The sequence below is a fragment of the Medicago sativa genome, chromosome 2 (genome assembly GCF_051527215.1).
Source record: "Medicago sativa cultivar Bolivia chromosome 2, Bolivia_mono, whole genome shotgun sequence".
Classification (NCBI taxonomy): domain Eukaryota; kingdom Viridiplantae; phylum Streptophyta; class Magnoliopsida; order Fabales; family Fabaceae; genus Medicago; species Medicago sativa.
The window spans coordinates 54,172,102-54,243,411 of NC_140750.1; the positions used below are offsets into that span (position 1 = coordinate 54,172,102).

General features: G+C 34.6%; 1 protein-coding gene, 1 non-coding gene and 1 pseudogene across 3 annotated transcripts; 2 read left to right on the top strand and 1 right to left on the bottom strand.

The window, feature by feature from the left end:
* Positions 1-17,275: 17,275 nt before the first annotated feature.
* On the top strand, positions 17,276-23,326 carry RH36 (RNA helicase 36). The gene is made up of 6 exons (XM_085745071.1): positions 17,276-17,945; positions 18,753-19,075; positions 20,109-20,312; positions 20,397-20,478; positions 22,490-22,588; positions 22,751-23,326. The coding sequence occupies exons 1-6, from the start codon at positions 17,349-17,351 to the stop codon at positions 22,985-22,987; spliced, it is 1,542 nt and encodes a 513-aa protein (XP_085601197.1). The 5' UTR covers positions 17,276-17,348; the 3' UTR covers positions 22,988-23,326.
* A 22,717-nt stretch (positions 23,327-46,043) lies between these two features.
* On the bottom strand, positions 46,044-46,116 carry TRNAE-CUC (transfer RNA glutamic acid (anticodon CUC)). Its single transcript has one exon. It is a non-coding gene; the product is annotated as a tRNA-Glu (tRNA).
* A 20,480-nt stretch (positions 46,117-66,596) lies between these two features.
* LOC146948937 (SKP1-like protein 14 pseudogene) lies at positions 66,597-67,400 on the top strand (annotated as a pseudogene). Its single transcript, XR_015027083.1, has one exon. The product of XR_015027083.1 is annotated as an SKP1-like protein 14 pseudogene (transcript).
* The last annotated feature ends 3,910 nt before the right edge of the window (positions 67,401-71,310 follow it).

A 71,310-nucleotide genomic window follows, 5' to 3' on the forward strand; every position in this document is an offset into this window, starting at 1 on the left:
TCACACTTCTGTTGTATTAACACCGCTTCCATCTTTACCTTCCATAACCTAAAATCGTTATCGCCGGTAAACTTCTCAATATCCCACTTTGAACCCATGATACTTGATTATCCTTTGACCTTTGCCCCACGGTGGGCGCCAATTGTTGCGAATTCGATGAGAAAACACACCAATAACAAACTTGATGTGTGGAGCAAGGGATAATTAAGCAACCAATATCAAAGTGAATTGCAATTAAACAAGCAAAAGTAGAAAAAACAGCGAGAGAAAAGCAGAGAGAACACAAAAGAATCTGTTTACCCAGTTCGGTCCAAATTGACCTAGTCTGGGGGAGAGAGCAGCCCTCCGTTCCACTATATGATGAGTAACGTTACAAAAGAGATTTCAATGGGTTACAAGAATAAGTCTCCCGCCTAATTCTACCCAAATCCCAGCCTCTTCCCGTAACCAAGAGACTCAATCCTAATAGTGTTTCCCAAGGTGAATCAACCTTCAAACCCTAGTTTGTTGCCAAGAGACAAACTCTATACAAACCCTAGTTTGATTTCTAAACCCTTGTTTCAGCCCCCTCTATCTCACTCAAAATAGTCTGATACAAGGCCTATATTTATAGTAAAAGAAACTCCCATAAAATTGTAACAAATCTGGCCCAAAAATACGTTTCTGAAAAATAACAGCACGCGAAATCGGCCACCGATTTTCCAAATCGGCCACCGATTTTTCCCGAACAGAAAGCCTCCCAAAAGGCAGCCAAAATCGGCCACCGATTTTCCAAATCGGCCACCGATTTGTACTTTCAGCAAACATCAATTTTGGCCTCCAAACTCCAATTTTGAGTCACTTTCACAACAATCTCCACCTTGACTCCAAATTAGTGATGATGCCCATTTAACATCAACACCTTGCTGCTCTTTCCCTTGCTTCCCACTACGCCGAGTAGCTCCACAAGTTTACACCTTAATCTCTTCAATCATCGGAATGCCTTCCGCCCCTTTGAAGATCCTTGTGTCCAAACTACTCAAGGAATTTTAGGTAGTTCCACAAGTACACACCTTAACCTCTTCAGCCATCGGAATGTCTTCCGCCTTCTCGAAGATCCTTGTATCCAAACTACACTAGGAATTTCAGGTAGTTCTACAAGACTACACCATACCTCTTCAATACGAGACATCTCCCGCTTCCTTGAAGATCACCTTGCATCCAATCACCCTTGGACTTTTAGGGTAATTCCACAAGCCGTGCTATACATTCTTCAACCTCCGGAATGCCTTCCGTCTTCATGAAGAAAACCCTTGCTCACCACTAGAGCATAGCACCCAAGGTCCTCCATAGTCGTACCACTCCCGGTGTGTTCAACTCCACCTAAAGCTGAGCTTCCAACCTCTCAACTAGCAAATGAGTACATCCCACTATGTCTTCCTTGAACCTCCACCTCAACCGGTAGATCATGAGTATTCTTACCACCGCCTCTCCAGGCTGATGTTGAGTGTTTAACGTCTCTCCAGACGATCACCGCTCTACCAGGCATCACCCCCAAGGTGACCAACATCACCTTCATCCTCCAAACAACACCACACCATCAGAGCACTCGCATCCTCATGACGCACCTTAATGTTCTCCAAATCACCAATGATTTTGTTGAACTCCACAAGTAGCTCCATGACGGCCTTTAACTTTACCATCCTGAATAAGTAAAGTTGTTGCTTTAGGAATTGCCGACGAGCCAAAGACTTTGTCATATACAAATATTCGAACTTTGACCACATCGATGCCGCGGTTGGTTCCTTTGCTACTTCTCTCAAAACTTTATCTCCGAGGCACAAGACAATGGCACTCCTGGCCTTGTCCACCATCTCGGTCTTCTCCGCTCGTGTCATGGTGACCGGTAACGAACTTTCACCCTTCAAAGCTTTCTCACACTTCTGTTGTATTAACACCGTTTCCATCTTTACCTTCCATAACCTAAAATCGTTATCGCCGGTAAACTTCTCAATATCCCACTTTGAACCCATGATACTTGATTATCCTTTGACCTTTGCCCCACGGTGGGCGCCAATTGTTGCGAATTCGATGAGAAAACACACCAATAACAAACTTGATGTGTGGAGCAAGGGATAATTAAGCAACCAATATCAAAGTGAATTGCAATTAAACAAGCAAAAGTAGAAAAAACAGCGAGAGAAAAGCAGAGAGAACACAAAAGAATCTGTTTACCCAGTTCGGTCCAAATTGACCTAGTCTGGGGGAGAGAGCAGCCCTCCGTTCCACTATATGATGAGTAACGTTACAAAAGAGATTTCAATGGGTTACAAGAATAAGTCTCCCGCCTAATTCTACCCAAATCCCAGCCTCTTCCCGTAACCAAGAGACTCAATCCTAATAGTGTTTCCCAAGGTGAATCAACCTTCAAACCCTAGTTTGTTGCCAAGAGACAAACTCTATACAAACCCTAGTTTGATTTCTAAACCCTTGTTTCAGCCCCCTCTATCTCACTCAAAATAGTCTGATACAAGGCCTATATTTATAGTAAAAGAAACTCCCATAAAATTGTAACAAATCTGGCCCAAAAATACGTTTCTGAAAAATAACAGCACGCGAAATCGGCCACCGATTTTCCAAATCGGCCACCGATTTTTCCCGAACAGAAAGCCTCCCAAAAGGCAGCCAAAATCGGCCACCGATTTTCCAAATCGGCCACCGATTTGTACTTTCAGCAAACATCAATTTTGGCCTCCAAACTCCAATTTTGAGTCACTTTCACAACAATCACAACATGGACAAGTTCTTCCTTCTTCGAAGACCACTTCACCAATTGCTGAAGACAAAGAAGATGAGCATGATGATGCTAGCAGTCCAGAAGGTCTTAAAGTGGATCTTCCTCAACAACAACAAACAGAAACACCCACTGATGACTTGGTAAATGATGAATCACTCAACAATGACCAATCTCATTCTGCACCCACCCTTGGAGATAATGTATCAAACTTTGCTACTGAAGATACAAAAATAACTACTCGACAAAATGCTCCTGGTGATGCAGAGATGATTGCTCAACAAGATACTCCTATGATCGATCTGGAAGAAATCGATCGATTGGCCAAAGATGATCCTTTCAATGCTTTTGCTTTGATAGCTAAGAGTAATACTCTTTTCTCAACTAGTACTGGCCAAACTTCTGATTCATCCAAGGGAGATCCCTCTGAGACTTCAAAGAACAACCTGCTAGCAGAATTTCAAAAGAGGATCATCGAAGCCGACTTGCTAGAGTTGATTGAAAAGGATGCTGGAGCTCTTGCTGAAATCAGGAGTTTATTCGAAAAGCTTGGTGCTCTCCCAACTGTTTGGAAATTTCGAAACCTGTTTAATTATCTTGAACCAATGTTGGAGAGTGCTAATCAAAACTTCCAGAAGAGAAAAGTTGATCAAGCTCAAATGGAAGAGAAGAAAGCGCATCATGATCAAATTGTGATCGAACTGTCATCTTTCCAAGAGAAATTTAAAACTCTTCAGCAAGAGAGAAACAATGCAAAGCAGCAAGTGGTTGACATCGATGCCAAGATTAAAGAGTTGGAAACTCAGAAAGCTGAAATTTTGGCTAAGGATGAAGCTAGAAATCAAGAAGCCAATGAAGCTGTTAACAAATTCAAGCTCTCCAAGGAACTAGAGTCTACCATTGCTCAACTTGCAAGTGACAACCATGCTCTCGATACTCAACTGGCTGAATACAAAAGCCAAATCGAGAAACTCATCTCATCATTTGAGATTTAGTTCTGTTTCTATTTAATTCTCTAAGACTTTTATTTTATTTCAGCCTTATCGAATATCTTGGTCTGTAATGTCTTTATAACAATCTGTGGACCATTTTCTATTTTGAACGACAATTTCTTTTCAATCATCGAAATTCCTTTCTTATTCTCTTATATCGAATTCAAATTTTATTTAAATCCAAACAAGATTGGCACAATTTCCAAGACATTTTAATGATGAGGAAACAAAAAAGTAACTTTTTTGTTTAACCCAACAAGTTAAACTTGTCTAGGAAGTTGAAAAGAAATAAAACCAATAAATGACCTTTTAACACAGATAAATCCTTTTTAAAAGAAAACCTTTAAAACTTCCCTCAGGTTACAAAGTTAAGTAACCATTGGCCATTGGAATAACTGTTCCCACGTGTCATCATCTTCAAAGTAAGAAGAACCGTCTGATTGAGCCACTTCTTTCAACTTCCCTCCACTATAAATATGATTTTCCTTTTTTATAAAAATCACTCTTTTCTTTGTTTCGTCTTCGTCTGAAAAATCCTTCTTACTCAAAGCTTTTTCTTTCTTAAATCATCATGACCACCATTGATAATCTGAGTGATGATCTTTTAGTCAAGATTGCTGCAAAGATTGCTGCTCAAAGCAGGAAAGATCTTTTCGCCTTTCGCCATACCAATAGCAGGCATTGGCGTGTCAGTGAGGATTCTGAAGTTTCTAAGGCTTTTGGAAATGATGTCCTCTACTTTCTCTACGACCCCAATGAATGGTTCAACAATGCTATGGGTGGCTCATTCTAAGTTTGCTTTTAAACTTAGACTATGGAATCATGGCAACGCCATGTTCTGTATTCTTCGAAGCACTCAACACATGTTGGATGCTAATCCAAACATTGAAGAAATGAAACGTCTCCTTACTACTGCTATCAACGCCACTGGCTCTCTGAGTGCAAAGTACTACCGTCTTCTCATCAATGCGCTCTCCATGCCTATGCCAGAAAACATCCTCGAAGACTTCGAAGATCTTGCATGGACACATCGATTGGCAGAATTTCGAAGCGACATTTTGGGAGGAACTTCAACTTATCGATTTCGCTGTCCTTGGTGGAATAGGCCCATGCCTATTTGGCTTACTAGGCGTCGTTTTTGCAACAACTACCACAACTGTGCAGGAGATGGGAGAATTGGAGGCTGGTATGCACTTCTACCTGGGCCAGATCATGAATACTACTTGGTCAATGCTTGCTTCAGGTGTCGTCTCGATACAGAAATTCGCTGGTTTCTCGATCGTTTTGGGATTGTAACTGAATGGTGAAAACCATCTTTAAATGCTTTTTAATCTTTAAGTACTTTGTGTTTTCTTTTGTAATGGTTTTTCCATTTTAAGCATTTCGATGTAACCTGCCCATCAGTTGGCATTTTTAAATTAATGCCAAGTTTTTATTTCGAATCAAATTACTCTTGTGTAATTTTAATTTCTTGTAACATCGGTTTATATTTTTTCAAATATTTACCGTTTATGCGTATAATTCTCTGATCTTCTTGTAGTTCTTCGATCTCATACGCATTATTCGAAAAAACTCTTAGAATTTTCCATGGTCCTTCCCAACTAGGAGACCATTTTCCTAAACATCGATCCTTTTTATCCATCGGCAAGATAACTTTCCAAACTAAGTCCCCTTGCAGGAATAATTTCGATTTAACTCTTTTGTTATAGGCTTTTGCTATTCTTTCTTTTTGCTTTGTAAGCACTTCTAAAGCCATTAATCTTTCTTCATCAATATCTACTAATTCATCCAACATCATATCCAAATATTGATTTGTTGGAATTTCGATTTGTCTTTGAATTCGAGTAGATTGAAGTAAGATTTCTGTTGGCAATACAGCATCATGGCCAAATGTTAATCGAAAAGGAGTAGTATTTATAGATTCTTTAGGAGAAGTTCGAACTGCCCATAAAGCTTCATAAAGAAACTCATGCCATTCTTTGGGTTTTTTCTTTTGGCTAGCTTTTCTTTTGATTATAGTAATCAAATTCTTATTTGCTGCTTCTACCTGACCATTTGCCTGAGCATAATATGGTGTTGAAGTCAACAATTTATAACCTATTTCTTCAGCAAATTTTACCATCTTTCGACCAGTAAATACAGATCCTTGATCTGTAGTAATAGTTTCTGGTATGCCAAATCTATAAATAATAAATTTTTGAATGAAGTTTATAACTTCATCTTGAGTAACATCTTTTAGTGGAACAGCTTCTATCCATTTAGTGAAATAATCTATTCCAACCAGAATATATTTGTAGCCTTTGGATGACTTAGGTTTGATTTCCCCAATTACATCTAAAGCCCATCCTCTGAATGGCCAAGGCTTCACTATTGAATGTAATTCACTAGCTGGTACTTTTTGAATTCCAGCATGTTCTTGACATTCTTTACAACCTTTAGCAAAATTTATGCAATCTTTTAACATGGTTGGCCAATAAACACCTTGTCGAAACAAAAGCCATTTTATTTTATGGCCTGCTTGATGTGTACCACAAGCACCACTATGAGTATTCGATACAGCCAAATATGCTTCTGCTTCACTAAGGCATTTAAGTAAAACTCCTTCTGGAGTCTTTTTAAATAATTCATTGCCTATTATCACATAACTCAAGGCTCTATATTTGACTTTTCTACAAGTTGTGCCATCTGGATCTTCCAAAAAATTGACTATGGGTTTTCGCCAATCATCATCATCCAAATTGTTAATGACCAAAATTTCAGAAAATTTTGCACTCTGAAGGTATCCTTGAGATGCTTCCATGCCCCCAAGTTTTGGTCTTAACAATTTGTTAGACACAATGTCTATCGAATTACGCTTTGTTTTAATTTCAATAACCTCTTGCTCTTGTTCCTTCGAAAGTTTGTACCCAGAAGCTAATTGAGCTAAATCATTAGCTTCTTGATTTTCTGCTCTAGGAACATGTTGAACTTCAATTTGAACAAAATGTTTAAGTAATGCATTAACTATAGTGTAATACATTATCAAAGTTTCTTTGAGGCATTTATATTCTTTTGTTATTTGCTTTATTACTAATTCAGAATCACCTCTAATAATTAAACATTTTGCCCCCAGTTCGAGCAAAATCTCTAAACCATTTATTAAGGCTTCATATTCTGCCTCATTATTCGAACAATATTGGCTAATTCGAAATTTATATTTGGTTACCTCATTTGTTGGTGAAACAATAACTATACCTATTCCAGAACCATTTTTATGACTAGACTCGTCGAAATATAATGTCCATGGAAATGTTTCGATGCCCCCAGTCACAGGTTCTTCAATGGAATGATCAGCAATAAAATCAGCCACTATTTGGCCTTTCACAGTTTTCAAAGATTGATAAGTTAAAGAATATTCTGTGAGTGCCAAAGCCCATTTACCAACTCTACTATGCAGAATAGGTTTAGATAACATGTGCTTAATAATGTCGAAATGGGAATAAACATAAACATCAAAAGGCTTTATATAATGCTTAAGTTTCATACATGAGAAATATAAACAAAGACATAATTTTTCACTAGGATGATATCTTGTTTCAACATCACTTAAAACTCTACTAAGATAATAAATGGCTCTTTCTACACCATTTTCATCCTCTTGTGCTAACATACTCCCTATAGTTCTTTCAGATGATGCTATATATAACTTCATCTTTTTGTCTTTCAACAAAGGTGAAAGAATGGGAGGATTAGATAAATATGACTTTATGTCTTAAAATGCCTTTTGGTGTTCAGGCTCCCATCTAAAAATTTCCTCTTTCTTTAATCGAAGTAATGACGAGAATGCTTGTGCTCTGCCACTTAGATTAGAGATAAATCTTCTGAGGAAATTTATTTTGCCTAATAAAGACTGCAACTCTTTTTTGGTAGAGGGTGCTTTAGCCTCCATTATAGCTTTAGTCTTATTTTGATTGATTTCGATGCCCTTTTTATGGACAACAAACCCTAAAAAATCACCTGCACAAACACCAAACGCACATTTTAATGGATTCATTTTTAATCCATATTGTCTCATCCTTTCGAATGATAAACGTAAATGTTCTAAGTGTTTGTTTTCAGAAGATGATTTCACAACAATATCATCAATGTAAATTTGCATAAAATCTTCAATAAAATCATGAAACATTGAATTCATTGCTCTTTGATATATAGCACCAGCATTTTTAAGACCAAATGGCATTACTATCCACTCATAACATCCTAATGCCCCTGGGCATCGAAATGCTGTTTTAGAAACATCTTCTTCAGCAATAAATATTTGATTATAACCTGAATAACCATCAAGCATACTCAAATATTCGAAACCTGCTGCAGAATCTACCAACATTTCTGCTACTGGCATAGGATATTCATCTTTAGGAGTGGCGAGATTTAAATCTCTAAAATCAATACAAACTCTTATACTTCCATTTTTCTTTTTAACAGGAACTACATTAGCTAACCAATCAACATACCTTGCAGGTCTGATGAAGCCACATTTGAGGAGTCTTTCTATCTCTTCTTTTATTCTTGGTAGAATCTCTGGTGCAAACCTTCTTGGAATTTGCTTCACTGGTTTCTTGTCTGTCCTGATTGGCAATTGCAACTCTACTACTTTTCTACTCAAACCAGGCATTTCATGATAATCCCAAGCAAAGCAATCCTTGTAATTTTTCAAAAGCGCCACAATTCGATCTTTGAAGCTCTTAGGAATCTTTGAACTTATGTATGTTGGTCTTTTTACAGAACCATCTCCTATATCCACTTCTTCAAGAGGATCTTGGGCCTTCATTTTTATTGTAGATCCCATTGGATCTTCTTCAAAACCCAAAGGTTCATCATCGTAAATACAGTCTAATTTTTTATCATCAATGAGGTCATCAGAATTATTTTCTACTGAAGTATCGAAGACCTCTTCTTCTATGGCTGTTTCAGCCAAATCGAAGTTTTTCTCGGCTACATAAGCCGTAATCTTTTCCCATATGCTGGGCTCAACCATTGATCAATTATTGATATCCCACCCAGTTGGTGAGATTCTATTTGCTGAATATCCTTGGTCATCAGTAACCCTCTTGTACGAAGTACTTCTTGTCTTCAGCAAATCTGTTTCCTTTACAGGCATCTTTTCATGGCAATCTTCATTGTTCACCACTACGAAGTCATCGTCAAATGCAGTTTTCCAACGAAAACCCCATTCTGGTGCAAGTTTTACAAAGAATTTCTCTTCTTTAGTCATAGAACTTGATGCATCATTTTCCATGAATGGTGCAATAAATTGAAGCTGTTTGTCAAAGTTCTTTTTGTTGATATCTTGATTATCAACTTCAGCTTTGAAATAATAACTCTGATCAGCCTCAATATTCTCTACCAAACCATCTTTCCTCCAAATCACAATCCTTTGATGCATTGTAGAAGGAACTGCACCTACAGCATGGATCCATTCCCTTCCTAATAATGCATTGAAATTGGCTTTAGAAGGAACTACCAAAAACACAGTTGCTCTAGTTATGCTTCCTACTACCAATTCTAGTTCGATAGCACCAAGAGATTGTCCAGTAGATCCCTCATAATTAGTGAGCACTACATTATGTGGTTTCAAATCACATTCAGAAATACCAAGTTTTCTTAGAAAAGATTGTGGTAGGAGATTAACAGTAGCACCACCATCTACTAATACTTTGTTAATTCCAACACCATTTAATTTAGCTTGAATAAACAAAGGCTTTAAATGAAGCTTCATGTTATCATCAGGTTTCTCGAACACTGCATGTTGATCTTCGATGCAGCCATTGTTCATAACATAATAACACAGAGGCCTATGACGAGCCATTTCCTCAGTGAAATCACATTCATCATCATGATTGGCCTTCGAAGATACATCATATGCATATTCAATTGGTAGTACAGAAACCACACATATAATGTCAAGACTTGGTTCAGAATCTGAAAAAGTAGAAGTTAGAATATCATCATCCCCTTTGGAGATGTTTAAAGCAGAAGATAATGGAGGGAAAATTCTTTCAGTAGCTGGTTTTTTAACCATTTCGAAAACTATTGGTTGTTTTCCCTTACTTTTGTCATCATTAGTGACATCTTTCAAAACTCCTTCCTTTTTCTGGCGTTGAAAACGGCGCCATTGAGTTCTAGTCATAGGATTCTTACCTTTATAGTTATTTTTGTAAGCATACTTGTTAGGATTAGAACTCTCTGGTTGGTCTGGAACTTTGACAGCTCTTTTTACCCATTTTGTTGGTGGTGCTGGAGGCGCAGAATGACCAGTTTTCTTGCCCCCAGAGAAAACCCAAGTATCAATAGGAGACTTCGATGAAGGAATGAAAGTCTTCTTATGATTCTTCACTTGATACTTCTCTGAAGTTTTCATCTTGTAAGGAACACCTCTTTTGTTAAAGCCAAATTTAGAACGGTTCTCGAACCACCCTCCTTTACGTTTTGTTTGAGGTTGATATCCTTCAACAGATTTCGCAGCTTCTTTATCGAACACTGCACTGCATCGAGGACAAAGCATAGCATTGGTGTTAGATATTTTACATCGGTTTAAGAAATCAACCAAATCTTCTTCAGCCTTTGGATATGCTTTCTCCATTTCCTTGGCCAATTGATCTTCAGTAACCACTGGCTCTTCAATTTGATGGTCCTCAGTAACCATTTCTGCATCAATATTATCTGAAATTTCCACCATATTGATAGAAATACCAGCAAACATGGATTCTGCCACATTGGCAGACACATCAGCAAACATGGACTCTGCCTTTTTCATAGGATCTCCATCCACTTGCTGTTTTGGTTTCTCTCCAAATTTCAGCCTCCCTTCATCAAGAGCTTTTTGTACAGAATCCCTGAAACGAGTACATCGAGATAAGTTATGACCAAAAAAACCATGGAATTTACAAAATCCTCTTTTCTTCCTTTGTTCCAAAGGAGGTAACTTCATATTAGGTGGCACTAATATTATGCCATCATTAACTAAAAGATCAAAAATTTCTTCACTTTTAGTAATATCAAAAGTATAAGTTTTAGAAGGATATTTGTCACTCTTGGGATCTTCAGGATTTTTTCCATTGGATGGCCTCAACATTTTACAAGCATATGGAGGTCCATCTTTTAATTCTGCTAGGTTTATATCATTGTCTTCAACGATATCTAAACCCCAATCGAATTCAGGTTCACTATCTCCTGTTTCTATATAGGCAATTTTTTCCTTTTTAGGAAATTTGTTATGAGTTCTAGCTTTTTCAGCTTTAAGTCTTTCAACTTGTCGAACTCTGTCTGCCAATTGGGCCATGTCTCTTAAGTACTGGGTATCTAATTTCTTTCGAACAGAATAATCGAGGCCACCAGCAGCCATTTCGACCAATTCATATTCTGGAACAGAAGTAAAACATCTAGCCTTAAGGAGACGAAACCTATTGAGATAATCATCGATTGATTCATGACTTTTACGTCGAACACTGGCCAATTCTTTCAAACTAATCTTAGATTGACCCATGTAAAATTGTTCATGAAAGGCTTTTTCTAATTGGTTCCAACTATAAATTGAATGAGGAGGTAAAGTTGTAAACCAAGTAAAAGCATTTTTTGTCAAAGAACTTGGGAAATATTTCATTCTCAAATTTTCATTTTCTGCAATATTTCCTGCTTCCATGAGAAACCTAGCAATGTGTTCGACAGTAGATTCATTAGTTTCTCCAGCAAATTTGGTAAACTTTGGAATTTTCCAATTTCTAGGCAATTCAGCGTCTAAAACATACTCAGACAAAGGAGACACAAAATTTGGTCTATGTAAACCCATATTAAAACCATTTTGGGCTAACAAAGCCTCGACAATACCCGCTATATTATTCTGACCATCGAAATTGTTCCGACGGGCTTGTAAAACCACTTGATCGGCATCTTGGTTTCTGTTAACCAAAATGGGTTGCCTTTCAGGTTCTGCCTGAACTTGTGGTTGTACTACTTGTGGTTGGACAATATTTTCATGATTTCGAACCACTGGTTCATCAACAATTATTTCAATTGCCCTCAAATTTCGATTTTGAGGCAATGGGTTATTTTGGATTGGTGGAGCGCCAAAGAAATTGGCAATTCTTTCCATTTGATCAGACAACCGTTGATAACTAGTGTTGGTGTCTCGAATTAAAGGATTTATGACAGTACCAATTTGTTGGGTCATCATATTAACCATATCATGATTAGTTTCTTCCATAGTTTGCCTAATGGCAGCCATAGAAGCGTTGGTTAAATTTTGTTGGGGACTTCTATATGTTGTAGATACCCCAGGACCAAAAAGTTGTGGTAATGAAACATTTAAATCCTCTGAAAACATATTACCACTAGTTTGTAAGCCTTGCATCAATGATGATGGCATACCATATGGCATTGATCTATGATCCCAAACTCCTTGAATAGAAGTATTATTTGGATAATCATGGGAAGTTTGGGTAGCCATCGAAGGCATGGCTTGAGAAATTACTGTGGCCATCGAAGGCATGGCCTGAGACGATGTTTGAGTGACTGTATTACTAGTTGGAACAGCCTGTGATGTTCTAACATTCCCTGGGGATGGAACATCATCTTCAACCGTCACTTGATCCACATCTTCATTTGAAGATGTTGGATTTGTTTTCTTTTGGTTGTTAGCGCGTGTCATATTAAGAAGCAATTTCTTATTTCTTAATTGCATACACAACAAAACAAACCAGAATTAAAAGAAATTCTAACAAAAACTATAAACAAAAAGCACAAACGGTCCCACTGGGCGTGCCAATTTGTTTACGTTGGATTTTCGTAAACAACCGCTGGTTTACAAATGGTAACTTGCAAGATCAACCAGTAAATCTTAGGACATATTGTGTTTGTTCTTGTTGTTAGAAATTCTGTGTTTTTGGTGTCGAAAATGTAAGAAATACAATAAAAACAATCGAATTCAATCCACTTGAACTCAATCGAACTTAACAAAGTAAAGTGCAAGAACACTTAAAGAAAAAAGGGTAAATTGTATTGATTAAATAAAAGTTGGTACACAGATTCATACATTGCAACTTGTGACTCGTTTCTCACTTCCATACGGATACTTTGAGTGTAAGTTTGTAAGATGGAATTGTGACCCGTTTTTCCTATGAAAAACTACTATTTATACTAAGTCTAGAAATAACTACACTTCTTTGAAATTCAAACTACAACTGCCACAAGTCGACAGTTTTACTTATTTGAAAACAAACTTAAAATACAAACTGACTTAAAGAATAACTGTTGATAACCACCTTCGAAAACTGCTCTATCGAAGTCTTCTACCATCTTCGAACCCATATTTGCTTTCAATACAACACTCTGTTCGAATCTTCTTTAAATCTAGGTCAACTATACTTTGACCATATTTATTACAGCTAGTAAAATATATTGGCTAACAGCAGGACGACACCTCAACATCACTAACAAAGATATTGGACGGAGGGATGAATTTGATGGACGTCTGTTAAATTTAGGGCCGAATTTGATATTTCAATAAATTGGAGGACGAATTTGGATGGTTCGTGCAAATTCAAGCACGAAGTTGATGATTTACTCATTTTTACTATGTTTACTTCTTTTTCTTCAATTATAATTTAGACTTGAATGCATTGTTTATCTTCTATTTCTCGATTTTAGTCTTTCCATTTTAAACTAAAGTTTTCTTCCTCAAAAAATTAAGATACAAGTTCGTTAGTTAAATGACCTGAACTTAAACTATATATAAGTTCGACTTGTTTGATTCATAAGTTGCATCTCCCTCTCTATCTATCTATCTATATATATAGAAAGTGGTGGCACTCTGAGTGCTGTAATGAAGAGGGTCGAGGAGACATTGTATTCTGAATAATGAATCTTGGAAGTGTACGTAAAAGAAACAAAATGTCTTTTATGTTGAATATGGTCACTTTTTTCTTCTCGAAATCTTTCAAGTAATTTGTTGTGTTCATTTTCACTGGGACATGGTTATCGCATATTTGCATATGCCACATGTATTGGACCCTCTCTACCACGACAGAATCAATCAAATCAATAGTATATATGTTTCATGTGATGACAATATGGAGGTTGGTCCAACGTGTACTATACCTAACACGGTTAGATATATAATACCAGTGGAAAGGAAGTCATTGTGAGAATGATATCTGAGTTTATAGTGGTTCTCAGCCGTGCATAAGTTTTCTGTTACTAGTAACCATGACTGGAGTGGTGAACCGCAACACCAATAGCAGCTTTGTTTGAAATAGAATCATGAGGAGGTTGGTCTTCGACTTGTGTTTGCAAGTTGTGTAAATTATGCAATTGATTGACGTTTTCTTATTCTTAATTTCTTATGTTGTTTCTCTTGGATGAAGTAGATTGTTAATAATGTTCATATTGACATTATGTTGTTTGGAGTAGTGATGCCTTTTGGTAACTCCACAAGGTATAAGAGAAGGTTTGTTTTGTTCAATTATGACATCACTGTTATACCATTTTCACTATGAGTTAAATCGACACACACAATTGGTGATGAATTAGTTTTGGCCCTCTATTTTTTCATGCTACACCATTAATTTAAAATGCAACAAAAATAGAATGATATGACAAAATAGTAAATTTTTAATGGTTTTCAGTATAAAACAAGTTTACATTGTGCATATTGTTTGAATCTTTTGAATATTGCTTAGTTGTTTCTCTCAAACTAGGCCATTTCGCTCAATGAGATAGATTGGAAATCAATGATATAAGCTACTGTGTTGTTAATTTCTGTACATGGCTCTGGAGTCATCGGGTGACTTCATGTAGAGTATATATGGGGCAACTAATTTCAGTGTTGGAGTAAAGTTGAGACAGACAAAACCTTCTGTTATGACATCGAACCAAGACTCTAAGCCCACATCGAATAATTATCACCGATATAACATATTTATACATTGTTGACGGATGATATGTTTGAAAACAAATAGATCAATGATTTCAATTTCATTGATGTTTTAATGTAGTTGAAATTGTTGTCTAGTTTGTTTTTTTTTTTATTTTTTTATTTTTTATTTATACTTGAATGCATTTTTTTTAAACCGATTTCACATATTTTTTTTTTTGAAAGAACCCCGATTTCACATATTTTTGTAATTATTTTTTGTGCGAATCCAGTATATGTACATGCAACTTTAAATACTAATCAAAAGAGTTGGGTAAGATCATAGTGAGTTACAAAACTCTCTATCAAAAGATCTAACACATGAAAGTACAATTAAAGGAGTTAATTAAAACATCAAAAGAGTTATTTAGCTTTGTTTTTAAAATAGATTTTAACTTCAAGTTTGAATTTATAATTTGTTTTTATATTCAAATTTGTCATTGAAATTACTATAAGGTGATTTTTTTTATTGATGGAAGTTTACGTGAGTTAGGTTCCAGGACACACTAAAATGGACAAAATGTTTGAATTTACTGGAAAAAAGAATGAAAGGATCAAAATTACAAATTTAATAAAATAGGAGGATCAAAGTTAATTTTTTTTTTTTGATAAAAATAAACGATATTCATTCAAATTGATAGAGTACATCGATACAATACAAATACAAAATTGCTAAAAACAAAATGATTAATATGCGAACAAACTTACAACATCTATGTTAATAACCTAAAACGACATAGTACACATGCCTACAAATATGACTATATTTAAGCCACCAAAAAATACTGTTTTTGGATCTGCAACGTTGACGATGCAAAAGTCGTTGATTGAATCTGTACTTGATCAAAGTTATTCTTTCAACCTGAATCAAATAAACACCGCATTAAGACGTAAATAAAAAGCACACCGCACAAAAACGAAAAATCAAAATAAACAAAGTCGTGTTAGACAACCAAATCACAAAATCAACGGAAGAAAGCTAAAAATATGTGAAAATCACTTATTTAACTAAAAAAGACAGAAAAACAAGTGGGATGAGTGATTTGGAAAGGGGACAGAGAGAGGATAAAAGAGATGCACATAATATTTTTTATTTTATTTTATAATTAAAATGTTTAACTTTTATACGTATATATTTGTCAAATTTATTTAAAATTAGCTTTGATTATTTTGGAAAAGGCTAAATATGGTTTTTTTAAGCAATGTTAAATATACTTTTGATCTGATCTTTATAAATTTGGGATCCTCTATGTTAATCTCTATTGAATTTTAGTAGTTTTTTTTAGTCTCTTTAAATTTTTCTTACATGCAATTTTAGTCCTTGTTAAAATTTAATTTGTGCTAATTGTCATTTTTCAGGGCTTATTTAATTATTCTTAAACTCTTTCATTTTCAAATAATTATTTGCAAACATGTTTGAAACATTATGACATGCTTATTCACCAATTTTTGTAAAAAAAATGCTTATTTACCAATTAAGAATATTTTTTAACATGCGATAATTAATTATAAATTTTTAAAACGTCAAAAATTCAAAATAAAAGTAACTAAAATTTGGATCTGTAAATCAATTTTTAATTTTTTTTGATAGAAATAAAGTCAATTAATGTCATTAATCAAATATTGTTTAATACAAGAAGGATAAAATTAAAAAATATGATGACTAACCCAAAAACATCAAATTTTAGGGGGATGTATTGGATTGAGATTTTGAAAGACTGTTTTGGAAAAAAAAATCTTATGGATTTTAAAAGACATTACTTATTTCTCTACAAAAACATATGTTATAAACATTTCTAAAAAAATTATTTAAGAACTTAAAAATAGTTAAACAAATTTGATTTTAACAAGGACTAAGACTTTGTTTGGGAGTTTGGAGGGGAAGGAAAGGGAGGGCTTTGGGGGGTTGGAAATATATAGAAAAATGAACAAAAAATTCACATTTTTTTGAAAGAACAGTTTTTTAGAGAATGATAAACTAATACTTATAATTAATATACTTTTAATTTTAAGAATATAATAACAACATATATTGGATTTGAAAAATTCATATAAACCCTCCATAACCCCCCAAAACCCTCCCCCAATACAATTTTTGAGTTCCCCCAAATGAGGGGGGTTTTTTATCATGAGTAAAAAATTAACCTCCAAAACCCTCTCCTCCCAATGTCTTCTATTTCTTCCACTTACTCCTTCCTTTTTTCCAAAACCCTCCCCTCCCCTGCCTTTTAAACTCCCAAACAAAGCCTAAAACTAAGAGAAATGATATTTTGACAACCACTTTTTGACAACTTTTGGACAACTTTCTCTCTCATACTCACATGATGTTGATTGTCCTCTCTCTTCCTTTTTCTCTCTCCATTGTTTTTGACCAATAAAAAGTGAGAAAAATAAGTTTCTCAACAAAGTTTTTTTTTTGACAAAAACGGTTCTCATTAGAGTTGTCATCAAATGGTTTCAAAATATCATTACTCAAAACTAAAGTAGAAAATTTTGTAGGGATTACAAGTAACTAAATTCAAAAGACCCCCTATTTTATAAATAAAAAAGATAACCCTAAACATACATTTTCCTTCTTGCTGCCTTCTTCTGCCTCTTAATTTATTTTTCACCACTGTCTTCTACCTCATCAGTCATGGAGCAGCCACAAAACCTTGTAGACCAAAATTTTCCACTCTTCAAACCATCTCGTAAACCCTCCATAAACCCTTCACTTCCCATTTCCAATAAACCTCAAAACGACGTCGTTACACACGAAACCCTTAATTCCAACCCCGAAAACACCACCGCCACATTCTCCGATCTCGGCCTCTCCGAATGGGCGGTAAAAACCTGCAAAGAACTCGGAATGAAAACTCCACGGCGCGTGCAACAACACTGCATCCCTCAGATTCTATCTGGCCGTCACGTGATCGGAATCGACGAAACCGGAAGCGGTAAAACGGCGGCATTTGCGCTTCCGATTCTGCAGCGGCTGGCTGAACATACGTTTGGTGTTTTTGCGCTTGTGGTGACGCCCACGCGCGAGCTGGCGTTTCAGTTGGCGGAGCAGTTTAGGGCGCTTGGTTCGTCGCTTCGGCTTCGGATTGCGGTGGTTGTTGGTGGTATGGATATGCTTAGACAGACTAAAGAGTTGGTTGCTCGACCGCATCTTGTTATTGCTACTCCTGGGAGGATTAAGGTTTTGCTTAAGGATAATCCTGAAATTGCTCCGGTTTTCGCTAGGACTAAGGTAATTCGAATTCGTTGATTTGATCATTATGAATTTGGTGATGATTTTGTTTTTGTGTTTAATTTGATTGTGTTGTTGATTTTGAGACGTGTTTGGATAAATAACTTAATTAAGCGCTTAAAGCATTAACACTTACATGTCAGGCCTTATTTGGATAAACAACTTAACTTGCAAGTTATATTATGATTGCTTGTTATGATAAGCAATGATTATGTATAAGCTACTTTAACAAAAGATAAAATATAGTTAAAGTGTGTCGTATAAACAATAAGCTGTTTTCTAAAGCTATCTTGGAGAGCTTATGATAATAAGCTGAAAACAGTTTATGAATATGTTATTAGCTGTTTTCGTAAGTGTTTATGATGGTAAATATGATCAAATAATCCAGTCGAAACAGGCCCTGAGTTATTTTAATAACAAAAGATAACAAGTTGGGTTATTTCTATAACAAAAGATGAAATAAAAAGTCATACTATTCCCACATAAGCTAAAAGCTATTTTCATAAGTTATCATGAAGAGTTTATGGAAATGAGCTGAAAAGAGCTTATGGACATGTATATACATTTTTTGTTTCTATAAGCTCACTCAAGTAGTTAGTTAGTCACACAAGTGCTAAACTCAAATAAGCTAATCCAAGCGGCTCCTTACCCGGGTGAGTTGCATGTGTATGTGTTAGTAATCAAAATTGGATAATGTACTTGAATGGTTAAATAATAGAGATAATTTTGCATTGCTTTGTTTTAAAACTTAATTAATAGATTAAGCATTATTATGATTATGCTGATATTTATGCATTGCTTTTGCAGTTTCTTGTCTTGGATGAAGCAGATCGAGTCCTGGATGTTGGTTTTCAGGATGAATTGAAATTTATATTTCAGTGCTTACCAGAAAACCGGCAAAACCTATTTTTTTCTGCAACAACAACTAGTAATTTACAAAAATTGCGTGAGCGTTATCAAGATAAGTTGTATGCCTTCGAAGCTTATGAAGGGTTTAAGACGGTTGAAAATCTTAAGCAACAGGTTGTATTCATCCCTAAAAATGTGAAGGATGTATATTTGTTGCACATCTTGTCTAAAATGGAAGATATGGGTATTAGGTCTGCCATCGTCTTTGTCTCCACATGCAGGTATCTTTCTAGATGATGTGTTTGAATTTTTCATAACCATTTTTTGTTACATGTATTTTGGCATGATATTCATTTTTATTCTCAAGTTCACAACTCTTTTTTTTTTGGGGTTGCTATAGTAATAGAACCATGTTGCCACTTTCACTTTTTAGAACATTTGATTAAACAACCCTGCCTGCTATTTTTGTTTTTTTGTAGCTTATATTGTACTTCTGTCTTTCATTATTTTATTTTTATTTGATCATTAGGCTGTTATGTGTTTGTCTTAACTTCCCTCTTCCTCAGTGTCATTGTAATACCAACATGATAAAATTTGATTGTGTTAGTTTTGCATTTTCCCCTCGTTTGTTGTGGACAGTTTATTGGCAATAACTAGATATTATTAGCATTCTTTATGATTCCGAAGGACAATAAACACAGTTTCAAGCTTTTGGTTGTTGCCTCTCCAGAGTCCAGTCTAATAATTAAATGTCTGTTTGTGGATGAGATCGTCTCTCATTAAATAAAAGCTTTCATGATGTGCCAATTTTTTTGATTTGAAGTCCGGCATTGTAATCTTGGTAGTAGGCACTTGGCTTTTTGATGTTCCCTGCTTGCTAGTAGACATAGGGTGCAAGTAGGATTTCTTTCCTAAAATATGGGATACCCGTCTTTCAGCAGATAATGTGGACTATGGTTTACTCATTAATAGTTGGAAAGAATTCTGTGTTACTTTTAGTTAATGATTCAAATATAAAGATGAGTTTTATTTATTTGTATTCTATAGCAATTTTTTCCTCTGTTGCTTTTTCTATCTGTAGCATATTATAGCGGAGGAATTGGTAGAGTTAATCTTTGGTTCTGTTTTTACTGTTTATTCTTGGACATCAGAACTACTGTTCTGAGTCATGCTTGCTTACACTTGGTGTTGAAGTGGAGGTCTAATGGTGGAATCTTTTATGACGGTTATAACTAACAGATTATCCTAGGCAATTACATGTCCTTCTCTTTGTCTAAATATTTGTAGATACTCTTAACAGTTCCCAAATTGCAGAGATTGTCATCGTTTAAATTTAATGCTGGAAGTGCTCGATCAAGAAGCTGCAGCTTTATATTCATTCAGATCACAGGCTCAGAGGCTTGAAGCACTTCATGACTTTAAATCGGGAAAGGTTCCTGTATTACTAGCAACTGATGTTGCTGGCCGTGGTCTGGATATACCTACAGTTGACCTTGTTATCAATTATGATGTTCCAAGGTTACTTTTCTTTTCCAAATTTGTTTTATTATTCGTTTACATTTGAAGCATTTGATGAAACGGATTTCGGCTATTCACATGTAGGTTTCCAAGAGATTATATCCATCGTGTTGGTCGTACTGCAAGAGCAGGTAGAGGGGGACTCGCTTTGAGCCTTGTTACCCAGGTAAGAGCAAACTTTGTTGTTTTTTATTTTCTGTTTCACTTCTGATCATAAAACTTTCACATGGTTTTCAATCTATTTCCTATCCCGCCCCCCGTTACATTTTCTGAAAGCAAATGGACACACCCTTACAAATTTCCTTCTTTTGTTTGAAGTCGAGTCTTCATTCATTGAATGCATTGGTTTTTTTCTTGTAATTCTCATGTTGACTGGTTGCTACGTCGGCACCATTTGTATGTTGAACATTGCTTCTCTGTCCACCTTATATAAATAGATAATGGAACTCAAAGCCATGAAAATTAGATGTCATGGTGAAAAATTTCATAAACATGATGAAAATTTCAAATTTTTGGCTTGGAAAATCAATAGCCCTGCCATCTTTATGCATTCTTTATATCAAGCCCAGCTTTGGCTCCCTCATAAACATTACTGTGAAATAAATGCATTTGATTTTATGTACCAACACATACATCATGTTTAGGATCTCAATTATTCTAGTTGGATTCAAATGGTTATTTTTCCGAACTCATATCCTTAAGGTTGTTAATTGATGAAAGCGGGACTGTACCAGCAAATTGTTTAACTATCTACCCTTTGGCTTGGCATGGTCCTTTCTTTGTCATACAATTTAGTTGTTAAAATTGAACCTTATTTTATTGCCTATGTACAAAATGGGGCATGTCATGCAGATGACCAGTGATTGCCTTCTTTGTCTCATTTATATATTCCTTATCCTTATTTTTACACATGCACTTGCACATCTGTTCAGACATTTACTTTTTTGGGTTAAAGTGGTGGATCCTTCTGGAAGTTATCCAAAGCATTCACCACCCATCCCTTCCTAGTTACGTGCTATCTTCTAAACTACAAGCTTATTTATATCTTGAAATTTTGAACATCTACATAAAATGAGCAAGTCGAGTCATTGCAGCTGTTTATTTTTTTAATACTGATATTTGGATATTATACTATGCACTGAACTATTCTAGTTTTTGAAGTGTAGTTATGTAATGGTGTTGTAGGGAGATCGATCTTAAAGATATTTTGTCAAAAAAGAAAGGATGATTGTGTTGTGCTGTTTTTTTCCCCTTTTCGAACATTTTCTACTTGACAGAAACACAAGAGTTATTGATTTGAGATGTTTAACCAGAGTTAATTACCACTAAATTCTAAACTTTGCTTGTTGAAAAAACCTAGAGGGTATGTTTGGATCCCCTATGCTGCTGGTGGATTCTCAACAACTGAATTCAATATTGAGACCATGGCTTTGGTGATGTCAAATGTCCTTTCCTTAGCTTTAAAGAGGTTTACAAGACTTTTCTTAAACTGTACATGTGTCTTGGTGGAGACCCTTGAGTATGCTGTAACTTGCATCAAGATGTTCTATCAACATTTGATTAGTACTTCATTCATTTTCAAACCAAATTGTGTTCAATTCTGCAAATGCATCACAACAGAAACCACAATGTGTCATAAATCATACATATGTTCCTCTTTACTAATTTAAATTCAATACGTTACAGATGAATTTCGGCCAAGAGAAAATTATAGTTAATAGGCATATAGGTTGTTCAGATACATGTCTGGATTTGGGTTTTCTGAAATATTTAAGATATTAGTGTTTTATTGAGGGAAAGTTTTAGGAAGTGGTTTATTGGGAAGATATTAGGAAAGTTATGAAGTTGTTTATTGGGAGGGAAAGACCAAGTTCTCTAATTTTTTGAAGGGAGAGACCAAGACTCTCGAATTTTTTGGAGGAAACTGCTGTTTGCTGTATCTATCCTTGATTTTTTTTGGGAGGAAACCAGATCTAACTTTGTAATTAAATTCTGGCCACTGAACCAGAATTATTCAATAAAAGCCAGTATTCAATTCAGTTTCCTAGTTATGATTATGTTAGAAACTGGTACCAATTTACAACAGAAATAGAATTACACTCACTTTATAGAATGCACACAATTTAGGATTCTGCCTTTTGTTGTGCATTGATTTCCTCTTTTGCCACCATTTGCAGAATGATGTTGATCTCATTCGGGAAATAGAGACCCTTATTGAAAGGCAACTTGAAATGATTGAATACAAAGAAAATGAGGTCCTTTCTCTCATGAAAAAGGTATGTTTTTACAGGTGTAGCTTGTCCGTCTAAGCATTGAATTGCATATTAGATATTATTTGATTCTAGCTTTTTATTAAAATGATAATTATGTGCTATGTAAGACTTTTGTTAAAAAAAAAAGAATCCCTAACGACTTCTTTACTTTCTGATGCATTGCAGGTTTTCAGTGCTAAGAATGTTGCAAAAATGAAGATGATGGATGATGGGTTTGAAGAGAAAGCGAAAGAGCGGAAAAAACAGAAACTGAAAACGCTAGAAGAGAAAGGATTATTGAAGCAAAGAAGTAAGAGAAAAAGAAATAAAGAATTTCCAAAGGGAAATAAACAGGAAAAAGTGAAATTGGATACATCAGCAGATGTAACATCAATAAAGAAAAGGAGTAAAAAGAGAGAATAAATTGTTATATCTAGGATCTAGTAACTAAAATGATTGTTTCTCTAAACACGAAAAGAATTTGAAGATTGTTGCTCCAAAAATCAAGGATATCAGACAAGGTGAGATGTATTATTTTTTTGGTGGTGAAAGGTGAGATATATTAAAGTGGACTGAGAGGAGCAAAGTCATGGTAATGTTTCACACATTTTTGTATCACATCTTCTATTGATGTGCGATTTTGGGTATCGCAAGATATACTAACATTATATCTTAGGAGTTGAATACATTGTAATAGTCAACTGGCGACAAGCAGTACAGATTTTGACTTGGTAAATTATTAGCATTGTTTTCCTCTTATAATGTTTAGGTTTTTATGTGGTTTCCATTGTATTATTATTACTAGCCGAAGGATGAGCACTAACGTGCATCTTTCCTTTTTCACTAATGTGTATCTTTCCCTTTTCACTCCTTAAAATATCACCCTTTACCCTACACTATCATGTTTTCACTTCAATCAAATTGAGAATGCACTGGAAATGTGGGTATAGGCTTCAAAATTATGTAGTCAATTCTTTCTCTTGAAAGAGGACAAGTCCTGAAAATGTGAGGTAGACGTATTTTAAGTCGGAATAACAAAATCTCTGCTTATTCATTCTACTCTCCTTTCTTCTCATGCCTTGACACATTATAACTGGCAAGTTTTAGTTGATATTTTTAATTTCTTGGATGCTTAATCAAGGCTTGGCCAAGTCAACTTTGATCCAAGCTCAAGAACATCTAAGGTAGGTACTCGTTGAATATCTAAATGACTACCAACGAATCAAGCCTATAGTCAATATGCTATTCACAACTGGTGACTCAATCTCTTAGATAATTAAAAACGATCTTTGATGGTCTCCTTGATGAATCCAAATTAACTTGTTATTGTGGTTCAAAACTGTTGTTGAACTTGAAAGTATCAAGTAGTAGTTCTATCTTTGATGGAGTTCTCTTAATTGAGTGCTCAAGAAGATCGAAGATCAACAAATGTGAAGCTAATAACTTACACCTACTTATTTTTTCAGGAGTATTTTAACAATATTACATAAGCTAGATTCAAGTGACGATAACTCAATCTCACAAATTGATGAGACTCATAAAGACAACTAGAAGTAGTTATGATTTTCCAAGAAGTTAGTAAGATTCAATTACTTGTTATGTAAGTCACTCTATCATAACAAGTAATATGAGCATTTGAGCTAGATCATTGAATGAAGTAAGGAAAATTACTTTACTCTTAGCATGCATTTGAGCTCTCAGTATTTCTAATTTGCATATTCATAATACGGTATCAGTCACATTTTCTTTCTAGTGAATTACATTCCATTCCTGCACTATCTTGGGTTTTATTCTTGATTCTTGCACTTTCTCTACATCATGCTATTATCAGTGATATCTCCACCTCCAACTTCCAATATCGATTCAATCTGCTAGGTTCATTCAAGTGAAGGTCCAAATTCAGTGGTTGTTACTCTTCCATTGAATGTATCTTATAAACTACCTTTCTTGGTCTAGATCCACTCGACGAAAACTTGGCGCCAAGAACAAGTTATCTAATTTCATTGATGGTACGATACCAATTACTAATAATCTTATAGATTTGAATTGTTGTGCGCGGGAACTATGCAATCATTAATCCATTCTTGAATTAATAACTCAGTTTATGAGTCAAATTCTCAAACAATCGTGTTTTACTAGAATGCTATTGATGTTTGGATCAATATAAAAGAAAGGTTTGCCAAAGATGATAGAATTCAAATTTCTACTCTACATTTTGATATCAACAATCTTAAGCATGGTTCCAAATTACTTTACTAAGATGAAATGACTTTCACCGACCAATGCCTATTTGCACTTGTGTCCATCAAGTCGATGTGAATCAATGCGTTTTGTTCGCGATTTTACAAAGTCGTGTATGTTAATGCATGGTCTGGGAAATCTTTAAGCAGACTTTGCACTCATTGTGGTCCCACATGCCATACTATTGGTGTATGCTTTAGGAAGCATGGATTTCCTCTTAATTCTGGCAAACCAAATACATCTGCTAGTGTTTTTGGTAGTGAAGGATGTGAATTCAACATCATCAAGAAACTAATCTAGTATTACTCATGAGGAGTATACTCAATTGATAAATTTACTTCAACAAACGAATTCGCTACCTCCAGCACAAATCCCTAATCACACTCCATGACTCCATTGTATCTTTTAAATAGGATTTATTTTGTTATTAAAAAAATGATCTATAGTGTTAGAAATGGTATATTCGCTACTCACTCTACTCAATTTCTCTTAAAAAAAATATATTACTATTCGATTTTTTGAATTCTATGACCACTATTACGGATGCATAATTTATTGTGAAGGAATTCAGATGCCAAAATTAAATTTTAAACTATTTTTTTTGTCCAACATATATTAACTACAGTTTTATATGTAACATTTCCAATTCTCTATCTATTCCATAAAATTAAAACAATGCTTAATCTGTGATAAACAAATTAATTGGTTGCCCCAAATGAGAGAAACAAAGCAAGTATGAAATATGAAACTAAAATACCAAAGCGTATTTTCATAATAGTAGAGACTCGTGATAGATAAAGTTTATGTTGACAAAAAAATATGCACATGTCATAGGTGAAAGAAACTGTAAGCTCCCATTTTATTTTTACATGTTCATAGAAAATAGTTGTAATGCTTCTCTATCTGTTTTGAAATTTTGTCAAACTCATAGAAATTCACCTTTTAGCACACATTAAAGCCCTCATTGTACAACCCCATCCCTATAGTTGGCTCATAACACAATATAAAATAAAAAAAATTAGATCATCTAAAGAATAGGAAGAATTAGATCATGTAAAGAATATGAATAATTTTAGCAAGAATGTTAGGGGCACAAAATTTGCATGCTTGGAAAATATCTATTCATAGGATTTGAACAAAACTTTGAAGAGATTAAACATGTTTATGCGTAAATTTAGAATCAAAACCATAGGTCTAATAGAAAATTGGGAAGGGTTAGCAGTTTTTACATTAAAAAAAACTCGCTACTGGTCGGATGTTCCTTAACAGAAGGAAAAGGCAGACATAATGCAAGCAGTAGTCTCCAAAATTATAGTATAGAATAATTATAGAAAGATATAATAACGAGTTGTTCTTAAACATTACAACTAATTAGATAGAGACATAATCGAGTTAACGATAGGTCGATAGCTTTTTTCTTCGTGGGGGGTGGCCTCATTGCTTGAAACACATAACTTGCTTTGATCACGTTTTCTTAATTTTGCTGCAGTTTAGTGTGTACTTGAAACTCAATGATTTTGCCTTGCTCCTATCTTCTTTCATCTTTCCCAAGCAACCCTAATTCAACCAAATTTCTACGGCTCATGAAATTACTCGTTCTCACTTCTGAAATTTCTCCAAAACACCCTAAATTGCCCACTGTTGGAACATGTGTGAAAATTGAGTAAAAAGACTAAACACAAATTTTCATGGTGTTGTGTGAATTGAAAAAAGTGGAAGTCCCACGTCGGATGGAACACACACATTAGTAATGTTTATATAGTGGGGGTGTACCTCTAATTAATGGGGGTACATAAGCACTAGAGAAAAATATATATTGATATTATTGATATATATTTTATTATTTGGATTATTTGGAAATGATAAATTAAATAATTAATTTAATCATTATTAGAAAGTGTTTTCTTAGTCCCCAAGTTTATCATTATTAGAAAGTGATTTCTTAGTCCCCAAGTTTTGCTAAAATATTTTTGTACTAAATATAATATATTTTGGTACTCAATTGAGATATTTTTGTACTAGATCTAATATGTGAATTACTTAATGACAAAGTAATGTATTACTTGTTCCCAAAGTTTCTCACTTATTAGTTGTGAATTTTTTCTATAAATAGAGAGCTCACACAGTACATTCCACACACCAAAGAGTTTCATTGAGTTGTCGGGAACTCTTTCTCTCTTCTCCCTTTTTTGACTTGTGTTGACGAGTCTTTCATCTCTTCTCCCTCCTTCGACTTGTTTGACAAGTCCTTCTCCTTTTTCTACTCCTTTCTGTCCCTTCGGAATTAAGAGTGTTCTTAAGACCATAGTCCTTTTTCGGTTTAATGTCCTTTCGGAATTAAGAATGGTCTTAAGTTCATAGTCCCTTCGGTAATATACGTCCCTTCGGAATAAAGAGTACTTTTAAGATCACAGTCCCTATTTGGAATAAACAATGTCCCGTCGGAATCAAGAATGATCTTAACGGTATAAAAATATTATAACAATATTTTTCTATTTGAGGAGAAATGGTGGTAACACCATATTTGAGTGGTCGCAGTACCATATTGATACTTTGGAGAAATTAAGGTTAGAATGGTGGTAACACCATATTTGAGTGGTCTTAGCACCATAATAGAATGGTAATAATACCATATTAAAGTGGTTTCAGTATTAAAGAGTGGTCTTAGTACCATATTTGAAGGTGTAATTCTCGAACGATTTTCTACAGTGCAATAGTTAATCGAACAGTTGTAGCTAGGCTTGTTTTATCCTGGAGGCGGCGTGGTTGATAGTCTACCTTGCACAATTTTGGGTAGTGCCACAAAACGTCTTAAAGAGAGCGACCTGGTCGTGACTCAACCTAGTAACAACTTCGGTAGATAATAGAATTTGGAAATCCAAATACAACAGTTTGGAAATCCAAAAACAACAATTTTAATTTTGGTGATTTTGGCTCATACGTGTTGCTTTAAGTTTTGTCATCACACTTGAAGTAAAAATTGAAACTATGGAGATATTGCAGCCACTTCACTTGAAAATCAGTACTGATAAAATTATGATATTGAGAGTTAATGAACCATAGACCCATCGAGCCACAAAAACTCCAAACTTGTAAATGTGCAATAAAGGAAAATAAATGGAATTGTGAAATTCTACTTTATGTCTAAGAAAGAATCTGTATTTCAGATTTCTATCGAATAAGACTGAGTTGACTCAGACTTAAAGAAAGACTTGTTGCACCTTTAATGGTAGATTCAAAATTAAAATTCTCCTTCTATTTTATTAGTTGTGTGATTTTAATATTTGACATATCAAAATTGATCACGAACAAGTGTTTAATTTTAAACTTGAGTAATTTGGAATTAATTCCAAAGTTATATGATTAGATAATTTTATTTATTGCAGTCAAGATATATGAACCACAAGTTCATATAAATCAGAATTTAGAGAATATGAATCTCTAAACATCATAAATTATGATATGTGTGAATTTGATGATACATAAATTAGAAATGATAAAATGATGTTTTTATCATATTTATTGATGACTGTGAATTTTGGAAAATAAAATTGATATGCTTGAATGTTCAATTTTTATAACGATAATTGAAATTTATAGAGTACCCAAGTCTAAGGACAAAAATTCTAATTAAGAAATTTTTGAAGAAAAGACAATCCAACTTGTCTTATTTTTGAACTTGGGATTGTCCGGACTATATTTGGCTTCAGGACCCCAAGAGAGTTAAACTCACTAGTAGAGCCTATGAATGTGTATTCATTAGGTATGTTATAAATAACGAAGCATATAGGTTTTAGGACCTAAATGTTAAAGTGATCATAGAATTAAAAGATGCTGATTTCTATGAAGTAAGTACCCCTGTAAATTAAAGAATAGTGGGGGCACTAGTGGGGGTAAACTAAATTTCCTTCTAAAAATTAAGAACTAGTGGGGGCACTATATCTAATCACATTCATGTAATTAGAAATAGTTATGAAAACATCATACGAGATGTTATAGAACCTCAAGGAGGTAAGAAAGCTAAAAATGCTAAAGAGTATGAACTTGGTTTATACATTGGAAGAAGATCCATTAAGCCTTAAAAAGCTATATCCTTAATGGATGCTGAATTATGGCAAGAAGCAATAAACGATGAAATGGATTTTCTAGAGTCTAACAAAGCATGAGACTTGGTTGACTTGTCTCATAGTTGCAAAACCAATCGGTTGTATTTGGATTTGGAAAAGGAAACTAAAACCTCACGGGACGGTTGATGAATACAAGGCTCTCCTTGTAGTCAAATGTTTTAGACAAAGAGAAAAATATAGACTTCTTCGACATTCATTCACCAGTCACGAAAATCATATCCATAAGATTACTATTCCCTTTAGCCGCCGTTCATAACTTGATAGTGCTCCAAATGGATGTGAAAGTTGCCTCTTTTTATGGTGAACTAGAAGAAGAAATCTATATGAAACAACCTAAAAGTTTTGTGATTCATGGACAAGAAAACAAGGTCTGTAAGTTAGATAATTCTTTGTGAGGTCTAAAATAAACTCTTAACGATTGACATGAAAAATTTGACATTCTAATGCTATCGAATGAGTATAAAGTGAATGAAAGTTACAAATAATATTTGCACGATCATATGTCTCTATAAAGACAACTTGCTCATATTTGATTTAAAGATTCATGTTATGAATTATGTGAAATCATTGTTTATCAATAACATTGATAAGAAAGACCTAGACAAAGTTGAAGTAATTCTTGGTTTCAAGATTACTAGATCAGAAAAGATAACTTTTTTGATAAATCTCACAAAGTTGAGAAGATCTTAAGAAAATGTTATTATTTGAGTGTAAACTTGCAAGCATATATTATGATCCAAGTGTAAGAACACTTGAGATGAAGTTAAACAAATAGAATATGCAAGCATCATTGGCAGTCCTTAGGTAAGCCACTGAATGTATTAGATCCGACATTGCCGATGTCGTGAAACTCTTGTGCAAGTTTACTAGTAGACGGATGAGAAGCATTGCCATGCTATAGAAAGAGTCATGAGGTGCCTTAAGAAGACTATGACTCTAAGATTACTTCACTAGGAGTAACCTATTGTACTTAAGTGGTACAAGATATAAAATAGAACATCTTTCAGATGAATATTTAGCGACTAGTGTTTGCACATTGAGCATCACTAAATGAGTTGTTTGTTAAAACAAATGATATTGACTCAGTCCACTATGGAATGAATCTGAGATGAGAACACTAGAGAAATCTAGTGGAGAAGCAAGTTGACAAGATGCTTGCTAGTTGAGATCCCTTAGTGGATTAAACCGTTTCCAGAAGTGTTAAATCATTGTGATAGTCTGCAGCTATTACAAAAATTGAGAATCGTTAGAGACGATAATTAAGGCATGAACACATAAAGGATTAGAGAGCTAGCTACTCTCAAAAGGAACGGTTAAAGTAGATCATGTATGTACTGATAAAGATTTAGTTAATCCTTTGACGAAAGGAATTACTAGAAAGAAAGTCCTAAACACATCCAATAGGATGGGACTAATGCCCAAAGGTCACAAGTGATGGTAACCCGACCTACATGACTGGAGATCCCAAGAAATAGGTTCAATGGGTAATAACAAGTCACAAGTGATAGAACATGCTATGATAAAAGTAAGAAAGCATGATTCCTGCAGCGATAGAAGGATGAGATAATAGAAACTCTTAATGAGATCTATACTCTATTTGGAGTGGAGTACATAGCTACATGAGTACTCTTGATAGACTCACCTATATGAATGTGGAACTAAGGGCCGGTTCTTATGGGATTCAGGGTAGAATACCTAGAGCGTTCGTTAAAACCGGGATACACGTGCAAGGCCATAAACGCACGGGCTTTTAGAATACACCTTATGAAAAGGTTTGTGTGTGGGTTCTATGTCTGAGAAAGAGTTCAATGCTGTAAGCAACTCTTGTTAATCAGAATTTTACTCGCTATGCAGAGGTTCAAGTTGTAGGCGACACCTTTGTTTACTAGCAAATCTTATGGAGACGTTTTTGACGTTATTTATGAAACCATTTTTTAAATTCAAGTGGGGGATTGTTGGAACATGTGTGGAAATTGAGTAAAAAGACTAAACACAAATTCTCATGTTGGGTAAAACTAGTGTTGTGTGAATTGAAAAAAGTGGAAGTCCCACATCGGATGGAACACACACATTAGTAGTGTTTATATAGTGGGGGTATACCTCTAATTACTGGGGGTACATAAGCACTAGAGAAAAATATATATTGATATATATTTTATTATTTGGAAATGGTAAATTAAATAATTAATTTAATCATTATTAGAAAGTGCTTTCTTAGTCCCTAAGTTTTGCTAAAATATTTTTGTACTAAATATAATATATTTTGGTACTCAATTGAGATATTTTTGTACTAGATCTAATATGTGAATTACTTAATGACAAAGTAATGTATTACTTGTTCCCAAAGTTTCTCACTTATTAGTTGTGAATTTTTTCTATAAATAGAGAGCTCACACGGTACATTCCACACACCAAAGAGTTTCATTGAGTTGTCAGGAAATCTTTCTCTCTTCTCCCTTTTTTGACTTGTGTTGACGAGTCTTTCATCTCTTCTCCCTCCTTCGACTTGTTTGACAAGTCCTTCTCCTTTTTCTACTCCTTTCTGTCCCTTCGGAATTAAGAGTGTTCTTAAGACCATAGTCCCTTTTTGGTTTAATGTCCCTTCGGAATTAAGAATGGTCTTAAGTTCATAGTCCCTTCGGTAATATACGTCCCTTCGAAATAAAGAGTACTTTTAAGATCACAGTCCCTATTTGGAATAAACAATGTCCCGTCGGAATCAAGAATGATCTTAACGGTATATAAATATTATAACAATATTTTTCTATTTGAGGAGAAATGGTGGTAACACCATATTTGAGTGGTCGTAGTACCATATTGATACTTTGGAGAAATTAAGGTTAGAATGGTGGTAACACCATATTTGAGTGGTCTTAGCACCATAATAGAATGGTAATAATACCATATTAAAGTGATTTTAGTATTAAAGAGTGGTCTTAGTACCATATTTGAAGATGTAATTCTCGAACGATTTTCTACAGTACAGTAGTTAATCGAACAGTTGTAGCTAGGCTTGTTTTATCCTGGAGGCGGCGTGGTTGATAGTCTACCTTGCACAATTTTGGGTAGTGGCACAAAACGTCTTAAAGAGAGCGACCTGGTCGTGACTCAACCTAGTAACAACTTCGGTAGATAATAGAATTTGGAAATCCAAATACAACAGGAAATCCAAAAACAACACCCACTTATTCCAATGACAGTTAATTGCGTTTTGAGATACTTTTAAATCGATTAAAATGATTTAAAAGTGATGGAACTGATATTAAAAGTGTTAACGACACTTAACAGCCACTCAGAAGACGATAGTTGAACAAAATAAAAATTTGAGAAGTGAAAGAGTAACTTTTACTCGTGAAGGAAATTGTTGTGCAGAAGGCCTAGCAGATTTGGGGCATGCGATACAAGACACTATGTGGTTCACTTTGTTGCCTTCCTCTTTGTTGGCGGATTTTGCTAGGGACAAGAATGGGATGCCTAATTATAGATTTCAGCTATTTCAGTTCCTTGTTTTATGTACATATTTATTTTTTCTTTTGAGGGTATTGGCCTAGTCTCCCCTTATTGTGAATTTTTTCCTTTTTTTTTATTTTTTTAATAATATTACGTATTGGAAAGACGGTAGAGGATGGGGCTTCTGTTGGGTGCCAACCTTGTTGGGATGTGATAGAGCCAAACCGCAAGTGCACGTTCTATCGAAGTAATAGTAGTAAAAGAGTATCGTTCCGCTAGGGAGTTATGAATTCGATTAACTTTTAGATAATGATTAGGAAAGAAGAAAGATTATAAAAAGGGAGGTTTAGTTGTTGAAGGTAAATAACAATAATAATAATAAAAGAGCCTTGGGATTATTGGTTCATCATAACAACGAATATTTTCACAAGCAAGCCTTAAACTTATAATTATGCGTTAATCCTAATTTCTAAGGACAAGTTTCTCTTTAGCATATCACAGCTTCTCTCGAAGTCAGTGAGTGTATCCCTCCAACAACCACACCTATTCTCATGGGTGATTGCCTTTGGGACCCTTGAAGATCGAAACTTTATGTGTCCCAAGGTTTGCTAGACTATTCTCATGTTTCGCAAACCTTGTCTAAATTCACTTGTTCGGATATCAAAGCTCCGCGTTCGCTTTATGAATTGATATCTAAGATGATGAATTAATCATTATCAAACCCTCCGCGTTCGCTTCCACAGTTTGATAATAATTAATTCATGTTAAAACGGTGAATTTAGATTAGGAATTAAGGTAACATATAATTAGGGTTTAAGGCTTGGCTTGATCCGGATTACGTCATTAGACTTATCCAACAATCCCAAGACAAAGAAGAGTCTATTCACTAACGTTCATTGTAGACATGGGGGAAGAAGAGAGAAAGCAATAAAGTAAAAGAACAATAATATAAAAGTGAACTTTTATTCCAAGAACAAAAGATGATTGTTTATGATGGAGTGCTACTCTATTTATAGCTTTACAATTGACTTAAAATCTAAGCAACTACAAGGGCAAAGCAGTAAAACTACAACAGAGTAACTTGGGCTCGAAGAAAAGCAGCAAAAGAGGCTTCTGGGAGGTGGTACGGCCGTGCCACATGTTGGCACGGGCCGTGCCAAGCTTCTGACTTGGTAGAGACATATTTTTGTCTCGTATCTTCGTATTCTTGCACTGTATTTGCTCCAGTCCTCTTTCTTTTGCTCCAAGACACCTTCCATCATATATTCTTTCCTGAAATAAAATAAAAGACAATTTAAAGTAAAATATTCTAAAAGGAAATAAAATGCAATAAAATCAAATCAAATCTTAAATAAAACTAAACTAAATAAAGCAATAAAATAGACTATCTATGACTCATCAAACTCCCCCACACTTGAATCTTTGCTTGTCCTCAAGCAAAAGGCAATGGACATAGCAGCAACTAAAATATTATTATGGCAATATTAAGAACATAAGTCTCAAAGAAAGGTTTTGTTCCAAGTACACTAATTACAATTTCAAACATTCCTCATGAACCTATTCTACCCAACATCAAGTCTCAAGTGAGTGTGTGTGTGCAGTCCAACCCTTTTCTTGGTCCTGTATAAGACAGATATTATGAGGAACAGGTTCTATCCTTAATGCTAAAGTAACCGAGTAAAGTCCTTTCTTCATTTCATATAAGAGTGATGGGAATTTAAGTTAAGATTTAAATTAATTTAACAATTAAGCACAAGGGGCTGCAGATGCTTAGGGGCTATCTATTCTCATAGGAAGTCTTCTCGGATGTAATTGTCCTTTCCCCCTAGATTCAAAATCACCCTAAGCAGTGCTGCAAAATTATTATTTGTTTCATCTCCGCGTAGGAAGTCTTTTTGGATGTAATTGTCCTTTCCCCCTAGCATTGATGAATTTGTTTCACTTTAAGTTCAAATTAGGGAGTCACCACCACAATTAGGAAGTTAGGGATTGTCCTTTCCCCCACATGTTGGTGCCATTCTCCCGCCCCAATTAACTTTAACAATTAAGAATATAACAATAAGGCACAATTGATTAATTTCCCACACAAACTTATACTACTTTTACTCTTAAGACTTTAAAGGGTCTAAGTTAACACTAAAGATAGAACGTGTTCCTTAAAATACCTATTCATACATTTACTCAAGGATTGCAACCGGGTGCTTTTCTCATTGGAGAATTTCACAATAAAACAAGACATGGGTATAGCAAGAACATAAGAAACACAAGAAACTACTTTTATGTACAAGAAGCAACAAAACAAAAATTTTCATGCCATTTTTTACATTAAAAACAAGCTACTAGTCATGCCTTTCACTATAAAAACAAAACAAAAGAATAAAGTTCAAGGGAGTTTGGGAACACTACGACTCTAGACACTTTATTAGGCCCCCCCCACACTTAGGGGAAGCATTGTCCTCAATGATTCAAAGAAAAAGAAATTAAAGAAGAAGAAGTAGAGGAAGAAGAAGAAGGAGTAGAAGAAAGAGTAGGAGAAGGAGAGGAGAGATAAGGGAAGATAGGAAGAGGAAAGCTCACAATTTGTTCATTGAGTTCCATAAGGTGGACTTTGGAGGGTGAAGGTGTTGCGTGCTCATTTGGACATTGTTCCTTTCAACACCTTGTCCTTGTTTCTCGGTGCTTATTCTTTGAACTTTGGTTTGCATCTATGCCCGCCGTTCATCATTATAGCTTCCACCGGCTTCTTGTTCATGGTGCAAGTTTGCACCTACCTCCTCTTCATTACCATCATCATCACCATCATTATGTACCTGTGGGTTAGTACCAACATAAAGCAAATTTTCCACCACCTCCGGATTAGTTATGTCCGAATTAGATAGAATAATCAAACAAATTCTCCATTCATATTGGTAATTATGAGTAGGGTCATGGGTTCTAAGGAAAGACAAAATAGTATATAAGTCTAGATAATAGTTCCCCTCTATCCTCTTGATCCCTTGATTCACACTCACCCCAAACTTCCTAGCAAGAAAAGTGATGATTCCACCTACCATTATATCACCCTTATCATTCGGTTTCTTTTTAACAATTGAAACAAGATAATCAAGCAAATAGTAGCAAATGTTAATATGATGGTTATAAAGCATAGTCCACAACATAAACAACTCATTAATCCTCATCATTCCTACCTCTTTTCTACTCTATTATGCATTCATGCCCATCTTTGGTTTTCATTAAACTCATCTGCTTCATGGCCATGATATTCTTCCTCTTGGTGCAAGTTAGCACCTTCTCCCACATCATAGTGCAAGTTAGCATCGCCTCCCTCATCATCATCTTGCTCACTAAGAACCTGCACATCATCAACATACAACAAATTTGCTTCCACCTCGGTGGTAGTCCGAGATGGGTTAGGAAGTAAAAACATAATAGGCACATTAAGCTTTGAGTTGGTGATGGAGTGGTGGACGAGGTTTGATGAAATTTATAGCAATGAGGGTGTCCATGTTAAGTCTATTGTTTCCCTCAATTTGTTTGATCCCCTCATCCTCACCAATGCCAAAATGCCTAGCTATGTATGTAATGATGCCACCACTACTATATCTCCTTTACCGGCCGGTCTAGTACCGACAAAGTCTAGGTAATTAATCAAATAAAAGCAAGTGTTGACCGGGTGGTTGTAGAGCATTGCCCATAACATGAACAGCTCATCGGTTCTAGTGTTTCCTAGCTCGGTTCTACCCCAAATAGTGCAAGTCATTACCCTTTGAAGGTACTTAAGTACGGGGTTGTGAATGTTGCTAGCTTTATTGGCTCTAGAGACAAAGGAGCTAAGGTCGGTTATACGTTCCCAAAAGACAGCGGGTTGATAGTCAACTGGCCTAAGGCTAGGATCCCAAGAATCATGGATATACCCCTCGTTTGCAAAACCTAAGGCATCACAAAAGTGCTGAAGAGCCATATCAAAATATTCATTAGCCTAAAGGAAACTCTATGGTTAGGGTTATCATAATTCAACCTATCTTCAGTAAAAACAATGGAACTCAAAAATTTATAGGTGAAATTCTCATAATCCCTCATAGGTTCTAACATATCAGTCCAACCTAGCCTTCCTATCAATCAATAGACATCATCTCTAGGCTCTAGCATATTCAAAGTATGAGAATCAGGATATCAAGAAGGATGCAAGGGTTTAGAGATTAGAATTTTATACATATCCCTTTGCTTGTTGTCTTTGAACTTGATCCCATGATTCTTCACTTGTGCTTGCTTCTTTGAGGGAGGTCCTCCTTGAGACCTTGCTGGTTCCTTACCACTTCTTCTTGAAGCCATTAGACCTTGACCTTATGTTGTCTTTGTGTGGTTTGGTTGAAGGTTAGGGTTTTGGAAGATTTGTGGTGGAAAGGATTGGTTTAGGAATGGGGTTGATGTTTGAGTAAGGTTTATGAGTTTGATGATGAAGATTGGTGAAGAAATTGGGTTAGGGTTTTATGGTGTATGAATTTGGTGTTTGGTTGGATGAAGGTTGGTTTTGATTGGTGGTTAAGTTTGGAATGATGAATTGGGATAATTTGGTTAAGAATTTGTTGGATTTGGTGGAGTTATGGAGGTTTGGAGGTTGGGGGTTAATGGAGTTTTTAGAGAGAAGTGAGTGAATGGGGAAGGAGAAGAAATTTTTTGAAGGTATGTGGTGCAGAAGCTTGGCACGGGCAGTGCCAACATTCTGCCAGTTTTTTGGTTTTTGGTGGTTTTGGGTTGGCACGGCCGTGCCAACCTTAGCACGGGCCGTGCCAACATTCTGGTCACGGAGGCTTCAAAATTTTCAGTTTTCCTTGAATCATACTTGGACAATTACCTACAAAACAACTTAAAACAAAGAAAAACAAACAAAACAAAAGCAATTAAATGCGTGGGTTGCCTCCCACGAAGCGCTCGTTTAATGTCATTAGCTTGACGATCAAAAGGTTTCTCTATCCGATACCTAATCTCTCACTAAGAGACAATGGCTTCAAACTAATATTCTCCCCCAAATCACATGTGGCTCTTTCTATTGTCTTGGGGTCTTTAAGTTTAGATGACAATTTGGTTTGAATGATTGCAATAGATTTCCCAAACTGCTCATCTAACTTGGACTCATCAAACCCTTGTGGGAAATGAATTTTTGGCTCATATGGTGGTGATATGTGAGGCTTTCCACTTTCTACTACAACTTTCTCACTTTGTGGCTTTTCACTCTCTACCTCAACCTCAATTTTCTTGGTTTCCACAACAGGGTCTTCTAATTGCTTACCATCCCTAGGTGTAATAGCATTTATTGGGCTTTTGGGGTTGGTTTCAGTTTGACTCGGGAAGACTCCGGAGGGTTGTGGGGAAGAGGTTACTTGTTGGGCTACTAGAGGGATTTGAGTCTCAAGCATTTTGTTGTGAGTAGAAAGAGAATCCACTTTTGCGGAAAGCCTATTGAGAGAGTCATTCAAAACTCCAGCTTTGACTTTAAACTCTTGGTTATGCCTAATGTTATCTAATTCAAAATTTTCTATCAAAAGTTCCAAGTCGGATTTTTGAGAGACTCTTTGGTTGTTTGCAAAACCGGGTGGTGATGTTTGTTGTCCAAAAAGATTTCGAGGGGTTTGAAAATTTTTTTGACTATTCCTAAACCCATAGTTTACCTGCTCGGGACTTCTAACAACACTACCTAGTTGACATTCAACACCAGTGTGACCAAAAATTTCATAAGCTTTACAAGGTGGTGAAAGGGGAGAAAAGGTCCATTGATAAAGGTTTTGAGCCATGCCTGAAATCAAAACAGTTAGAGATAGAATAGAAAAAGAGAAAGAGAGAGAGAGAGATAGAGAGATATATTTTTTTTATAAATATATATATATTTGAAACAAATATAAAACGAAAATAGAATAAAATAGAATAAAGTAAAGATTTTTTTTTTTGAAAGAAATATAAAAACAATAAAATAAAATAAAATAACGAAAAAGATTTTTTATTTTTTTTTAGTCTAATCACTATTAAAAAGTTGATCAAATTACAACAACTCCCCGGCAACGGCGCCAAAAACTTGATAGAGCCAAACCGCAAGTGCACGGTCTATCGAAGTAATAGTAGTAAAAGAGTATCGTTCCGCTAGGGAGTTATGAATTCGATTAACTTTTAGATAATGATTAGGAAAGAAGAAAGATTATAAAAAGGGAGGTTTAGTTGTTGAAGGTAAATAACAATAATAATAATAAAAGAGCCTTGGGATTATTGGTTCATCATAACAACGAATATTTTCACAAGCAAGCCTTAAACTTATAATTATGCGTTAATCCTAATTTCTAAGGACAAGTTTCTCTTTAGCATATCACAGCTTCTCTCGAAGTCAGTGAGTGTATCCCTCCAACAACCACACCTATTCTCATGGGTGATTGCCTTTGGGACCCTTGAAGATCGAAACTTTATGTGTCCCAAGGTTTGCTAGACTATTCTCATGTTTCGCAAACCTTGTCTAAATTCACTTGTTCGGATATCAAAGCTCCGCGTTCGCTTTATGAATTGATATCTAAGATGATGAATTAATCATTATCAAACCCTCCGCGTTCGCTTCCACAGTTTGATAATAATTAATTCATGTTAAAACGGTGAATTTAGATTAGGAATTAAGGTAACATATAATTAGGGTTTAAGGCTTGGCTTGATCCGGATTACGTCATTAGACTTATCCAACAATCCCAAGACAAAGAAGAGTCTACTCACTAACGTTCATTGTAGACATGGGGGAAGAAGAGAGAAAGCAATAAAGTAAAAGAACAATAATATAAAAGTGAACTTTTATTCCAAGAACAAAAGATGATTGTTTATGATGGAGTGCTACTCTATTTATAGCTTTACAATTGACTTAAAATCTAAGCAACTACAAGGGCAAAGCAGTAAAACTACAACAGAGTAACTTGGGCTCGAAGAAAAGCAGCAAAAGAGGCTTCTGGGAGGTGGCACGGCCGTGCCACATGTTGGCACGGGCCGTGCCAAGCTTCTGACTTGGTAGAGACATATTTTTGTCTCGTATCTTCGTATTCTTGCACTGTATTTGCTCCAGTCCTCTTTCTTTTGCTCCAAGACACCTTCCATCATATATTCTTTCCTGAAATAAAATAAAAGACAATTTAAAGTAAAATATTCTAAAAGGAAATAAAATGCAATAAAATCAAATCAAATCTTAAATAAAACTAAACTAAATAAAGCAATAAAATAGACTATCTATGACTCATCAGGATGCTTCAGATTCTCCCGGATGCCCAACCCTTCTATTGGCCTTATAAAAAAACTTTTACTTGTTAGTATTATTACTAGCAATGTTCATCTTTACGCTAATTTGATTGTACTAATCCTTATTTATTAATTTTGTTACGTCTGCAGCAACTTAACCTAATTTTTTCCCGCTCATTTGCTTTATTAGGTTTGCAATTATTTAACCTAATAAATTCCATATAAAAAATGCATTGCACACCAATTTCATTCCTATCCTTTTGCTTTTTTTTTTTGAAAAAAATATTTTCTACCATATCAATGATCTTACGGATTAAAGATTATTTATTGGTCTCTATTATAGTCGAGAAAACCCGTGCGACGCACGGGTCAAAAGTCTAGTGTTTTTAAAATGTGAGCGGTGTTTTTCATGGAATTTTGATTAAAAATATAAATATATATTGTTCTGGACCGACCCAAAAGATCTTTGGCCCATTAACTTAGGCCCAATAACTTCTAAAGCCCATACTCCACGTTTGGCAACATTGCTTGCAACATACTCCCTCCCCGTGAGGGGGTGCACGAAGCAAACGAGACTGGTTCAAGAGGACTCCAACGTCTCTTTGCACATTCTGCACGTTCCCGCAATAAAATCTCTGGCGGTTACACTTTCTACGATTTCGTAACCGCTAGAGCCAGGTGTGCCACCACAACGGCTCTGCAGCCCTCCACCTCTATAAATAGGGGACTCAATGCAGTCCCCAAGGTAGAACTCTTCTCTTCCTCTCAAACCCTCACTCTCTGAATCTCTACTGACCTGAGCGTCGGAGTGCCTGCAGGTACACACCCCCCATCCGCTCGAGAAGCTTTCCAACACATTCAACCACCATATTCAAAGCACCGGTAGTCACCTTCTGGTCAGGTACGATCATATATTTTTGTGATTTTAAATTTTAACAAATCCAACAAACCATGTTTTATCTATTTCAATAACAACATAATATAACAAATATAATATAAACTCTTATCTTTTTTAATGACACCAAACAATAAACATTATTATAGGAAAGTTTGTTTAAGGGTGTACTTGTTGTAAGTACGATCGTTCCCACCCCCTACTGGTATGGTTTCAGTAAGGGTGGTGATGTTTTTCTATTTTATGAAAGTGATCCCCTTTTTTTGAAGCTAACCCTTCCTTTTATACAAGTGGGAACCACCCCTTTTAAAACTGCCTAGAGGCTATCCTTTGTAACCTCCTCATTTGAATATCCCGCCCATGTGCCAAGCACATGACATAATGTATTCCGTCCTTATTCTATGCCCTTAGAAAGGGGTATGGTGTTATCTTCTCTTTAATGGTCCACATCCCCTTAAGCATGAGGCTAAAAACTAGGCAAAGTACTTTATAAACATAATATTAAAATGTATGTTTGGTGATAGTTCACAAATATGTTAAGGGTATGTTCTTTGATGGTCCACAACCCCTCAAGCACGATGCACAAAATGATGAAGTGCTTTAACAAATTATACGTTAATATCGTGGCTCGATTATTATGATTACGACAAGCCCGAAATACTAGGGTTTAAAGCGAGCGAGATCTTGCTTTGTACATTGACCTTTGTCTTTTAATGACATGACGATGTTCACCTCATTTATATCACCTTATTTAATCTCACCCTTGTATTCGTTTAACTCTTTTATCTTGCAAATAACGAGTACATATACTCTAATATGAAATTTCCTAATATATATTTCCTATAGGTTTTATAGTTTTTACAATTCACTTGATAGATGAATTCCCGGAATTTTTCACAACTCCCTCAACGGGCGAGTTGGTAAATGGACTAAGTGAATTTTTTTAAGGTCTTGCCTTCTTCAACTCCCTATGAAGTTTGGGCGATTTGACAGTTGAACTAAGTGCCTTTTTTTCAAGGTCTTACCTTCTTCAACTCCCTATAAAGTTTGGACGAGTTGATGGTCGGAGTAAGTGCCTCGTTTTCAAGGTTTTACCCTCTTCAACTCCCTATGAAGTTTGGAAGAAATAGATTTATTTTTCAACTCCCTCTAAGGTTTCGGCGAGTTGGTCTTTCATTCAAGGTCTTATATCCACTCCCAATGAAGTTTAGGTGAGTTGGATTTCTTTCTCAACTCCCTCATAAGGTTTCGGCAAGTTGGCCTCTTTTTCAAGGTCTTATATTATATCCACTCCCAATGAAGTTTAGGCGAGTTGGATTTCTTTTTTAACTTCCTCATAAGGTTTCGGCGAGTTGGTATCATTGAAAAAGATAATTATAGTTTGTTACAATATGAAAGTGCAATGATGACACTAGGTCATATGTTAGCTTATTAGTGGTTTTTGCTCATTTTTACTGGAGTTTAGATGATTTCACATGTGTCAGAAGAAGGGCTGGAAATGAGCCGAGTCGAGTCGAACCTGTCTGAGCTCGACTCGACTCGAGTTCGAAACGAACCTTTTTTTTAGCTCGAGTTCGGCTCGTTTAAAATTCACGAACAGTTCGATTCAGCTCGTTAGGTTCAACTGGTTTGCTCGAATTGCATATCTTACAAGCTTTTTTTTGTCAAAAATATATGCTTTGACATATTTTAAAAAATAATAATAAAGTATAACTAATAAAACTATGAAGCGTACATAGCTTTTGCTAGTGTAGCACAATCCATATACTACATATATATACACTGCTCTCTCTAATATTTTGTAAACTCCCCGATGTGGGACTATTTTAGAGCATATGTTTGCTTAAAAAGCCTGCATAAACTATTAGCTTCATTTTTCCTCTCTCTCTGTTATTATAATGTTCCTTAATTTTTAATCAAATTTGTAATAATTCTTATGAAAAACTAAATAATTATTAGAAGAAGCTTGTAATAAATTACATATTATATAAACACACATGCATAGACATATATATTTTTTAGAGAACGAACACACACGCACATATATATATCGGACTGGTTCATGAACCAAACGAGTCGAACCATACATAGCTCAAGTTCAAACTCATTTATTTAACGAGCTTAATTTTAAACTCAAGTTCGACTCATTAGGTTCATGAACCAAGTTCAATGAATCAATAATCGAATCGAATCTCGAACTATTTTCGAGTTGGTTCGGTTCATTGCCAGCCCTAGTCAGAAGCTACAAAAATGACAGGAAAGTAGTATGCTAAGGTAGTGAAAATCAGAGCACAATTTAGAGTTGGTTAGAAAATTTTGTCACGTAAGAAAATTGGGGCACAATTTATGCAAATCGAGGCACGATTTGGAGGAGCATCTGAAGCATATTTAAATTTAATGAAAAATCGGGCCACAATTTGTTTGCATCGGGGCACAATTTTTACGTTACATAAACTAATTCTTTAAAAGACAAACATGTTTCTGAGTGAAAGGTTTGAAATTTTGGGGAAAGAAACACATTTTTGGAGTTGAAGAACTTGAGAACCGATGGGAGACCATCAAAACTCATAGTCAGTCATCCAATTAATGTAATGAATCATACTCTTGTATTAGTTGTTTATGCTTTAGCCATGAGTAGCAAATTGCTCTGGGATTAGGTCTTTGATGATTGGCCATGTAATATGTAAACTCTACATTATTATAACGGCAATTATAGTTTATTCAGTACAAATTGTGCTTAATAATTTTATGATTCTGACCAAATATAAATTGAACTTAAAGATTATTTTACTGCCGACATCAGCTTATAACTCAGATCTATTTGTACTGTTCAACTTAACGGACAATCTAGAGATAGAAAGTTGTTAAGTTGTGATTCTGAAATTAACAGACATTAAAACCTTTGATGATTTTAGGTTCACCTAAGGGATTACAAAATTATAGTTAGAAAATAGGGCTTTGAGTCAAGAGATTGACCTAACCTATTTTGTTAATTATCGTAAACTAGAGAAACAATTATATCATGTAGGTTCAAACTACCAATTAGTGATGAACAGAGGATTCAAAAGACCTGATCTTTTCTCTCAAACGTTTCAAAACAAAAACTCTAATTTTCAGTTGTTATTCATAATTGAAACCAAACCAAATTGTCTAAGGCAATCCCCCATTTAATCACGTCCTAATATTAATGTCATTGCTACGTAGAAGTTAAAATAGTCCCTCTAGATACGAATTTATTTATTACTTTGATATAAATTAGTACACTTGCTAAATTTGTATCTTGTCAAAAGACTTGCACCAAATTTCAACCGTTAAATTCAATAAATCAAATGGTTGATAATACTCCACACAAGATATCAAACAAAGAGAGAGACACATGATTTCATCTTCTTTCCCTGTTCAATCAGATGCCGCACAACTTACTTCTAAATTCACCCTAATTCTTCGATTCTTCCATCCCCTTGATTACATCAATTGTTTTTACTTAGATTTTTCTATTGAAAGAAGGTAGTGAATCAAGGAGGATTTTGGATGGATCTCTGGAAACTTGAAGTTGGAATTTAACAAATCAAGTCACCGATAATGTTATTATTTCATAAGCCCCAATTCTATCCTACACAACTCAATTGATACCAGACAATCGGAGAGACAAAATATAACATTCATGAGATATAGTTATCAGTATGTTTGTAAATCTGGAATATGGAAATATTGCATGTAGTTAGATGGTTTTTTCTAAATTACCTTTGGAAATTGGTGGGCAATTTACCCAAACCAATAAAAAACAGCCAAGTGTACTCCATTATAAAAATAACTTTTATTATTTTATTTTGCAATTTTAGCATGTATTTTATAATTTGCATATTCACCCCATTTTAAATTAATGACATTTTACAATTTAAACCATCAAATTAATTAAATTTCCCCTTCAATCCAATCCTTCAATCCAATCACTCTCCAACCTTTTTTTTCTTTCCAAATTTAGGTTCATCATTCAGCCAACGACATGCAGTCATTAAGAATGATTTTGCAAAAATAATTTAAAATAAAAAATACCTTTGCAAAAATAATTTAAAATAAAAAATACCAATGATGAGAGTCGATCGGGTACACATACTCTTAATCATATTATAAATATTTCTAACATAAAACAATATGAATTCTTTCATTTGATTTTTTTTTAATTTTAAATATTATTCTTTTATATAAATTCATACTATTTATCTAGAACAATGTTTCATTTGTGATCGACTGAATTGTGATTTAGTTTAAATCCGACATTTCTTTTGAACCATATATTTAAAGGTATTAAATGAAAATTGTCAAGATAAATGTAATGTTTCAATTAAATATTATTTCCTTTAATATGTAAAAAAAATGTTAAATATTTGCATTACGTTCGGTGAGGATTTTGTTTGCTTATATCTACCGATGCAAATTTTTATGTATTCATATGAGAAAGTTAATTGCTCAAAAAAATATGAGAAAGTTAATATGATTTTTTTTTTAAAACTAATAATTATTTTTAAAATATCAACCTTAATGTAGTGTTTTTATTAAATATTTTTTTATTTTATTAGCAAAACATTGTTAAATAATTGCACTACACTTGTCGCAAAATTTATGTGCTTATAGTGCGGAAGCAAATTTTTATGTATCGATATGAGAAAGTCAATGTGATAAAATTTTCAAAACTCATGATTATTTTCTCGTTTAGATACATGCGTATTTAAAAACGAATAAATTTGAATTCAACGAAATCATATCTTCTACCAAGACATTCACTGGGGAAGCGAGAGCCCTTCTGAAGGAAGTTATTCAGGAGCAGATGAAACTCTTTTTACTTCCGGAACAAGTAGCAAAAAATTTATTAATAGTTTCATATCTTCATTATTTTCACTAGCAGAAAGACAGACATTACCGGACCCATCTATCCGGTCTTTTTTGGATCATTGAAAGTTGAGACTAATTTTGGAAGGAGAAAAAGCCAACTCGAAAGAGCCAAAAGAGGCTATTTTCTAGTCCATACTATTTGGACCAGAAAAATATGGACAAATCTCAATGACCCAAATAGTATAGACCATAGATCTTTTAAATATTTTTTTTTTGTAAATAAACTAAATAAAACAAATCTGAATGATTCCATAATAATTCCAAAAGAAAATAAATTTATGTTTTTGAGATTTTATGATTGCATTGATCGAGAGAACGTGAATCAATGAAAAGAGAAACAAAAATTTGTTTTGCCAACTTGATTCCATATAATTTTCCAAGAATAAATATTGCATCTCACATATGTTAAGATGACTCACATATGATAAGAGTCACTATTTTACTCTCTAATTGCTCTTTTGAAAATATTTTATCTCAGTCTATGGATGATAATCTTCCTTTTATTATTCCTTAAGGTCTCATGTTCGATTTTCTCTGATGCTAATTTGGATGGACTATAATTCATCTTAAAAAGTCTCTTTTATTATTGATTTTTTTTTTGGTCAAGTGAATATGGTTCCGTTGCCGGGACTTGAACCCGGGTCTTTCGGGTGAGAGCTGAATATCCTGACCAACTAGACTACAACGGATATTATTGTTTATCTATATTATATATAAAGAGAATAGGGAGTTTTGGGAAGATGTTGGACTGACTTTTTATTATTCTAACTATACCCATAAACAATTTTTTTTATAATGATGTTATATTGTTGGTATTATTAAAAAAGATAAGAATTTTTGTTATATTTGTTATATTATTGTTGTCATTGAAAAAGACAAGTATGATTTTTTTTTTGGAAGAAAGATAACTATGGTTTGTTACATTTAAAAGTCACAAATATCTATACTTATATTTTAATCTATATCAAAATTTTTATATAAGTATCGTTTGTAATTTACACAAAAAATTTCTATAAAATATTGATAATCTACACGCGTTAGTCCAATAAAAAGAGCAGAGTGTCCGTCTTTCTTCTTGTATTTATAGTGGCATATATTTGATCTAGTTTGTTAAATTTTTTTAAGGATAAAAGAAAAAAACTAGACATATCATGTTTGTTGCACGATATATTTTGTGTGGTAACCAAAAAAGTAAATAATGTGTTTGTTACACTTTTTAAATATTTGAATTTACACTCATCCATTATCTTTTTTAAATGACAAGGAAAAAACAGACATATACAATTTATTACACTTTGTTTTAATATTGAATTTACTCTTATCTATTTGTTATACTCCCTCCGTTTCAAAATGAGTGTCGTTTTAGGTGTTTACACACATATTAAGAAATGCAATGATTAAAAGAAAGAGAATGATTATTTTACCAAATTATCCTTATTAACTATTGGTTAGTTTTAAAAGTAATACTTTGGAAGTAGTGTGCAGAGTATTAATTGGAGGGTATAATTGAAAAGAAAAAATTATTATTGCATGGGAAACTGAAAGTGACACTCATTTTGAAACAATTTTTTTTGGCTAAAGCGACACTCATTTTGAAACGGAGGGAGTATGTGTTATTTGTTACTTAGTCTTATGCATGAGAAATAAACTTAAACATACTATCTCTTTTACCTCGGACCCTTAAACGATCCCACTAGAGGTAAGCTTAATGCTTGCTTAACTTACTTTGTGAACAGATATAAATCGATTCACATCTTACCATACTAGTATGGCACTTAACTTCTATGCGAAGAGATTACACTTCGCGTCTTAATACTCTAGAGATTGATACTTAACTTACTAGTTCTCAACAACTATGTCGAGGCTTTAGATTTCCCTTTCTTAATGGTTAACTTGCTACCCGTTTCTTGACATAATTTCTCTCATGTGCCATGCCTTACTAACACGCTTAATACTTGCTCATTTATCATAAGAAATCTTGCTTACAATGATCATTATTTAGGACCTTGGTTTGAGGGGTTTACTTCCATAAAAAGACTGCACAAAGGATCCGGAACGGAAAACACCGAATCTGCCAGAACGAGCAAGCAGTACCAGAAGGCACCACTTACTCGCCACTGCGAGTTGCCTTACTCGCCATTGTGAGTTACATTACTCGCCACTGCGAGTTGGTTGTGAGCAAACCTCCAGAACTGCCATTTTGCTCGCCATGGCGAGTAATAGCTTGCTGTGGCGAGTTATGACAGTCCAGAACTTGTGAAAATGGTATTTTAAGGCCAAAAACCTCAAACCAAGTGTCTCTAAGCATATTGGTACATATTTGATCATAAAATACATGTAAAACATTTATATGGCAAGTATTAACACATTTAGTAAGCATGACAAGGAAAGGGGCAACTAAACTATTACATAAGCCCTAGCATTTTCATAACTTTCATAATAATCTATCATGGCATAAACATGAATCCCAAGGGTAGGAAAACTATCTAAGGAACTCACCTAAAAGATTACACTTGATTCCCACAAGTTTCCAAGCATCTACCTCACTTCATGCCTCAAAACCCTAACTTTGGTCCTTATTGCTTTCTTGTTCAAACCAACTCACTCTTGTTGTTCTCTTGCAATCCATATCATCTTTATCCTTGCTAGTTCATCTCAAATCCATCCCAAAGCTCTATTCAACAAATCCTAGCTCTTGATTGACCAACATCCAAGGCCTTAGCTCACCAATCAATCTTCAAATCATCTTTCTCTTTGTTTCTTAACCATGAAGAACCCATAACTTGCACAATATCATGCTTCAATCCCAACTTGACCAAAACCCTAACCTTAATCTCTTCTTAGGTGAGGAAATAGAGAACCCAAACAAGACCAAGCTTCCATAAACTTAAGAGACCAAGAGAAGCAAGAATCTAGAAGTTACCATGGAAGGAAAAAGTTTGGAAAGGATTGGTGTTGAGAGGGAAGAGATCGATGGAGAGGAGGGAGGAGAAGAGAGAGCAAAAACTCTTTCTCTAACTTAGAAAGAGAAAGAGATAAGAAGAATAAGATATTTTGGCCAAACACCAAATAAATATCCTTCCTCCTGTGAAATTACCAAATTGCCCTTGCCTTAAACGTGTTATATCCATCTCTGATACTTACTCCGTAATAAGCTGACACTACGTAATAATATTCTCCATTAACCTTTCTTTCAAAATAAGTTCACTGGGACGATCGACTGATACAGTTCTGATACTGACAGGCGGGATGTTACATTCTACCCCCCTTAAAGAAATTTCGTCCTCGAAATTTAGAGATCACCTACTAATCCTCATATCAAATTCTGTCCAAGCCCACTCGAAAGATCTCGTAGCATACTTTCTTCATTAAAACACATACTTAACTTCTTTCTTTATCCGAATTAAAACGAATAAACTCTCTCAATCTTAACATCTTTCTCAAATCACTGAGCTATCTCAGAAAATCGTGTTCGAAATACATCTTATCATGTACACATCTTACTATGCATACATACCCTTTCTCACTGTACCTCGAGTCTCAAGCCTCTTACTTACGTTACTTATCTGAATGATGCTACAAATCTCTCGTCTTTTCTCAGAGTCTTAAAGAGAACTTACAATCTCATTGCACCCGAACTCATGGGTAACTCAAAAACACTCAATAACTTGCCAAGTCCATTTGCACAGGTACTTGAATACTCTTGGCGAAAATTTACGTGCATCCCGAATACTAATGGCATAACACGAACGTTGCTGCCTCTTCAGGAAATCTCATCTCTATAGCATCTGCATGCCTTCTAATACCACTCCTTGTTAAGTAATAACGATACTTGTTCTAGTATTTCTAAACTTTGGTACATAGGTTCTTGAAACGAACAATTACTTGATTGAAAGAAAATCTCATTTTGAAACCAAGTTTGTAATGGTACCTCAGAACCACAGGACGAGTCTCTAAATTTTTATTAAAAAGGTTTTACAACTCGCCCCAAACTTGACTATAACAAGTCGGTCCTGAAGTCTGTACGTCTTAGGTGAGCTTGTTCACTTAAAACGTATCTCATCGGTCTCAACAATGAGAAATATTTTAATTTCTGGAATAAACATCGTTCCAAGTTCCTTAATACCCCTTTCAGCTTTTAAAGTTATAAAATCATGTCTTAAAATTTTTCTAGCAAGCATCGTTATCTTTCACCAAGTATGGTACAAGAGGATATATACTTCCTCATGCTTAACTCATGAACCGTATCCTTACGGAATAAAACTCTTGAGCTTCAGAAGCAAATGCTTCCCCAATCCTTTCTTTTCTCACTTGAATATCTCAGGTACACTTCTCTAAATACATAAATCACATAAGATCCTTGACCATGACTCATTTCTTTGCTCCGAGTACACGGAACCTGATTCCTTAGTGTTTTATCTTGGTTTTCGGGTGTCAAACATTGATTACGTTTGAACCTTTTAAACCGGTGATATCTTATATTTTCTTGGGAAGGGAAAAAGTAAGCAAAACCCTTGAGAATCGAGGTCCGGGAGTTGTTTTCGCTACAGGAAGGTGTTAGGCACCCATAACGACTATAGTATCCTATAGGAACTGTCTTTAATTTCTACGCGCGCGCTTTATTTTTAAATGCTATTTTGAAAGTATTTATTTAAACCTAAGGGTATTCTAAGTGAAGAATTGGAGGGAGAAGAATGTTTTTGGATTTTTATTTTATTTGAATTGAAGGAATTTTGTTCCTTGCCTACGTACCCGTTTAAGGGATCAAATCCACCGTAGTTCTCTTCCAAAAATGTTTTCGTTTTTGTTGGTTGATTTTAAGTTTGAAAATGGATTTTGAAGAATAGAGATTGAGAGGCCTCAAGGGCATGAGAATTAAGAAAAAGTGGGGTTTGATTAGTTATTTGCAAAGTGTGGTCTAAGTATGGTTATTTTTCATTGAAATTTGATTAAGAAAATGAAAAAGGAAAATTCAATGGGATTTTGGATCCCAAGGTTTGTTTTGAAAATGATTTGAGTGAAGTTTGTTCAAGTTTTTTTGGAAAATGATTTTTCTCTAAGTATAAAGCCTAAACATACATCTAAAGCATTCAATCCTAAACATACATCTAAACATGCATATTCTAGCTATATACCTAAAGTGATGTGTGTGCATGTGCCGGTGCTTGTGTCGGTGTACATCATTAGAGTCCATTGTCCTCATTACATCATTGGCCTGGATACATTCTATGGTCTTGCAAGAATTAAAATTGCATAGAAGTAAAGTACAAAAATTCCTAGGTTTTTACATACTAAGTCTTGACAAAACTTATAGTGCAAGAAATGAAGTGAAGCAAGGAATGAAATGGGAATGCTTATGAAGAATATGAGACATGAGATGAAATGGTTAGTAATACAGGATAATATCAAAAGAAATGAAGCAAGAGAAATACTATAACATAAAGTATGGAAAATAACCCAAAATAAAGGCAAGAATGAGTGCAAATATGACTAAAATTTGCTCATAAAGTGCAAGACTCATGTGACTTATAATCCTCACATTCCAACACATTTTTAAAGGTTTAGAATCAGATTTTGGAATGGGAATTAAGGCAACATGACTAACTTGACACTTTAGAAGCAAACTTAGGCACATTTACGTTATTTATTTACACAAGTAACTTGTACGCTAAGTAACTAATCAAGATTCACACTCATGCATTAATATCAAACACAAACAGTGGCTAAAACTCCATAAAAGTAAGTGGCATAGGTCACAAATATTCATCAAGAGATTGGGATTAAAATCAAGCAAACTTTCATTCATTTTTAGCACAAAATATCACAAAAATAGTAAGAGAACCACCACATCATCTTTTACCAATTTTTATTATGTAAAATTAACACTAAAAGGACACAAAATTATCAAGAAACACTCATGAATTTTTAGGAATTTTTTAAAGGTTTTTTGGACTAAAAGGTGCAAGAAAATTACTAATTCTAACCAACATAAGAAAAAAAATGCTTCAAATACTTTTCTCAAGTTTTAGCACAAAGAATGTCACCAAAATGTTAAGAAAAATATCAAGAACACAGAGAAATTTTTTTAGGATTTTTTGTAAACAAATTTGGACAAGCAGGGGTGCAACTATCAAAAGGCAGTGTTAGAAATAGCAAAAAAATATTGGAAAGTCACAGAATCTGCAAGAAAAGGCCCAAGCCCAAGATACTGATGGATCTTGGACTATCCAGACGCCACAGAGGCGTTGGATTGATCCAACTCCATCAGAACCCTAGATCCAAGGGTTGAGAGTATGCAGCACATGGTAAAGGGGCTCAGGTGCATGGAAGCAAGAAATCCTAGGCATACACGTGTCAAACCAACGAATCAGACGGTCAAGAGGTGAAGAGAGGATGAACCGAAGCCAAACTGGCCTGGTTCACAAGAACCGGCTTGGTTTACGTCCTATAAAAGGACATAAACCGGTTTGGACTTCATTCCATACCTCTCCTTCTCTCTCTAAGCTTCTCTAGAGAGAGAAGCTCTGCAATTCTTTCGCCTCCTCTGATCTTCTTCTCCGATGAACTCAATGGCGCCGGTACGGTGGTTTGCCGGCGGCGCCACCGTACTGGAGTGGTTTTCTAAGTTTTCTTATACCGTTGAGTTCGTCTCTTCTTTCTCTTTACGATTTTGACGTTACTTTTTAGAGGAGAAGCTTGGATCGGAGTAGATCTAGAATTCTTTGATTCGGTTTTGAACTTCTTGAAACTTAGAGAAGAAGAAGAAGAAGAGATTTACCTCTGTTTGTTCGGAGAACGGAGATGAACTACGATGGGAAGGCCTCGTGTTCTTCTGTTGACGGTGAGTTTCTGGATCTTCGTGTTTTCACCGAAAATAAATCGGTGAAAAGCTTCGTATTCTTCTTCTCTTGCTTCGTCTCTGTGAATTTGTTCGAACCGGTACTGATTCACTTTGATTCCTCTTCTTCTCACTATTCGTCTCTGTGATCGTTCAGATTTGCTACTTCGATAGTGAATTTGAGCTCGAATTGCAGGGAAGAAGGTTCGATGATGAGATTTTCTCAGAAAATCACTGAGAACCGATGCAAATCGAACAAACTCTCTTCGAAATTGGAACGATTTTGATTAAGTTTCTGTGAAATTCGTGTTGAATTCGTGGATTTTGTGAGAATCGGTGGAGAATTGAGGTTGAATTGCGATGGTTTTGTGGAATTTTGGTGAAGATTGATACGGTTAGGGTTTGAAGTTCATATGTTCTTGATGAGTTTTCTGGAAATTTTTGTGTGTTTGATCTTTGTGATTTTGGAGAGAGATTGTGATTGTGTTTGTGAGTTTGCACTGAATGAATGGATCTGTTGGCATTGACTGAGATGACTGGGCTTTATAGCTGACACTTGTGCACTCTGACCCAATAACCTGCTGCCACGTGTTCCCTAAGCTTGGACTTGGACTCAAAATGCTTTAAGGACCTTTCTGCAAAATAACAAACTAAAGGGACCATTCTGCAATAAGACTAAAAAACAATTTTAAGACAAAAAGGACTCAAATGCAATATCTAAAAAATAAAAGGACCAAAAGTGAAACAAAAGGAAAAAAATAAAATTGGAATAAAATTGGTAATTTTGACTAAACGTAAAGTGAGACCAATAAAAAACACAAAACAGACTAAAACGAACCAATTACTTAAATGAGGTACTTTAAAGTAACCTCTCTCTGCCGAAATTTCTTGTGAAATGACCAAAATGCCCCTGGGGCTAAAACGACTGAAAATGACTCAAATGCAATTTAAAAAGATTTTTTAACAGAGAACTAAAGCAAGAACCTATACAAGCAAATTAATAGACCCAGAGACAATTTTTAGAATTTAATCAGGACTTTAACACACGAAAAGACTAAAATGCCCCTAGGGGCTAAACTGACTAAAAATGACTCAACTGATATTTTTTTGAAATGAATTTTGACATGAGATTGAAACAAGGACTTATACAAACCAATTTAAAAGACTCAAACAATTTTCAAGGATTAAAATGAGTTGAATGCAGGAAATGACTAAAATACCCTTTTACATGATTTTGGCAAACAATATTGAAATAAAATGCAGAGAAAGATGTAATTGATCAGAGACAGTTCAAATGGCTTATAATGCAAGAAAAGAAGAATTGAATAAGTATTTTTAGGTCCAAAATTAGGGTATAACACTTAGTGAGACATATTTCTCTTAACATAGTACATACTTTTCCTGAACACATTCAACCTTACCAAGTGGACAGACCGATTACTTCACTAGTGATATCTCTACTCTTCCTTATCATATTGAAAACTCCTTGCTCATTTCTAGATACTTCTCACTAAATTTGCATTACTATCTCAAACATTCTTCACAAAGATTCTTATTAATAAATCCACATTCCATGACTACCAATTGATTTTCGTTGCGCTACTCTGATTTCTACCGGTTAGCTTAAACCAATACTCTATTTCGCTGTGACGAGTGAAGCACCACAATCCTGTTTACCTCATGATTTCTATCTTCTTGAACTATTTCAAAATCTCCCATGATGTAACCTTTTTCTAATCTTTACCACTGGTTTTGGTAAGACCAACTCACGATAAACTTATCGTATAATCTTATACTTTTCTTGGGAATAGACCTTATGTTCTTACTAGTTGGTTTTACTTTCGATATACTCATCATTCTGCAACTCGTTTCCGAGTGACCTTGACTAAAAAAAAAAACTTATCTTGACTCTTGGTGTACCTCCTTGCTACAACATACTTGCTATCCTCATGAGTCGTCCTCACGACTTTCCATGTAGACTCTTCTTGCTCTCGGGCATATCTTCCTCGAACATCTAACCTTGTATCTTCGTATTCTACATTTTGTTTAATCATTTTAATGCTTGCTCGTTAGTTCTTCTTTTAAAGAAAACTTTATAAACTAGCACATGGGTCATGGACGTTGACAATTCCTCACTATTTTAACATATTCTGAACCTAGGCCCCAATTGTTACTATAAAATCACAGAACAAGTTGATAACACTCATGTGTCATCAAATCTTGGTTCTAGTGTGTTTAGCCCACTCTACGCGAGTCGTAACAAGTCGGTACCTACAAAACTTTAATTTTAAATTTCGAAAACGTCAACTTCTATCACCCATATGCATACATCATTTCTAAAATCACATAAACTTTACGCTTTAACATCGTATCGAGCCTTAGCAAATCAGTTAAACAAAACATAGATTCGGGGGATACTCTTAGTTCCACAGAAACCGAGAACCTTGTGCTTTCACGTAACTCTTCGTCACTTAACTTCTTACTTCGTGTCTTCGCATCCATTCAAGATACCGGAACCTCTAAATTCTTGGTCTGAGCTCATTCTTGAGTCCTGACACATTAATTTTCCAGGTTTACCTCAAGCCGAACCAATTTCGTTAATGGTTGCCCATGCCTTTCTTCTTGAAAACCTTAGGGTGTGATATGCATTTATTACTTGACGTCATAAAGGATTTTCATGTTACAAAAGGATTATGAAAACAACCCTCCAATAGTCAACGAAACCCTGGAGATGAATTAACGGTTTTCGGGAAATAGGAAATCTCATTCCAGGTTTGCTATTGGCGAGTTTCTTCAGTTTAATTCTCTGAAAAAAATACTTTACATACAATTATCATTTCTCAAGTAATCCAATGCACATCAGTCACTCCTACCTTCATAAAATACTTTATCATTTATGCATGGCAAGCATCTTCCTAATTTGATACAATTTTCGGTACGTTGGAAATTAATGCATTAGTCCTGATGACATAAAATTCCCGCTTAAATTATTAGCTTCTTCCACTACAAGTAGCTTTCCTCTCTGCATGTTGCTTTGACACAATCTTCCGAACGCTAGAACCTTGTCCACTCTGAGCACACAAGCTCTTAATTTCCATCACATAACTACTTCTTGGGAGCTCACTAACTCCGTCAACATACGTCGACTTCTCCTTATCTTAAAGCCTTGCGCTTACGTCTCATGATCAATTCCTTTCTACCTACGACTTTTGCCGAAGCTTCAGGTCATGCTTAGTCATATACAACTTCTTCACTTATGGGTATACGAATTATCCTTAACATCTTCAGAACGTTCCTTCTCTTCCCTATCTTACATTCCCGGTGGATTCATACTTCTACTTACTTAATTCGCCGGCCACCTTCTGGCACAATCTACCTCTTACTAGTACTCATTCCGAGTTCTTACTTCTGATCTTACACTTTCCAGTGCATCTCCATCTTATGCTTCGTTCCTCCTTGGTCCTATTCAGCTCTCAGGCATCCGTTCTAATCGTCGAATGCTAAATTGAGTTGATCAGGCTCAACTAACATCAACAACTAGAACATTTACCCGGAACCCAATGGTCCCACTACCTTTGTTGTAACACCCATACTAGACGTATCTAGAAAGTCTAGCACGTGCGTTATCTTTAGTACTGGATACATTAAAATTTACAACAATAAGACTTCAAATGAATGTTTATACAACAACATGCGTTCGTACAAGAGATTACACCTTAAACTTTCCTAATACATAATGTATACATCCTTGAAGATCCACAACATCCGGCATCGGGTACGAACCAACACTTGTCGCAGCATCCATTCGGCTACTAGCTTGCAAACCATCCTGATATCTGAAACAAATAAGGATTGGGATGAGACATAATGTCTCAGTGAGTTCCACCTAACCCTAGGCTATAGGCAACCTCAGGGGAAAACCTATCGTCGCCACATGTCTACAATACAACCTGACGGTTGATTATACGTGTGTGGAGTCTTGCTTCCCTAGACGGTAGTGCATGCTAGACCCGTCATAGGCTTATCTTACTTGTTATAGGCTTCTCATCTTACACGTGTCATGGCAGTTAAGGGGAAACTAAAACCGCAATGCCAAGATACGATTTACGCATCAATGCCTTCACTTGCTAAGTCATGACACAACTCTAAACCGGACGATTAGGGGAAACCTATTATCGTCGTCGGTATAACTTTCTGAACTTGCTTATTTGCTTACTTGAATATGTTGCATCTAACAACACATCATCTCTTGCCACAAAAGTGACTCTTTCTAGCTTGCTAGCTCTTGACTTTCTACTTACTTATTCTTTCTAGTTCTTGAAAGTCTTTGCCAAGGCTCTATGATACAACACACATAAATGTATGATAAATATGCATAGTCAGCTTCATTGATTATGTTAGCGTATAACAAACAATCATCTTGAATTCATTTTATGGATTAGTCCCGAGTGGAGTAACCCCGGAAGATAATCCTTTACTACCGGCGAAATGCTTAGAAAGAGCGCACTGGACTCCCTTAGTGAACGTGCGGGTCCCTTACGGCTTACCCGGTTCCCCTTGGAGAACCTTTTGTACCCAACCTTGGATGGAATACAAAAGACACATCACCTTAGCTTAGTGAAATACGGCTCCCTTGCGGCTTAACCATTCCCCTTAGGGAACCCCATGAATCCAATTTGGATAACAAGAGACATGACACTCTTTCTTACTTTCTTATAAGCCTTAGACTTATGCATGAGAAATAAACTTAAACATACTATCTCTTTTACCTCGGACCCTTAAACGATCCCACTAGAGGTAAGCTTAATGCTTGCTTAACTTACTTTGTGAACAGATATAAATCGATTCACATCTTACCATACTCGTATGGCACTTAACTTCTATGCGAAGATATTACACTTCGCGTCTTAATACTCTAGAGATTGATACTTAACTTACTAGTTCTCAACAACTATGTCGAGGCTTTAGATTTCCCTTTCTTAATGGTTAACTTGCTACCCGTTTCTTGACATAATTTCTCTCATATGCCATGCCTTACTAACACGCTTAATACTTTCTCATTTATCATAAGAAATCTTGCTTACAATGATCATTATTTAGGACCTTGGTTTGGGGGGTTTACTTCTATAAAAAGACTGCACAAAGGATCCAGAACGGAAAACACTGAATCTACCAGAACGAGCAAGCAGTACCAGAAGGCACCACTTACTCACCACTGCGAGTTGCCTTACTCGCCATTGCGAGTTACATTACTCGCCACTGCGAGTTGGTTGTGAGCAAACCTCCAGAACTGCCATTTTGCTCGCCATGGCGAGTAATAGCTTGCTGTGGCGAGTTATGACAGTCCAGAACTTGTGAAATGGTATTTTAAGCCCAAAAACCTCAAACCAAGTGTCTCTAAGCATATTGGTACATATTTGATCATAGAATACATGTAAAACATTTATATGGCAAGTATTAACACATTTAGTAAGCATGACAAGGAAAGGGGCAACTAAACTATTACATAAGCCCTAGCATTTTCATAACTTTCATAATAATCTATCATGGCATAAACATGAATCCCAAGGGTGGGAAAACTATCTAAGGAACTCACCTAAAAGATTACACTTGATTCCCACAAGTTTCCAAGCATCTACCTCACTTCATGCCTCAAAACCCTAGCTTTGGTCCTTATTGCTTTCTTGTTCAAATCAACTCACTCTTGTTGTTCTCTTGCAATCCATATCATCTTTATCCTTCCTAGTTCATCTCAAATCCATCCCAAAGCTCTATTCAACAAATCCTAGCTCTTGATTGACCAACATCCAAGGCCTTAGCTCACCAATCAATCTTCAAATCATCTTTCTCTTTGTTTCTTAACCATGAAGAACCCATAACTTGCACAAGATCATGCTTCAATCCCAACTTGACCAAAACCCTAACCTTAATCTCTTCTTAGGTGAGGAAATAGAGAACCCAAACAAGACCAAGCTTCCATAAACTTAAGAGACCAAGAGAAGAAAGAATCTAGAAGTTACCATGGAAGGAAAAAGTTTGGAAAGGATTGGTGTTGAGAGGGAAGAGATCGATGGAGAGGAGGGAGGAGAAGAGAGAGCAAAAACTCTTTCTCTAACTTAGAAAGAGAAAGAGATAAGAAGAATAAGATATTTTGGCCAAACACCAAATAAATATCCTTCCTCCTGTGAAATTACCAAATTGCCCTTGCCTTAAACGTGTTATATCCATCTCTGATACTTACTCTGTAATAAGCTGACACTACGTAATGATATTCTCCATTAACCTTTCTTTCAAAATAAGTTCTCTGGGACGATCGACTGATACAGTTCTGATACTGACAGGCGGGATGTTACATATATCATATCCTGTTTTAATCCTTCGTTTGATGCACCAATAGGATATGATAAATTATTCCTTTAAGTTATTCTATCGTATCACTCCTTTGTATTTTCTATCATGAGTTTAGGCTGGGTTAAAATTAACCTATAAGGTATGATAAAAGAAATTCTAATTTTGCCCTCACCCCATCCTCTCGATCTCTTCCTCATATCTTCTTCTTCCTCTTGCTCATGCCATATACACTATTCTCTATCTTTTTCTTAAATTTCACTTTTTTCTTTATTATCGATTTGATTTTTTTTTGTGTGTATAGATTCACTTTTTTTTTTCTTCTTTTCATGGATCCCATCGATTTCACTTCCTTGTTTTAATTCCCCTTCAATTCATCTTTTTGAAACGATTGATTTCAATTCAATTGAATTCATTTTTGTTTTGTATAAAATTTAATTCCTCTTTTTTTGCAATGATTTCCTTTTCTTTTTCAATTGATTTCTCATCAGTTGTATTATGAAAGTTTGTTACAAAATGTAATTGATCAGAAGGGTAATTATATCATTTAATATGATAAATTAATGTTATCCTACTTGTTATCATGTGCGCGTCATAAGTGTTATCAAGTCTATATCATGTCATGTCTCTATCCATTTTCACATCATATCCTGTCTTTATCATATCTTGCGTACCAAACGGGCCCATAAAGTGTAACAACTTACATGAGTATATTTATACTTACTTTTTCATTATTCCGATTATACCCTTAAACAACTTTTCTATAATAAATATTGTTGTTGGTGTCATTAAAAAAGCAATTTAGATTATATTTATTTGTTATATCGTTGGTGTCATTTAAATAGATAAATTAAACATGGTTAGTTTAGTTTGTTATAATTTGAATACAACAAACATTTATATTTTTACTTTTAATCAAAATCAAAGTTTCATAAAAAAATACCGTTCATAAATTTCAAACATTAGCGCAATAAAAAGAATGGAAATACGGGCACGTGAGTATATTTATATAAAGAAAATAACCCCTTTTGGGGCTAACTTTTTCTCCTTTTAAAATTACCCTCAACTTTCAATACAAATAACACATATAAAATATAGATAAGAGTTAATTTAAATATTAAAAAAAGTGTAACAAACTCAATTTTTATTTCCCATGATATATCAGTTTTTTTTCCTTATCATTTATCTTTTAAAAAAGATAATGGGTGGGAGTGAATTCAAAATTTTAAAAAAATATTATAACAAGCATGATACGAGTATATGTCCAGTTTTTTTTCTTTTATCATTTACAAACTAGATCGCATATATTTATATTTTCTATACTATATATAAACAAAATATGAGATTTTGGGCAGACTTTTTCATTACCCCAATTATACCCTTAAACAACTATTTATATATGTGAAATTTATTTCCAGATACCATGCATACTTAATTTCGGTCATCCTTAATTATATTGTCTAACCCGGACAACGCCGGGTATATACACTAGTAATCAATAATAAAAGATATTTTTTTTAAGAAGCTAAATTATAGTCCATCCAAATTGGCATTAGGAAAAATCAAACCTGAAACCTTAAGGTATAATAAAAGGAACATTATCATCGATACACTAGGATAAAATATTTTCAAAGGGAGTAAAATAGTGACTCTTATCATATGTGAGTTCTCTTAACATCCGTGAGATGAAATATTTATTCTTGGAAAATTAATTATGGAATCAAGTTGGCAAAACAAATTTTTGTTTCTCTTTTCACAGATTCACGTTCTCTCGATCAATGTAATCATAAAATCTCAAAAAACAAAAAATTATTTTATTTTGGAATTATTACGGAATCATTCATATTTGTTTTATTTAGTTTATTTCACAAAAAATATATAAAAATTTTTTTGGTCCATACTATTTGGGTCATTGAGATTTGTCCATTTTTTCTGGTCCAAATAGTATGGACTAGAAAATAGCCTCGTTTGGCTCTTTCGAGCTGATTTTTTCTCCTTCCAAAATTAGTCTCAACTTTCAATGATCCAAAAAGAGCGGACAGACGGGTCCAGTAGTGTTCGTCTTTCTGCTAGTGAAAATAATAAAGATATAATATTATTAATCGATTTTTTTCCACTTGTTCCGGAAGTAAAAAGAGTTTCATCTTCTCCTGAATAACTTCTTTCAGAAGGGCTCCCGCTTCCCCAGTAATGTCTTGGTAGAAGACATGGTTTCGTTGAATTCCAATTTATTTGTTTTTAAAATAATCATGAGTTTTGAAAATTTTATCATATTGACTTTCTCATGTTGACACATAAAAATTTGCTTCCGCACTATACACACATAAATTTTGCGACAAGTGTAGTGCAATTATTTAACATGTTTTGCAAATAAAATAAAAAATATTTAATAAAAACACTACATTAACGTTGATATTTTAAAAGTAGTTATTAGTTTTCAAAATTTTGTCATATTAAATTTCTTATATGAATACAAAAAAATTTGCATCGGTAGATATAACTATAAGCAAATAAAATCCTCAGCAAGCGTAATGCAAATATTTAACAGATTTTTTTGCATATAAAAGGCAAAAATATTTAATAGAAACATTACATTTATCTTGAAAATTTTCATTCAATACCTTTATATAGTTCATATGATTCAAAAGGAATGTCGAACCTAAAATAAATCACAATTTAGTTGATCACAAATGAAATATTGTTGTAGTTCATCGAATCTAGATAAATAAAATGAATTTATTTATATAAAAGAATAATATTTAAAATTAAAAAAATCAGTCTAGAAGTCCTAGCTTAACTGGCAAATGCCGAAACTGCAAGGCCGGATGTCGTGACCTGGGTTTGAACCCGGGACCTCACAGTTGTGTGAGTTTAATTTCAGTGGATTACCACTTCATCTAAGACCAAAAAAAAAAAAATCAAATGAAAGAATTCATATTGTTTTATGTTAGAAATATTTACTATTTGCTCAAAAAAAATACTATTTTCATATATATACACATATTCCCTAAAAAAAAATATACATATATAAATTGATTTTTAATATAAGGCACTGCCCAAAGAATTACATTGCTCAATAATAATATTATATGTTGCATTCCAATTAACTTCCTAAAAGACGTCTTGCTCAAGTAGTTAAAAAAGTGATGACGTGTAGGTTTTCCCTGGTTCGATTCTCATTTTCATCTGTGGTATTTTTTATTTTTAATTAATTTTGCATCTGTGGTATTTTTTATTTTTAATTAATTTTGCAAAGTCATTTATAATTGGAATGAATGCGTGTTGTTGCTGAGTGATTGGATTGAAGGGGTAATTTAATTAATTTGATGGTTTAAATTGTAAAATGATATTAATTTAAAATGGGGTGAATATGCAAATAATAAAATACATGTTAAAATTGCAAAATAAAATAATGAATGTTATTTTTATTATGGATTACACTTGGCTGTTTTTTATTGGTTTGGGTAAATTGCCCACCAATTTTCAAAGGCAGCCTATGTCTCACCTAGTTAGATTAGTTTATTTACAATTTCTCATCCTTCACCCAAAGTGACGTGCTTCATGAGAAAGGGGGAGGAACCATATCGTGTGTTGTTGTTTGCGTGTTAACATTTAAATAAATTCGAAAAAAAAAGTTGCATATTAATAAACTAACAGAATGTAAAAGTCCCTAGTGTAACCACAATTGTTATTCTCAAGAGGCCTAATGTATAAGTCCAATATCTCATATTGACTTTGTTCGGCATGATCATGAAACTTTACAGTCATATTTCATCAAGAGGCCTAAAGATATATCTCATGTTATGAGGAGGGACAAATCTCATCTAGGACACTCATGTCCCTCAACATGATTCATCAAGTACCCATTAACCAACATTATGGTTATCCTTTTACAGACAACATTAGAATGACAACAAAACACTTGTGTCCACATCTAGGGATCATAGTGGTTTCAGGTCTAAGAGTGATATACACTATTATCATTGTGAGAATATCTTATGACAATTTCATAACATACTATGTAGTATTCTCACAGTGGGTCGATCCGGTATAAATATTACTGCTAATATTTATACATATGTATAAACTTTTTATCTCATATCTATGACCCATGAGATGTGGTCATCAGTCTACATACCTAATAGTCTTGACGCTTTACTATTATCCCAATTGATATTAAAACTTGACTTTGGATACATTACATGAACTATCTATTCTAGGGACTTTATTAACATTACTACAAATATAATAAAGAGTGCCATATATTATTCAATAATAAAAGTCATGATACATAAGATAAGTTTAACATAAACTATTGGCCTCTAAGGCTTACTCCAACACCAACCTGGCAGCACAATAGTTACCCTCTCTGTAAATATGGGATGAGATTACTTGCACACCAAGCCTACAAGCATTATGCCAACGATTACGAAGCAAAACTGGAACTATAGAAGGCTTTTTGAAGGCCAGCAGAGCACTAGTAGAATCACTCTCCAACCAAATATGACTCCATCCATTTTGGGAAGAAAACTCCAAAGCAAAGATAAACCCCTGAATCTCCGAGGAAAAAACAGAATCGAGACCCAAATTACAAGGAATAGCACCGAGGAATGTACCTAAATGATCCCAGAATAAACCATCGCAAGCCGCATGATTACCAACAACCGACAAATCCGTATTTACCTTCAATCAAGGTGGTGAAGGCGTTTTCAGATGCACGGAGATAGTATCCTTGATATGCCTGTGGTGCGGAGCAATAGAGAAAGAATCAAGGAGTGGGACATCCTTCTGCAAATAGTGACCAACTGATAGGTTCCGACTCATTGACACAGAGGCATGTAACCGGACTTTAGCAGCATGCAGAGATACTACATCCATAGAGAACCATAACGAATTACGTGATATCCAAATAATATGTAAAGTATGGACCATGAAAGCCACAAAAATATCAGAGACATGTGAAGAGCAGGGGGCAGGAATGCACGAAAGAATGGTAATAACTGATGAAAGATCAAGCGAACAATTCAACTTACCACAAATCCAAGCCCATAGCTCCACCACAAAGGGACAACGAAGGAACAAATGCGCCGAAGATTCATCAATCTTCATAAAAAACTACAACCAGAGACAACCACACAGCTCTCAGCACGAAGGTTCTCATCCGTGGGCATCTTCCCATGAAACAGACGCCAAAAAATGAAAGAATGAGATGGAGGAATGCTAGACTTCCAAATTAAATCCTAAATCACCCCTCTTTGGTGGATGAAGGAGAATAAGCTAAGGTTTTGATGACGGCTTACAAGGGAGAGAAGGAAGTGTTGTGCACACTCTCTTTCCAATCTTTATAATGCTCTTTATAATATTCACTATTTTATTTTTATGAAACTTATGCGAAGGCTGCCCCATTACTAGCTAGTTCCACTATCCATTATCATGTACCTCGTTATATTAAACAACTTATTATTAATGAAATGCTATAAATATCTTTTCTTAAAAATAAAATAAAATGGTGAAACCTAATAAGTTTCACATAATAATAGAGTGAACATTAAAAAAAGTGCTCATAACATTTCTCCCTTGAAGAGTAGACAACATGACTTTTTGCATCCTTAAAAATGGTTACTAGTTTTTTTAAGGAATGTTAGTAACTAATTATTTAAATTAATTTTTAATTTCTCATTCGTCTGAGTTTAAACAAGGATCTTCAATTTCTTTTCCGTTAGCTTGAACCATTTGAACTATCCAACTCCTCACGATAGAAACATACAAATTAAATATTCCTCTGCCTACTCAACTATTAGTTTCACTATGATCGAAATGACCTTAGTCATATAGAAACTTTAGGGCCCCTACATGGGTCAAAGATCCCAATAACTATATTAAAACACAAATATTTCTATAATAATCAAATAATTAAAATTATTTTATAGAGTACTTTTTTTTTACATTCTCGATATATCTTTTTTATTTCCGTATACAAAGTGATGGCATACCCACGTGAGTTTAGCTCAATTGGTATGGAAAATGCATAATATATGCAAAGTCTGGGGTTCGAATCCTGGACACCACCAAAAAAAAAAAGACGAAGTGATGACCATTAAAGCGTAAAATATTTTTTTTTTCTTTTCCTCCTTTGAACAAAATCATACAAAAGGTATTCGAAATGTATATGGTAATTTTTCATTTAATGATTTTTTTTTTTTTACTATCATTAAAGAAATATCTTAAGGTGTACGAATTCACACACAAAAATAAGTATTTTTAATTTTTTTTCTTTTATTTTCCTTCTTTGAACAAAATCATACAAAAGGTATTCATAATGAATATGGTAATTTTTCATTTAATGAAAATCTTTTTTTTTAATATCATTAAAGGAATATCTTAAGGAGGAAAAATTCACACACAAAAATAAGTAAATAAGGAATATATACACTATAAATGCATATATTTTCACACATGTTAATTTATTTGATTATTTTTTTGACAATTTAATTGTTTTAAATATATAATTTAATATTTTAATTCAGATGCACCGATAATGTTTGTAAATCCTATTTTGTCTCACCACCAAAAAAAAAAAAATCCTATTTTTTCTAACAATATCAATATTTTTATGTTGTACAAAAATTAAATTTTATGTTTGAATCTTAGTGAAGATGTACATGTACAACATAAAAATATCGAATTGTTAGACAAAATAGGATTTACAAACATTGTCGGTGCATCTGAATTAAAATATTAAATTATATAATTAAATCAATTAAATTGTCACAAAAATAATTAAATAAATTAACATGTGTGAATATATGCATTTATAGTGTATATATTCCTTATTTACTTATTTTTGTGTGTGAATTCTTACTCCTTAAGATATTCCTTTAAGGATAGTAAAAGAAAAAAGATTTTCATTAAATGAAAAATTACCATATACATTACGAATACCTTTTATATGATTTTGTTCAAAGGAGGAAAAGAAAAAAAATATACTTATTTTTGTGTGTGAATTCTTACACCTTAAGATATTCCTTTAATGATAGTAAATTTTTTTTTTCTTTAAATGAAAAATTACCATATACATTTAGAATACCTTTTGTATTATTTTGTTCAAACGAGGAAAAAAAAATAAAATTGTGCCGGTATTCACATGGTCCATTTTTCTAAGCGATCAAGACTCTATTTGTATTAACGGTGAGAGCTCACTCAACGCGCGCGTTCAACTTGATGATGCCACAATTTATGGCTTCTATATTTTCACACTAGAAAGGCGTCGAAACGCGAGAATTCACACTTTAACGTACAGTCAAACATACTAGAACAACATCGAAACACGATAGTTCATACTTTAACGTACAACCAAACATACCGTAAGACAAACTGAGGGCCCGTTTGTTACGGATGAAAATAAAAGTGATTTTGACATAAAATAATTTAGAGATTTATTTTAGAGATTTTACAAAAAATTAGAATCTATTTTGAGTTTGTTTACCGTAATAAAAATTACTTTTTTTAAACAAATAATCTAGTTTGTTTGGATACAACTATATATATAAAAGGGATTTTTGTTACAAAAAAAGGGATTTTTGTTACAAAATTAGTTCAATCTTTTAAATAAATTTTCCCTCTCCTCTAAAAAAAAATCTATTTTTTGTGAAGCTGCTCTTAACAGCTTCTCATTTGAAGTTATTTTTAGATTTTTTTTAAATTCTGATTTTTTTAAAAAGTTGTAACAAACAGATGGAAAACTCTTAAAAATGATTATTTTTTTAAAATAAATGATTTTTTTCTTAAAAAAGCTATAACAAACGGACTCTGAATTTGATATTTAAATATATATATATTTTTTTATCAGATTTTACTTATTTTTGGATCGGATTTTGTTCATCAATTTAGGGGTTTGGAATCTTCACTATTAAGGAAGAGAGAGACTTACCGCGTGGCCTGTTCCTTTTTGGTCTATAAATACAAACCCTCTTCACCCCAAAATCTCATCAACCCTTTTCTTCTCAATCGCTATTCCTCTCTCTTTCTTTCTCTCTGTTTTCCCCTCTCTCTCTCTGAAACAATGGCAGAACAACAAGTATCATCAGAGATGAACACACTTTCCCTCTCCGAAACAATGATCTCACTCATAACCTCCGACAACGTCGTTTTCAAAGTCAAGCCCTCAATCGCAAAGGAGATGGCAACGGTTCAATCCTTTGTCGACGGTGATGGAAAAATCACAACTGTTCCTCTTCACAATGTTACGAGCTCTGAACTTCCCTTAATCATCAAGTATTGTGAGAAGAATGTTGCTGGAGAGATCAACAAGGCCTTCGAAGCCGAGTTTGTCAAGAATCTCGACAATGAAGAGGTGAAGAATCTTTTTCTTGCTGCTAATTACTTGGATATGAAGAAGCTTCTTGATTTTTCGAGCCAGGTTATTGCTGATCGAATTGCAAATAAGAGTGTGGAGTATGTGAGGAAGTTTTTTGGAATTGAGGATACTGAGTTTTTGCCCGGAGAAGAGGAGAAGCTTCGTGAAGAACTTGCTTGGACTTTTACAGGAGTTGATAAAGATGAAGATGAAGACGAAGACGCCGATAACAAAATTGATGACGATAAAGTTGAGGAAAAGAAAGTTGTTGATGAGAATCAAATTGAATAGAATAGTTATTATGATATGTTTTTCTTATGAAACAGAATTAGGGTTTTTTTTTTTTTTTCCCAATGTTGAAATTATGAATTGAAATTACAAATGTTACCTTTGCCCTAATAATTTACAATTTGAGTTTATTTTTGGTTTTAGTGCTTTGGTGGTTCTTGTTTATTCATAATGTTTTTACAAATCAACCCTAATTTTCTTGATTTTGGATTCTTAAATTAACAATGTGTCATTGTTGAACTATTCCTTCGATTGCATGACACTGTAAATTAAAACACATTATAGTTGGAAATTATTTTTTCGATTGCTTTCTTATGGGGGCAAACAGGGCAATGGTTTTAAATTACGGCCACAGATGTGATTGAGAAAATTTGAATGAAAATCGCTGAAATCGTCTGATGCTGTTTCTGATGTGGTCACAATGCAGTCAAACAGATGATTGCTCACATTGGAATATTGTGACAGCAACATCTTGGCCACAATTGGGGATGCGGACCGCAATTTAATACTATGCGCAGGGCTAGTGACTTTTTGAAAAGTTTTCAAACCTTAGTATGCAAATCAAATAATTTGGAACTTAAACTTAAATCATTCTTGATGCAAGCAGAAGATTTAACCATTGTTTTAAAATTGTTGTCCGCAACAGCAATAGCTGCTACAATGTTACGGATTTTGAAGTCTATGAAATGATATTGCAAAGACAACAACAGCCTGCATTTTACCAGAATGTAAAAGTCCCCTGTGTAACCAGAAACGCTATTGAAATCCATCGATCTAACGGAATGTAAAAGTCCCTAGTGTAATCACGATTGTTATTCAAATCCATTGATCAAATTGTTTGAACATAACCATGTGAGTTATGTCCCTGTCTATGGATATAATTGTCTTCTCTAGGTTTTGTTGTTGGTACTTGTTGCATGCACAACCGGTGTAGGCTCTACTATTTAATCTGTTTGAATGGTGAAACAGAATTAGGGTTTTTTTCCCCAATGTTGAAATTATGAATTGAAATTATTAATGTTGCCTTTGCCCTAATAATTTAAAATTTCAGTTTGTTTTTGCTTTAGTGCTTTGGTGGTTCTTGTTTATTCATAATACTTTCACAAATCAACCCTAATTTTCTTGACTTTTATTCTTATATGTTAACAATGCGTCATTGTTGAACTATTCCTTTGATTGTAGGACCACTGCAAATTAAAAACCAATTTTTTTATGGTATCGAAAAATGGTTTTAAATTGCGGTCAGTGTGAAGATTTGAACCAAAATGGCTGAAATCCTCCGATGTGGTTCGTGATTTGGTCACAATCCGGCTGTACACATGATTGAAAATCGCACTGCAATGTTGCGAGGAAATTATAACAGCAATGTTGCGACAACAACAACATCTCCGCCGCAATTGGGGATGCTGACTGCAATTTAAAATTATGCACAGGGCTAGTGACTTTTTGTAAAGTTTTCCAACCTATAGCATTTGAATAAAAAAATTCGAGACTTAAACTCAAATCAATCTTAATGCAAGTAGAAGATTTAACCATTGTTTTAAAATTGTGGTTTGGGATCGCAATAGCTGCTACAATATTGCTGATTTTGAAGTCTATGAAGCTACATTGCAATGACAACATTTTCCTACATTCTGAATTTAAAAGTCCCTAGTGAAACCACAAACACTATTTAAATCCATCGATCTAATTGTTTGATCTTAACCACATTTTCTCTTTGGTTTTGTAGTTGGAACTTGTTGCATGCACAACAGGTGCAGGCTCTACTATTTAATATTTGTTAATGGCCATCGAATGACACAATGAAAGAAAACAGAGTTGTGAAATTGAGTAATGTATTTAGGTGGAGGTTCCTGTCTTGAATATGTTGAAACTTGTTGTAACATGACGCTTGAGCAAAAAAGGCATTATTTCTTGGATTAGAGAGTACAGATCCAATTGCAATCTTGTATCTGTTTTTTGTTGTATAGAAGGTCTTTGTTTGTGCCTTCTCTCTTTATTTTCTTGATCTTTGATGTTGATTTAGGATTGAAATGCAGTTGAAGAATACAATGAGAGAGAATCATTGGCTATTGAACTTACTCTTAGGAAAAGGAATCAACTAGGGACATGTCTAATGCCACTGGTGAATGATAATGTCCAACGTGCAAATTGATTGAGAAATGCGATATACATTATATTAAGAATTTAAAAGTTTTTAGATTGTTATATAATATCGTTTACTTGATTAAGATATATATTATGGAATATGGATGGATAGTTTTGACCCATAGTTCTTTCATTTCGTTGTTCTTCCAGTAAAAAGGCAAGAGATATGGAATGCCCGATTTGTTTTAATATATCTCTTATCGTTGTTGGCTATTGGATCAAGATGGTGGAAGGATGTTGCTTCAAAAGAAGAGGTTGTGGGGTCTAATTGGTTTAAAGGGGAAGTGATTCGAAAGGTAGGAAAAGGGGGATCTATGACTTTTTGGAGAGGTAGTTGATTAGACTTTTTGTCGTAGAAATTTGTTTGAATGGGAAAGGCTCTTGGTAGACAATCTTTTGGAGCTTTTGGTCGGTTTTTGGTGGGAGGAGTGGGAGGATAGGTGATTATGGGGATCGGATGGTGGTGGAGAGTTCTCGGTGAAGACTGTGTATGCATTGTTGGAGAATTTGTTGGTGCGGGAAAATAGTATGGGGGAATTGGAAGATATAATTTTTGAGCTGTTGTGGTAAAGTCCGACTCTTTCCAAAGCTATAGTTTTCTCTAGGAAACTTTTTGGACTGAATTCCTATAAGTGGCGTGTCATGCAATTCCGCAAGATGTATTGGCAGGTTGTGTTCTGTGACGGGAGGGAGGAAACGTCAAACCATTTTTTTCTTCATTGTGATTTGGGTTTTTAAGGTGTTAAATGTGTTTAGTAGGCTTGGCATTCTGTTAAATGTGTTCAGCTGGAGAGTTATATTGAGGAAGCTAGAAATAACAGGCTAGAGAGGGGCTATTGGTTGATTTGGCTAGAGGATTTTCAAGAATTCGCCTAGAGGATGTGATGATATTGTGGTTATATTAGTCGATTAAAAGGGAGCCCGTGGTTATATTATGAATGGAGGTCGGATCCAGGGGACTGTTTGAATAGGCAGTGATCAGGCAGAGACGTCAAGGTGCAGCTGCAGCGGTCTACTGTTGCTGGCTGTCTGGTGCTGTGCTGCTTGTTTCAGTTATGCTGTCCGATTTTTCGGCTTCTGGTTGGTTTCGGTGTTTATGTGTTGCTGTATTTTTTTCCTTGTGTTTTTTGCTTTTTTTCGAGAGGACTCAGCTGGTTTTTAACACCATGCTGTTTGTTCTATTCTTGTATCACTTCAGCTTGTCCTGTGGCACTTGCGTATACCGGTTCAATGCTTTGTAAATAAAATTTAACCGTTTCAAAAAATAAATACATCTCTTACCGACACGTACACATTTTCAGTAGCATTTTTGGTTGTGATTGAAATAATTGAGAAAGAAATCAAGGTAAGAATTATGTTAGTTTATACAACCGAGCTGCGTAAAATCTACAAAGTTGCAGCTTTTGCTATTTGATAAAAACTAAAGCAGAATAAAACAGCATGCGTTGAGACAATGAAAGCATAAATAGCGATATGAATCAAGTGTTGTGTTTTAAGTGTTCTGTTTATTTCTAAAGTTGGAAGTCCTTTTAGCCTAGGATCATTTAGTGAACCTTTAAGCCTTTATATAATAATGTGTGATACAAATTTTTAAAAAACCTAGAAATAGGGGACTCTTTGCACACAAATAGTTGGACCAAGTTACTAGTTTCATATATATACCCAACCTCGGTCAGTAGTAATTTAACCTAGTCCTTGCAAATATCAAATGCTTTGGTTTTAGTGTTTGGTTTTAGTCCGTACCACAAGGACTAAAACCGAAAAGCTTGATATTTGCAGAGACTATTTGCATATTTAAGTCTAATATTTGCAAGACGATATTCTGAAATGGTTAGAGGTTACCTGAGGCTGAAACAGTGGCGGAGCTAGAAAATATTCTGGGGGTCGGCCAAATATTTTTTATCC

Coding starts and splice junctions, on each gene's coding strand:
- RH36 (XM_085745071.1), top strand. CDS start 17,349: ATGGAGCAGCCACAAAACCTTGTAGACCAAAATTTTCCACTCTTCAAA. Junction 17,946..18,752: donor CGGTTTTCGCTAGGACTAAG/GTAATTCGAATT, acceptor TTGCTTTTGCAG/TTTCTTGTCTTGGATGAAGC. Junction 19,076..20,108: donor GTCTTTGTCTCCACATGCAG/GTATCTTTCTAG, acceptor CCCAAATTGCAG/AGATTGTCATCGTTTAAATT.